Source organism: Notamacropus eugenii, chromosome 1, assembly GCF_028372415.1.
Source record: "Notamacropus eugenii isolate mMacEug1 chromosome 1, mMacEug1.pri_v2, whole genome shotgun sequence".
NCBI lineage: Eukaryota > Metazoa > Chordata > Mammalia > Diprotodontia > Macropodidae > Notamacropus > Notamacropus eugenii.
Window position 1 is genome coordinate 390,981,078 of NC_092872.1, and position 72,089 is coordinate 391,053,166.

General features: G+C 35.7%; 1 long non-coding RNA gene across 1 annotated transcript; it reads left to right on the forward strand.

Annotated features, from left to right (window-relative positions):
• The first annotated feature begins 16,122 nt into the window (after positions 1–16,122).
• On the forward strand, positions 16,123–34,964 carry LOC140518598 (uncharacterized). Its single transcript, XR_011971962.1, has 4 exons — positions 16,123–16,237; positions 18,696–18,751; positions 33,242–33,426; positions 34,146–34,964. It is a non-coding gene; the product is annotated as an uncharacterized lncRNA (long non-coding RNA).
• Positions 34,965–72,089: the final 37,125 nt, after the last annotated feature.

A 72,089-nucleotide genomic window follows, 5' to 3' on the forward strand; every position in this document is an offset into this window, starting at 1 on the left:
GGGAGCTGGGGGTGGGAAGGAGAGATTAGAGGGATGGGAAAAGAAAAGGATATGCTTATAATTGCAAAGGGGTTCACAAAGAAAAGACCATAGAATCTTACTGTGAGGACAATGACCAAAACACAAATACTAAAGAGGTCAGCATTGAGACTGTACTTCCATTTGAAACTTCAGAAGGGAATATGAACTGATCTTGAGCCCAAAGAACATTCTTGGAAGAGCTCAAAAAGGATTTTAAAAGTCAAATTAGAGAAGTAGAAGAAAAACTGGCCAATGATCTCAAAATTATAAAAAAAGAATTCACTGAAGAGAACAGCTCCTTAAAAAGGAAAATTGGATAAATGGAAAAGGAAGCATAAAACCTAATTGGAAAATATAACTCCTTAAAAGGAACAATTGGATAAATGGAAAAGGAGATGCAAAAGTTAACTGAAGAAAGCAATCTATTAAAAATTAGAATTGGGCGAGTATAAACTAATGACTCTATGAGACATCAAGAATAAGTCAAACAGAATCTAAAAGATGAAAAAATAGAAAAAAATGTAAACTACCTCATTGGAAAAACAACTGACCTGGAAAATAGATCCGGGAGAGAAAAAGCTAAGAATTATTAGCCTACTGGAAAGATATGATGAAGAAAAAGAGCCTGGACAATATCTGCCAAAAAATCATCAAAGAAAACTGCCCAGAGGTCCTAGATCCAGAGGGAAAAACAGTCATTGAAAGAATCCACTGATCATCTCCTGAAAGAAATCTCCAAATGAAAACACCAGGGAATACCATTGCCAAATTCCAGAACCATCAAGCAAAGGAGAAAATACTGTAAGCAGCCAGAAAGAAACAATTCGAATATCAAGGAAGTACAGTCAGGATCACACAGGACCTTGCATCTTCTACACTGAAAGATCAGAGGGATTGGAATATGATATTCCATAAGGCAAAGGAGTTGGGGCTACAATCAAGGATCAGTTACTGAGCAAAATTAAGCATAATATTTCAGGCAAGGAGATGGACATTAAATGAAATAAGGGATTTCCAGACCTTTCTGATGAGAAGACAAGAGCTCAATAGAAAATTTGATCTTCAGACATAAGTCTCAAGAGTGGTATAAAAAGGTAAATGGCGAAAAAAAAAAAACTTGATATTCAATATAGGCAAATAATTATATCCCTGTAAGGGAAAATGGTGCTTCTTAATTTCGAGAATTGTATATTTATTATGATATTTAAAAGGGTTATACATAAAGGGAGTGGGTATAAATTAAATGATGTGAAAATAAAAATGTGATTTAAGGGTGCAAAGAGATTGTAATGGGAGATGTGAAAAGGATGAGGCAGAAAAAGGTAAATTACATCACAGGATGAGGCATAGAAACATATTGCAGAAGAGGGAAAGGGGGGAGGGAGATGAGCACTGTTTGAGGTTTACTCTCACCTGATTTGGTTCAAGGAGGAAACAACAAACTCAGTTAAGCATAGAAATCTAACTAACTCTATGAGTAGCAGGAGGGAAAAGAGGAAAGAAAACGGATGGGAGGCTCAAAGGTAGGGGGAAATAATAAGGGGAAAGGGGAGTAAAAGGGAGGGGGCCTGAAAGAAGGGAGGGAAGGCTGAGGGAGGCAGTGGTCAAAAATAAAAACTCTATTGTAGAGGGGAAGGGCCAACTAAAAGCATAAATGGGGGAAATAGGATAGAGGAAAAGACACAGATAGTCACATTCACATCTGTGAATGTGAATTGGATGAAAGAGAGATTAATAAAATTGAAATTAAGAAAATTATTGAACTAATGAATAGAACTAAGAGTTGGTTGTATTTGATTTTTTTTTTTTTTTTTTTTTACTGTAGCCATTGGGAGCTTTATTGACACAAAAGCAGCAGACCTAATATTTAGCAAGGAGCTAAACAAAGGCAATGATAGAGGAAAAGGACCAGGCTTATACAGGATGATTTTAGGGTTTCCTTATGGGGGTTGGAGGTCTAAGATAAGTCTTGCAAGATAAAGAAGTCTTGCAAGATAAAGGCACAGGGTGAGGATTAAGAATGTCACAAGATAAGGAAATCCCATTCCCCAGGATGAGGGGTGGAGACAGGGAATCTTATAGTCCAGGATAAGGGAAAGTTGTGGTAAGGGGAGACTTTGGGGCACCAAGGTCTTCACAAAGTCCATCAATATTATTTTAACTCTTAGGGAACTGTTTCTATCCACATCATTTCCCCACTCAACCACTAGGTAGGAGAATTCTTTTGGGGGAAAAGGGGTGAAGGTCATTGTCTTCGGTTGCTGCTCTCTGCTGAACAGGGGCAAAGAGTCCACTTCAGGGGCCAGAATAGGTTGGGGGGGGGGGGCTTGATCAGTTTGCAGTGCAGAATGCAGTGCCAACTGAGTCCAGAGTGGAGAGAGGCAAGCCACTTGGTGACATCAAAGGCAGGGGTTGGTACCCTAAAAGTTGCTGTGAGTGAGAAGACACAGATTGAACCAGGAGTTTAAACAAACACAGACCAAGTATGAAAGTAAGTAAAATGTCCAATAACAGTGTGATAATGAGGGAAAGAAGGGAGAGAAACCACGACCCAGGAGGAGGTAGGGGGAGATATCAGGCTTTTATGAAAAAATCAATAAAATTGATAAATTTTTGGTCAATTTGATTAAAAAAAAGAAAGAAGACAACGAAATTATCAATATTAAAAATGAAAAAGGTGAACTCACCCCAATGAGGAGGAAATTAAAACAATAAATAGAAATTATTTTGTCCAACTGTATGCCCATAAATTTGACAATATAAGTGAGATGGATGAATATTTAGAAAAATATAAATTGCCCAGATTAACAGAAGAGAAAGTTGAATACTTAAATAACCCCATCTCAGAAAATGAAATTGAATAAGTCATCAATGAACTACCTAGGAAAAAATCTCTAGGACCAGATGGATTTACAAGTGAATTCTATCAAACAATTAAAGAACAGTTAATTCCAATACTATATAGACTATTTGTGAAAATTGGTGAGAAAGGAGTCCTACCAAATTCTTTTCATGATACAAATATGATTCTGATACCTAAACCAGGAAGAGACAGAATAGAGAAAGAAAATTATAGACCAATTTCTTTAATGAATATAGATGCAAAAATTTTAAATAAGATATTAGCAAAAAGAATACAGCAATTTATCATGAGAATAATACAATATGATCAGGTAGAATTTATACCAGGAATGCAGGGCTGGTTCAATATTAGGAAAACCATCAGCATTATTGATCATATCAACAATAAAACTGACAGAAACAATATGACTATCTCAACAGATGCCTAAAAAGCTTTTGAGAAAATGCAACACTCATTCCTATTGAAAACACTGGAGAGCATAGGAATTAATGGAACCTTCCATTAAATAATAACCAGTATCTACCTAAAACCATCAGCATGCATTATATGTAACAGGGATAAGGTAGATGCATTTCCAATAAGATCAGAGGTGAAGCAAGGATATCCATTATCACCACTATTATTCAATATGGTTCCTATAAATATTAGCTTTAGCAATAAGAGAAGAAAAAGAAATTGAAGGAATTAGAATAGGTAAAGAAGAAACTAAGTTATCACTAAGTGATCACTCTTTGCAGATGATATGATGATATACTTAGAGAATCCCAGAGAATTAAGTGAAAAGAAAAGTACTTGAAATAATAAACAAGTTTGACAAAGTTTCAGGTTACAAAATAAACCCACACAAATCATCTGCATTTCTATGTATTACTAACAAAGCCCAGCAGCAACAGATAGAAGGAGAAACACCATTTAAAGCTATGGTAGACACTATAAAATATCTGGGAGTCTACCTGCCAAAACAAACTGAGGGACTATATGAACACAATTACAAAACACTTCTCACACAGATAAAGTCAGATCTAAGTAAGTAGAAAAACATCAGTTGCTTGTGGGTAGGCTGAGCTAATATAATAAAAATGACAATTCTACATAAATTAATTTACTTATTCAATGCCATACCAGTCAAACCACCAGATAATTATTTCATTTAGCTAGAAAAAATAATATCAAAATTCATCTGGAAGAACAAAAGGTCCAGAATATCAAGGGAAGTAATGAAAAGAAATGCTAGAGAAGGCGGCTTAGCCTTACCAGATCTTCAATTGTATTATAAGGAGCAATCATCAAAACTACTTGGTACTGGTTAAGAAATAGAGTGGTAGACCAGTGGAATATGTTAGGCACTCAAGACACAGTCATCAATAAATATAGCAAACTACTGTCTGATAAACTTAAGGTCCCCAGCTTCTGGGATAAGAATTCACTATCTAACAAAAACTGCCGGGAAAACTGGATAACAGTGTGGTGGAAACTAGGCATAGACCTGCCAAGCCTAGAGGCCTGTATTGGGCTACCCGAGTCTTTCTTACCTCACCTCCGAGGTCTTCGGCTGGCCACGCCGGATGCACGTATGAGAGAAAGGACGTTCCAAAGTCGAACAGGGGTTGAGCTTTATTACAGGGTTTCGGTTACAAGTGCAGGGGGATCTTCTTCCTTAGGAGGAAGAGGGGGAGATTTCCTAAGGAGGCTGAGCTTAAGGGATTGGAAGTAGAAGTACAAGCGGGGAGAGAGGGGGAGGGGAGAGAGGAAAGAAAAGAAGCGGAGCCCTACTGTCCTCTTTGGCTCCACACGTGCTAAGAGAGAGCTTTCTGGCTTCCTCAATCCTACTTAATCTTCAGCCACACAGTTTGCATCTCAATACCGTGCTGTTAGGTAACTAGGTGTGCTCCAATCCGGGACGACCTCGAGGGCAGGGAGACTCCACCCATCACGTATCTCCAGGGGAGAGGCGGAAATACCCGAGCTAGCCGAGCTAGCTCAGTCTGACCTTCTCGAACCCCCACTGTTCATGGAGGGCCTCGTAAGACTCTAAGATTTAGAAGTCCCACTTTTACCCGCCCGAGACCGTCCACACGGAATTGAGCTTCCAATCCCAACATAGACCAATGCCTGACACTGCATACAAGAATAAAGTTCAAATGGATACATGATCTAGGTATAAAGATTGATACTATAAACAAATGAGGGGAGCAAGGGATAGTATATTTGTCAGATTTATGGAGAATGGAGAAATTTTTGAACACACAAGAGATAGAGAACATTATGAAGTGCAAAATGGATAATTTTGATTATATTAAATTGAAAAGTTTTTGCACAAACAAACCCAAGGTAACCAAAATTAGGAGGGAAGTAGAAAACTGTGAAAAAATTTTGCAATTATTGTCTGTGATAAAGCCCTCATTTCTAAAATATATAGAGAACCAAGTCAAATGTACAAGAATACAATTCATTCCCCAATTGATAAATGGTCAAAGGATGTGCACACGCAGTTTTCAGAGGAAGAAATTAAAGCTATCTATAGTCATATGAAAAAATGCTCGAAATCACTATTGATTAGAGAGATGCAAATCAAAACAACTCTGAGGTACCACATCACACCTGTCAGATTGACTAACATGACAAAAGAGGAAAATGATAAATTTGGAGAAGGTATGGGAGAGTTGAAGAACTAATTAATTGTTATTGGAGCTGTGAGTTGATCCATTCATTCTGGAGAGCAATTTAGAACTATGCCCAAAGGGTTACAAAAATGTGCATACCCTTCGACCCGGCAATATAGCTTCTAGGACTATATCCCAAAGAGATCATAAAAATAGGAAAAGGTCCCACATGTACAAAAATATTTATAGCAACTCTCTTTGTGGTGGTCAAGAACTGGAAATCAAAGGGATGCCCATCAATTGGGGAATGGCTGAACAAGTTTTGGTATATGCATGTAATGGAATACTATTGTGCTACAAGCAGTGATGAACTGGAAGACTTCAAAGAGGCCTTGGAAGGACTTATATGAACTGATGCTGAGTAAAAGGAATAGAACTAGGAGAACTTTGTACATGGTAACAACCGCAGTGTGCAAGGAGTTTTTCTAGCAGACTTAGTCCTTCACAGCAATTCAAGGACTAAAAAATTCCCAATGGACTCTTGGGGTAAAATGCCTTTCACATTCAGAGAAAGAACTATGGAATTGGATCACAGAATGAAGTAGACTGTTTTCTCTTGTGTTTTGTTTTGTTTTGTTTTGGTTTTTCTCATGGTTTCTCCTATTCATTTTAATTCTTCCATGCAACATGACTAAGGTAACAATGTATTTAGTAAGAATATATATGTAGAACCCATATAAGATTGCATGCCATCTCTCGGAGGTAGGGCGGAAGAAAGGGAGAAAAAGAGGTAGAGAGGGAGAGAAAATCTAAGAGTTATGGAAGTGATTATAGAAAGCTGAAAACACATAAATTAATTAAAAAAATAAAACCTGTCAATTGGTCTTTTATCCTATCCTATTTATCCTATCATTCATCTATTTTGATTCATCTATATTATATTCTGTTGCCAGATTAATTTTCTAGATGAACCTAATTAAGTCATCATCATCACTCCAATTCCTCTACTTAAAATTTGTCAGTGGTTTCCCATCAACTACTATATTATATGCAAACTTTTCAAGTCAGCATTCAAAGCCCTCCAAAATATGATAATATTTTGAAATAAGGATGTTAATACTAATAATATTTATCCAATGTTTTAAGATTTTCAAAGTGCTTTGCATATAGTGTTTCCTCTGATTCTTGAAATAGCCATATGAAATAAATACTATTGTTATCCCCAATTTCCAAATGAGAAAACTAGAACTGAGAGAATTTAATCAATTTATTCAGGGTCATATAGCTAGTAAGCATCTAAGGCAGAATTTGAACTCAGGTCTTCTGATCCCAGCCCTCTATTTATTGCACTATCTAGCTGCATCTTAAATTCTTAGCTTTCACTGTTTCTTTATACAAACTTTGAGTCAAAGAAACTGTGGATAAATTGTACTTGTATACTGATTATGTGACCCAAGATAAATTATTTTATTTCTTAGAGACTGACTCCTCATTTTAAAAATGGGGTTATCATTTCACTCTTCAATTTACAAGGTATATTGCCCTCCACAAAGAATGACAGACAGATACTTATGATGCCTACTCACTAAGTTAAATTGCCCTGAGTAGTCCTATCAAACTCTTACCAAGCAAAAACCAGCTGCATGTAGTGCTATTCTCATTTCTGACAAGCCCTCTTCAAGGCAACTGTTATAGGAAAGATAGCTCTGGATTTGGAGCCATAAAACCAACATATGTATCTGACTCTATTATGTATTTTCTGTATGGCCTTGAGTAAATAACTTATGCTATTGGGATGTCAGTTCCTTCATCCATAAAATGAGAAGATTGGAGTAAATTATATTTAAGGTGCTTTAAAGTTCTAAATCTGTTTCTCTGAGTAGTTGGTTTATGCTATCCTTTTCAATTCTCTAATTGTGTCTTGGGCCAAGGTAATCTTCTTTTGTGTCTCCTTCATAGTCTTAGTATTCCATCAATGCTTTTTGGAAGAATTTATACTCATGATGAATTCTCACATTTTATCCAACCATCTTTTGTTGTGCTACAATTTCAAGTTATCTTGTGTAAGCATCCTGCTCTTAAAACCATCACTTTTCACCTTAATGTGTATAAATAGGTACATTTCAAGCACCTGACTTAGCTCTTTTAAATTGAAAATCAAAGTTAAATTTGGGCTAGAAAATTGCCACAGGTGAGGCAAATTCAGGCAGTGTTAGCTGAACCAGTAATTTCTATTTTTATAGTTCCTGATTTTTTTTATTATTTTAATCAGTTTGGCTCAGCTGTAGTCTTTTAAGACTTCACTTGTGATTGGGCTAACTTTAACTTTTCTTCTTCTATTAAAAATAAAACAAAACAACAAAAAGTTTCAAATCTAGGTGCCTAGATTAGTTCTAATAAAATGCCTCTGATTTTACTTCTTCGCATAATGAATAAGGAAAAAATAAAGGTCTGTTTGGGAGTCAAAGAGGAATGATAACATTAGAGAAATAAGGTGAGTTGTCAAATTCTTTCTAGAACTGCCCAGGGTACAAAGTTAGAACCCTAATAACAGTCTTAGATGTACCATAAAATCCATTGGTTCTTGGTGAAAAAATAAGTCAAGACTTTCCTACTTAATGGAGGGCATGTTGTTGAGGGTATAGTAAAGTCAGCTCTGGTTCTAAGATATTGGTTCCAGCAGGAGTATGATGGTAAATGTTTAACAACTGCTTTTTTTTTTTAATGTATACGGGACATTCAAATTTAATCTTTGAATTACTTTCTTAAGTCTAGACAATCAACAAAACAACAAATCAAGCCCTGATTTGTAGAATTTGCAGATTTCTGAAAATTCATACTAAAAATTTTACAACTAGCTCTTGCAATCTGGTTTGATAGCTCGCAGACCTCCATGAAGCTTTGTGTGGGAGGGGTGAGGAAAGAGATATGGGCCTTCCATAAGGAAATTTGTGTTCTTACAGAGCCAATTCCTTCTTGGGTAGCCTAAACTTTCCTAAGAGGTTTCAACACTTTTTCTAAAACAATTTTCAAATCTATGAGGTTGCTATAAAGGATGGTAACCTGGGACTTGTCAAGACTAATAATTATAGTGAAAATATAATTCTTCATTAATCGATGGGAATTCCTGAACTGGGAGCTGCTATTGCCAACCTATGGTATCAACCATGGTGTCTGACATATTGTAGGTACTTAATAAATATTTATTGATTGATTCTTAAATAGAAGAGTTATTTCATCTCTTAAATTTAAAAGTTAGCTCAATGCATACTTAACCAAAAAAAAAAACCCCAAACCCTCCACCTTATCAACACATTTAGGAGGTCCATATAACTCCTAAGAAATTTAAAACATTTGAGGAAATGGGATAAATTCAATGTTTACTGATACCTGGAGTATATCCAATAGCATGGTTTGTTACACTTGAGTTTCAGTATCTTACTGGATACACATGAGCATGTGTACATAAGCTAGGATTTCACATGCATGCAAAAAACAGATGAAAATTTAGAGCATGCAAAAACAAATGAAACAGTGACTTTCTTCCTCCCTTTCCTCTTCCCTCCCCTCTGAAACAGATCATATTTTATTTCCTTATGTTGCATAATATACTAAAAAAATACATATGTAAGTAATGGCATGTGAAATATTCCATTTTTTTGATTTAATAATAAAAAATACACATAAATCACCCAGAAATCCCCATGTGACAAAATTTTTGTAGGACAATGCTGTTTATTTACAGTACTTTGCTATAACAAATAGTTTTACTTTGAATATTTTGGTACATGTGGTACTTTTTGTCACTGACTTCCTTGGGATAAAATCCCAGAAGTGGGATCCCTGGGTGAAAGGGTATAGAATCTTTACACTTGAATAATTCTTCTTGTATTATCCTAAATTATTTTCCCAGAATATTTGGACCAATGTATAGCACCACTAGAAGCAGAATGCTGAGCCTAAAGTCAGGAAGACTCATCTTCTTTAGTTCAAATCTGGCCTCAGACATTTATTTACTAGCTATGTGACCCTGGGAAAGTGACTTATCCCCATTTACCTCAGTTTCCCTATCTGCAAAATGAGTTGGAGAAGGAAATGGCAAATCATTTTAGTATGTTTGCCAAGAAAATCTCCAATATGGTCATGAAGAGTCGAAAACAAATGAAAATGATTAAAAATCAACATAGTTCCACTAGCAGTAAATCAGCTTGTCTAATTTTCCCCACCACCTTCTGACATGGATTGTTTCTATTTTCTTACCCTTTTTTTCTGTGTTAGCAGTCCAATAGTACCTGGCCATGAGATGTATTTGAGTTACCCACCAGCTCTCCCGAGTTTGACTTCCTCTCCCTTTCCATGAAGGGTTCAAAAAATAAGAAGTGAGAATAGTAGGAAAACTTGATCCCATCTCTCAAAGTCCTCCTTTGAGTTAATCATGGAGTGTTCCTATCTGATACCAGTTTCCATTAGGCTACCACCATCCTCTCTCCCACCTTTACACAGGCTAATGTGGTTCATACCAAGTCAATGAAGGATGGGGAGTTGGAGCAAAAAGTAAGGAGCATTTTTATTCAGTTATCTGGGAGAGGGAAATCCTTGTGGCTCTTGGACGAGGTATAGCACTTTTAGTTCAGTCTTCAGCTAGTCTTAATATCCTTTCATTTTAATAATCTTATGGACTAAACCCCCTTCCATTCATGGCCCTTTCCATACAATACTAGCTTGGAGTTCAGGGTGTACATTCTGATTATAAGATAACTTATCACACTGCTTCTCCTGCTAGCCATATTGCCCTCTGTAATCTGGGAGATGCATGTTTCCTCAAGGCAGTACTAAAAATATAGCAGTTGACTGTTTTGATATTTTTGTCTGTGAAGGGACTTTAGATGAGGTAACCTATTGAGATATTATTAAAGCATTTGTAGATGTACTGAGAGCTCAGTGGTACCTCAGATCTTATGAAACTGTGGTCCTAATGCAGCTCCATCAGTTGTAAGGACTATTAACGATTGTTTCATCACCCCAAAATTCAATTCCTTCAGTGTCGATTTAGAGAATATGTTAATCCCCAAGAGACTAGATTGCCCAACATTCAAGGCCAACAAATTGGATGACTACATGTATATGTGCATGCCCTATGAGCAAGTATGAGCACCATTACTGGGCAGATACTCCCAAAGGAATGAAAAACAGAGGGAAAGGACCTGTAGCACTCCCTACTTCTTTATTTCAAAAATTCTTTGACGGAAATTTATTTTTGCTCCCTCCCACCTTCCATCCTCTTAAAAAATGGAGAAAAGAAAAAAAATCTAAGTAGCATATTCAAGAAAACAAATTCTCTCTCTCTTTGTGTGTGTGTGTGTGTGTGTGTGTGTGTATGAAAGAGAAAGAGAGAGAGAGAGAGAGAGAGAGAGAGAGAGAGAGAGAGAGAGAGAGAGAGAGAGAGAGAGAGAGAGAGAAGAAAGGGGAGAGGGAAGGAGAGAGAGAGAAAGAGAGATGTGGTAGAGAGAGAGGTAAATCTATTACCTCTATGTCAGTAGGTGGACAGTATGTCAACATCATTTGCCTTCTCAAATCATGGATTATCATTGTATTGATCATAGTTCTTACAACTTTCAATGTAATTTCAACTTTGAAATGTTGTTTTATAAATTATTTTCTTATTTCTACTCACATACAAGATGTCTTTAAAAATTATTTATTTTTAAAATGTTATTCTTGTTCTGTTTACTTTACTCTATATCAATTTATTTAAGAAAGATGTCTCAGGATTTCCAAGAGCAGAGCCAAAATGACAGAATAGAGAAAGCACTATAGTTGAGCTCCCCCAACATTCTCCTCTGAAATAATAAAGACTGATTTTGTTTTATTTTATTATCAGTCTTATAGTTAATTTGTTTTGTCCTATAACTGTTTTAGTAATGGGTCTCTATCTCTGAACTTAGTTTAGAATTAAGTTGACCTGTAATGGGTTAAGTGTAGAAATTCAGTTTTCTTATTAATCACTGTGTTATTCTTGTCTCAAGGAATTTGTCTAACCTTGGAGTATGTGATTTTCCATAAGAGAGTAAGGTCTAATATTTTTACTACACCAAATTATCCTTTAAGGATGTTTGGCTTGGTGTTCAAAAAGTCTGGATCACTGTCTTGTAGATGGACTAAAAAAAAAGATCACTTCTTAGTCACAGGGGGAAGGAGGGGTTTTTTCTTAGCCCTTCATTACCAAACTTCTAATAAATCATATTGTTTCCCATGCCTCAACTATGTAACCAGTCATGTTTCCCTCAACCCCGTAATGTCACCTACCATGTTCTGTTCTTTGTTCTGTACTCTCCATAACCTATAAAAGAGAAGATGTCCTTTGGCTTCCAGTCTTTGGCCAGAGGCAGAGCCACCAACCCATCCTGTGGTAATAGGTATGGCACTTTGTTAATAAACTATTATATTTCTCAGAGAAAATTGTCTCAGTTAATCTTTTTTTTTTAATTTTGTTAAATTTCACCCATGATACCTCTAAACATCCTTAAATATAATAGATATATAATATTATATATATGTATATATATATATACATGTATATATATATATATATTAAGAGGTCAGATATAGGATCAGGGATTAGCCTAGAGCTCATATGATGACAACAGCTGTGGATCTTGGAAACTGTGACAGCAGCAACAACAGCTTCAGGAGTTCTTAGCTCAGAAAAGGTAGGGGATTTGGTAACTGGCAAGAAGGATGTTATAGGGGACTATATGATCATTAAGGTCTCCTCCAGCTCTAAAATTATGATTGCATAATCACCAAATTCATTTCAACTTTTAAATCTTATAAATTCTTATTCCTCATTCTTGACTTTGGTGCTGCATTTGACAGTGAAGATCAGCCAATTTTCCTTGACCCTCTCTTTGCCTTAAGTTTGCATGACATTGCTCTCCTGGCTCTTCTCTTACCTATATGTCTACTCTTTATCTGAGTCCTTTATTGTATCATTTCTCAGATTGTTGCTGTTGTTGTTATAGTTTAGTTGTTCTGTCACCTTCAACTCTTTGTGATCTCATAGATTACAGCATGTCAGGTCTTCTATCCTACACTGTCTCTCAAAGTCTATCCAAGTTGATGCTCACTATTTCTATGGTAATATTTGTCTATCTCATCCTCTGTCATCCTGCTTTCTTTTTGCCTTCAATCTTCCCATCATCAGGGTCTTTCTAATGAGTCCCATTTTCTCATTGTGTGACCAGATATTTATGCTACAAAATTTGACTTTCCAGTGGATATCCTGCATTAATTTTTTAAAAAAATATCTACTTCTTTGGTCCCCTGGCTATCCAAGGGACTCTCAAAAGTCTTCTACAGCATCACAGTTCAAAAGCATTGATTCTGTGACACTCAGCTTTATTTAACTTATATTCAGAGTACATCATAGAAAAGCCAAGATGGATGAATCAAAAGCCAGAATTAAGGGTTCTATGAGAAATATCCACATTCTCAAATATGCAGATGATAACATACTGATGGCAGAAAATAAAGAGAAATTAGCAAGCATCTTGATGAGGATGAAAGAGGAGAGTATAAAAACTAACTTGAAGCTTAACAGAAAAAAACCCTAAAATCATGACAATTGGTGCCATTTGATTTTTGGCAAATGGAGGAATAAGAAATGGAACAAGTGTAAGATTTTGCATTTGGGCTTACAGATTACTGCAGATGTTGACTGCAGTCATAAAATCAAAGGCCACTTACTCCTTGGAATGAAAACTATGACAAATCTGGACAGCATACTAAAAAAACAGAGATATCACCTTGTCAACAAATGTCTGCATAATCAAAGCTATTATTTTCCCAGTAGCAATGTATGGCTGTGAAATATAGATTATGAGGAAATCTGAGCACTGAAGAACCCATGATTTTTTTAAGATAATGGCCACTAACTGTCTTATCTCTTTCTACACTATTTCACTAGGTGATCTCATCAACTTCCATGGTGTCAATTATAATCTCTGTGCAGATGACTCTCAGATACACTTGTTCAATCATAACCTCTCTCTTAATGCCTGGGATTTAATCTCCAACTGCCAATTATATATTTAAAATTGGATCTTCCATAGGCATTTTAAACACAATGTGGACAAAGCTAAATTCATTATATTTCCCCTAACATCATCCCCTTTTCCTGTCTTCTCTTTTAGTCTCAAGGGTACCACCATCCTCCCAGTCACCTAGACTAGAAACTTGGGTGTCATCTTCTACTCTTCTCTATCATCTCTATCTAATCATTTGTTAGGGCCCAACTTTAACACAGTTAAAAGTCAAGAAATAGGTTAGAAAATGAGTGGAAAGCAAAAAAAAAAAAAAAAAAGAATCTGACCTTTAAAAACTACTATGTTGACAGGGAGGATAAAGATAGAAATACAGAAGAGAATGATATCAAAACAGCTATAGTCAAAACATCAAAGTAAAAATGAGAATTAGACACAAATCCAAGAAGAATTCCAGAAAGTATAAAACAAATTAAGTCAAATAATAATGATAGAGGAAAGAAATCAGAACCATGGAAGAAAATTATGAAGACAATTAACAGTTTAAAACAAAGGCACAAAAATACTGAAGAAAAAATACTTTACAAACAGAATTGCCAAAGTGTTTTTTTTAGAAAGTATAAAACTTCACTTAAAAAGCAGAATTGGTCAAGTGGAAAAAGAGGTTAATAAACTCACTGAAGAAAAAAATTCCTTAAAAATTATATTTGGGCAAGTGGAAGCTAATGGCTAAATGAGACATCAAGAAAAAAAATTCAAAAGAATGAAAAATAGAAGAAAACATAAAATGTCTCATTTGAAAAAACAACTAACCAAGAAAATAGATCTAGGTGAAATAATTTAAAAATTATTGAGCTATGCTAAAAAAAGAGGATAGACCCTATGTTTTAAGAAATTATAAAGAAAAATGAGCTAAATATCCTACAAACAGAGGGTAAAATAGGTGTGGAAAAAATTCACTGATCACCTCCTCACACAGAACCCAAAATGAAATTTTGGGAACATTACAGGAATATTCCAACTGAATTCTGGTGATCTCTGGTCAAAGACAAAATGCTTTAAGCAACCAGAGATCTCATTCTGGTGCTGTGGAGTTACAGCCAGGTTCACACAAAATTTAGCAACTACAACATTAAAGTAGTAGAGGGTTTGGAAGATGCTATTTCCAGAAGACACTAGATTACAACCAAGAATATCCTACCCAGAAAAAAAACAGAACAGTATAATCCTTTGGGGGCGGGGAGGAGGGAGAGAGAAATTGACATTTAATGAAAGTCCTCTAGGACTTTCAAGCATTCATGATGAAAAAAACACAAATGAATATGAAATTTGACTTTCAAATATGACTTTCAAATATAAAAAGGTAAACATGAAATAGAAATCATAAAAGACTCAATACTTAATAAGATTAAACTGCTTCAATTCCTATGTGAAAAGATGATACATGTAACTCCTCAAATTTTATCATTATAACAATAGTTAAAAGGACTTTGTGCAGCTAGGTGGCACAGTGGATAGAACACCAGGCATCGAGTCAGGAAGACTTGAGTTCAAATATGGCTTCATAAACTAGCTGTATAACTCCAGACAAGTCGTGTGACAGTATTTGCCTCAGTTTTCTCATCTGTAACATAAGCTGGAGAAAGAAAGAACAAACCATTTCAGTATCTCTTTGAAGAAATCCCAAATTGGGTCGTGAAGAGTCAGACATGACTGAAAAGGACTGTCAGCAGAAGGACTTTACATAGACCAAAGATGCAGGAGTGAATTGGAGATGTTGGGATGATTTCAAAAAAGTATGAATAGGTAAGAAAGAGGGATGCACTGGGAGAAGTGGGAAGGTAGATAAATAATGGGAAAAATTAAAAGAGGAATGCAAGGAAGAACTTTTACAATGGAGGGGAAAATGAGGTGGGGCCCACAATGCTCAAACTTCACTCTCATCAATATTGGTTCAAAGGGGGAATACACACACACACATACACACACACACACACACACACACACACATCTACCAGTTGGGTGTAGAAATATATCTTATTCAACAGGAAAGTAGGAAGAGAAGGGATAAAAGAAAGGGAGGTGATAAAAGGGTGGGTAAATTAAGGGTAGCAGCGATCAGAAGAAAAACAGACTTTTGGGAAAGGATAGGGCAATAAAAGAAAGATAAGGATAAAAAGAAGAAAATGTGATAGAGAAAAAATGTACAGTCAGTAATCATAACACTGTTAATGGAATTTCCATAAAAAGGAAATGAATAGCAGAAGGGTTTAGAAACCAGAACCCAACAATATACTTCTTATAAGAAAAAAGACCTGAAATAGATAGACAAACACAGGGTTACAATAAGGGGTTGAAGATAGAATCTATGTTGCTTTAGCTGAAGTGAAAAAGGTCAGTTAGCATACTGTAGAGGGCCGAGCTCTGGACCGTGGCCCCCTGGTGAGCCCGGAGACGCCCGGGGTGAGAACCCGCCTTCAGGTGCTGGGAACGCCCCTTCTGGAGCTGAGTTCTGCCTCCAGGGTGGAACATGGGAGGAGCTACGGCAGGGTATATAAGGGGGAACACGGGAAGGTCGGGAGGGATTGGGGTAAGCAATAAAGTGCAGTAAGCAGCTCCTCGAGTGCACTGTTTGGTCATTCCCCTCCCCCGCAGGAGGGGGCCAGAACCGTTGGAAGACCGGTAAAGCAGTTGGAGCAGTTGGAGAGGTAAGCTCCAGGCGACAGCTCAGGGCAGGCCCTGAGCACCATACAAACTAAAAGCAAAATAATCCTAACTAAAAGAAATAGACAGGGAATCTTTATCTTGCTAGAAGGTAGCAGAGACAATGACATAATATTAATATTAAACATTATACGCTGCACACAGTATCTGAATTCTTAAAGGAGAAAATGAGTTATAGGAGGGAATAGACTGTAGAGTTATACTAGTGGGGGATCTCAACTTTCCCCTCTCAGAGCTAGATAAATTTATGCATAAAGTATATAAGAAAAAATTAAGGAAATGAATAGAATTTTAGAAAATGTAGATATGATAGATCTCTGAGGAAAATTAAATGGGTATAGAAAGGAATAAACCTTTTTTATCAGCTGTACATGGCAGCTTCACATAAACTAACCACGTATTAGAGCATGAAAATTTCACAAGTAAATGCTGCATAGCAGAAATATTAAAAACACCTTTTCAGATCAAAATGTAACAAATATTAAATTCAATAATGGGTGTAGATTAAAATGATTGGAAACAGATAATTTAATCCAAAGAATAAGTGGATCAAAAAACAAATCACAGAAACAATCAATAACTCATTAAAGAGGACAACAATGAGACAGTATTCCAAAATTTGTGAGATAACTGAGATGACTTACATGAACTAATGCTGAAGTTAACTGAATTGACCATAACCAGATCATCATTATACATAGCAAGAGCAATATTGTAATGATGATTAACTGTGAAAGATTTAGCACTCTGATCAATATCATGATCTAAGATGATTTTGAACGATCCATGGTGACCACCTCCAGAGAGAGAACTGATGATCCAAGCTTTTGGGACAATAATTTACCATTTGTCAAAAATTTCTGGGTAAACTAGAAAGCTGTTTAACAGAAACTAGACACAGACCAATATTTCTCACCATATGTCAAAATAAGGTCAAGATGGGTAAATGGCTTAGGAATAAAGAGTAATGTCATAAGCAAATTAGGAGAGCATGAGAAAACATCTGTTAGATCTATGGCTTAGGTAAGAATTTATGAGTAAACAAGAGATAGAGAGGCTCAAACTTCTCAAATTAACTAACATGACAGAAAAGGAAAATGACAAATGTTGGAGGGAATGTAGAAAACTAGGCACACTAATGTGTTGTTAATGGAATTGTGAACTGATTCATTCATGTTGGAAAACAATTTGGAACTATGCCTAAAGGTGTATAAAATACCTCTGATAAAGCAATAGCACTGTTAGGTCTGTATACCAAAGAGATTTTAAAAAAAAGGAAAGTGTTCTATTTATACAAAAATGTTGATAGCAGCTCTTTTTTGGTAACAGAGAACTGGAAATTGAGATGATGTCTATTAATTGTGGAATGACTCAACAAACTGTTGTATATGATTGAGATGGATTACTATTACCTATCTGTGTGTGTGTGTGTGTGTGTGTGTGTGTGTGTGTGTATATCTCTAGCTATAGATAGCTAAAGGTGTAGACAGATGACAGGCAGATAAGTATAATAAAAAGAAAGAGTGCTAGATTCTTATCTGGGATATGGGTCCATATTCTCACTTTGCTATTTATTACCTGTGTGACCTTGAACAAGTTCCACAGTATCTCTGGACCTTAGTTCCATCATCTGTAAATGTGAGAGGGTTGAAACAGATATTCTCTTAAGACCTCTTCCAGCTCGATATTTTTGATGTATGTTTATGATCAGATGATCATTGGACAAATTTATTTCTTCAAAGTAATTTTGAGTGATTTTGACAAATGGATGGGAAAAACCATGCTAAGGAAGTATTTTGTTGAACCAAATAATTTTTTTAATAATGAACAAATAATAGGTAAGTAGGATCTTGTAATCTCTACAAATTTTAGTCAATCAAAAATTATAAAGATGTTAACTAATAAATATTGCTAGTAAAAGCCTTTGTCCCTATTAATATGAATGAACTTAGAGTCTTCATTAAACATTTATTATTTGCCTAGTACTAGGCTAAATTCTATATAAATGCAAATGATTAATTAGTCCCTTTCCTCAAGGAGGTTATAGTCTAATTGGAGAAGACATCATATATGTTGCAAATAGGGAGGAGTATATTGGTTTGGGAAGTTACAGTGATGATGAATGGCACCATATGGGTATAATTGATGCAACCTTTCAGTAGTAATGACTGTATTGATTTGATTATATTTCCCAAACTGGAAAATTCTGCATGGGATTTCAGATATTGAAAGGATTGACAAGAAGATAATAAATCCAGGGTGTTAGATGATACACAGCTGAAACCACATAGATATGAGAATTTTGAGGTATTCCCCAATCAAGACAGTAACTTACCAGGGCAAGAGTTTTATTGTTAGGTGTTCTACAGCTGTCTCTGACTCTTCATGTCCTCAATTGGGGAATTCATTTAAACTGGAGCAATTTGCAATTTCCTTCTCCAGGTCATCTATCAGATGATGGAACTGAAGCAAACAAGGTTAACTGACTTGCTGAGCAGGTAAGGGGCTTAGACCAAATTTGAACTCAGGAAGATGAATCTTCCTGACTCTAGGTCCAGTGCTCTAGCCAATGTGACACTTAGCTGCCCAAGAGTTCTATAGCTGAAGAATTAAGCATGCAGGGACAGATGATCTGCACTAATATTAATGTATAGATGATTAATGTATAGATGTCTCACAATGATTTTGTATAGATGAGTAAGTGTAGCGATAGGCAGTTTCTGAGGTCTCAGTCACTTTATGTTTGTTTATATTAATAAGATCTGAGTCCTCCCACACCAACCCATGACTTTGTGTTTTTAAGAAACTTGATGGATACATTTTTACTCTAAAGAACACTTGATTGCCATCATCAGAGACAAAATGTTGGGCTAAATGGACCATTGTTCTGTTCCTGTATGACAGCCCTCGTGTTAGTATTAAGTAGAGCAGTATAATAAGGGAGAGCAGTCTATTCCTAGACACATGAAAATGATTCCAAATCTAATGAATAAGGGAACCATGGTCCATGGCAACAGATTCCTCTATTGGAATGATTGCTCATCATGTCAAATAAAGTATTTTCCTTCTGGGACCTATAATGTGGTTAAGATATAGAAATATTTTTAAATTATTTAAAACAAAAAAACATGTATTTGTATATGTATACAGCCATATATGCATATATATGTGTGTGTGTATGTGCATACACATATGTATATAGAATAACAATATTAATTGGTTTTATTTCTAAGTATATGTATTTTATTATATGCATGAAATCATTATTTTGAGAAGAGGCTCATAGGCTTTGCCAAGCTGGTCAATGGAACAAAAAAAAATGGTTAATGGTCTCTATTCTAAGGTCACCCTATTCTATGGTATATATGAGATCAGGATGACTAGAAAAGCATGTCAGTGTCTTGTATATGTAGTGTGGGACATGTTACTTGACATAACCCTGACCCTCCTTTTCTTCTCTGTGGGTTGGATCACTCCTGCCAGGTTTTACTCATTCTCACACATGTGAAGGCATTTTCCAGAATGAGGTCCGGTCATGGGTGGCCATGATATCTTTCTCAAGTCCTGGAGTAAAACAATTATGGGGAAATAAATGATTACACAAACAACTGTAGCTCTTGAACCCTCACCAATATGCTTGATATTTATATGAATTAGTCATAATAACACCATTAACTCAAATGTTATTTAAATAAACTCTTAAAAATGAGATAGCAATGATCTTAGAAAGACATGGAAAGACTTGCATGAAATAATGAAGAGTGAAATGAGAAGAACCAAGAGAGCATTGTATATAGCAATATTGTTTTAAGAATGACATGGAATGAATAAGTCATTTTGACTATTATAAATATCCAAATTAACTATAAAGAATATGAAAAAGATGCTATCTGCATACAGAGAAAGAACTGATAAGTCAAAGTTTGCATAGAATAATTTTACATATATACATACATACAGAAATATGTAAATATAGCATATATATGCATATGTATACACACATATGCAGACACTATCTGTCAGTTGGACTCAACTTCTGTCAGCTTCTCAGTTCTGTCAGGCCTTTTGCTTCAGGTTTTTGTGTTCTATCTTGTGGATTCTGAAATCTCAGAAATTATATATATAATACCTGTGTCTAGTAGAAAAAAATACATGATAATTTATTATATATTTAAAAGGAATAGCAAGTTGCACATAATCGATTTGGAATTTCAAGTACAATCATATTATTATTATGAAAATGCTTGTTTTCTTCCATAAATTAAAAATAAAATAAATGTAAAAAATAAAAATGAATCTCCAAAAAATGAGAAAGCACATAAAAAAAGACCATAAAAATAGCATTTACTAGATTGAAGGTGACATGCAATAATTATGAAAACATGACAGTTCACCCATAAACTCCAGTCACATTCTCCCAGCAATACATAGAGAGGGCAGCACACAAACAGAAATCTTGCAGAAAAGGACATGAACAGGTAAGCCCATGTACCTGGGGTAACTCAAAACTTTTTCCTGTAAGTCTCTATGTCCTTAATCTCCTTTGGGAACAATATGTTCCATGAGTCACCTGTTGGGTGAGATAGAACCTGTTCTTTGATACTCTCCAGGGGCTTAAGGAATGCAGCCTTGAAGCTGGGATCTGAAGAACTTAATAGGTCTGCTACCTTCATGGAGCTCTGGAGTATCGTGACATGCTTTTATTAAAAAGTAATTCCCTTAATTCTGAGATCTGTCAAGTTATCCAAATCTCTTCATTGGGCTTTGAAAGAACTCCCTTTCTTAGCCATGGAGGGCAATAAAAACATAATATAGGCCAACTAGTGGGTAGTTTTCCCTCTCTCAAGATACAGATGGTGATAGAGAGCAAAGCAGCTCTCTGCCTAGAGTAGAGATCTGATCTTTTACTAAATAGACCTTTTGAACAGGTGAGTTTTTCTTTAATCAAATTAACTCCCAACATCAGTTGCAGACATTTTCTGTCAGCTGGACTCAAATTCTGTCAGCTTCTCAGTTCTTTCAGGTCCTTTGCTCCAGGTTTTTGTGTTCTGTCTTGTGGATTCTGAAATCTAAGTTTCTGTAAGAAACTGAACCCTCAGTTGGATTCTAATAATTGTCATCTTCTGTACTTCTATTATCTTCTCTTCTATAATCACTGAATGAGACATCACAAAACATGACCTAATATACAATGACTCCTCTCTAACTTAGACTGAGAAATTTCAAACCCACATTTTTGTCACATGGGATGCAAATGGTCCATATACAGAGGTGTCATAGTCCCAGAGCTTTCCAGGGTGGGGTGGGAACACCCAGATCCTAAAACAACGTGTTATTATTTAGCTTCTGGGAATCAGTGTATTCCAACCATATTTACAGCTAGTCAATATTTTTTTTTTGCCTCTGAGAGGCATGCTTTCTCTCTGAACTTCTCATAATTTTATGTCTCTTCTTAATAACTTTTTTTTATTTTTTAAATTTTTTTTAAATTTATTTATTTAACTTTTAACATTCATTTTCACAAAATTTTGGGTTCCAAATTTTCTCCCCATTTGTCCCCTCCACCCCAAAACACCAGGCATTCTAATTGCCTCTATCACCAATCTGCCCTCTCTTCTATCATCCCTCCCTTCCCTTGTCCTCATCTTCTCTTCTGTCCTGTAGGGCCAGATAACTTTCTATACCCCATTACCTGTATTTCTTATTTCTTAGTAGCAAAAACAGTGCTCAACAGTTGTTCCTAAAACTTTGAGTTCCAACTTCTCTTCATCCCTCCCTCCCCACCCATTCCCTTTGAGAAGGCAAGTAATTCAATACAGGCCATATCTGTGTAGTTTTTCAAATGACTTCTATAATAGTCATGTTGTGTAAGACTAACTATATTTCCCTCTATCCTACCCTGCCCCCCATTACTTCTATTCTCTCTTTTGATACTGTCCCTCCCCAAGAGTGTTGACTTCAAATTCCTCCCTCCTCCCATTGCCCTCCCTTCCATCACCCCCCCAACCTGCTTATCCCTTTCTCTCCCACTTTCCTGTATTGTAAGATAGGTTTTCATACCAAAATGAGTGTGCATTTTATTCCTTCCTTTAGTTGAATATGATGAGAGTAAACTTCATGTTTTTCTCTCACCTCCCATCTTTTTCCCTCCATTAAAAAGTCTTTTGCTTGCCTCTTTTATGAGAGATAATTTGCCCCATTCAATTTCTCCCTTTCTTCTCCCAATATCTTTCTCTCTCACTGCTTGATTTCATTTTTTTAAGATATGATCCCCTCCCATTCAATTCACTCTGTGCTCTCTGTCTGTGTTCATGTGTGTGATCCCACCAACTACCCAGATACTGAAAAGTTCTAAGAGTTACAAATATTGTCTTTCCATGTAGAAATGTAAACAGTTCTATTTTAGTAAAGTCCCTTATGACTTCTCTTTGCTGTTTACATTTTCATGCTTCTCTTCATTCTTGTGTTTGAAAGTCAAATTTTCTTTTTAGCTCTGGGCTTTTCATCAAGAATGCTTGAAAGTCCTATATTTCATTGAAAGACCAATTTTTCCCCTGAAGTATTATACTCAGTTTTGCTGGGTAGGTGATTCTTGGTTTTAGTCCTAGTTCCTTTGACTTCTGGAATATCCTATTCCATGCCCTTCGATCCCTTAATGTAGAAGCTGCTAGATCTTGTGTTATCCTGATTGTATTTCCACAATACTTGAATTGTTTCTTTCTAGCTGCTTGCAATATTTTCTCCTTGACCAGGGAGCTCTGGAATTTGGCCACAATGTTCCTAGGAGTTTCTGTTTTTGGATCTCTATCAGTTGGTGATCTGTGGATTCCTTGAATACTTATCTTGCCCTCTGGTTCTAGAATCTCAGGGCAGTTTTCCTTGATAACTTCATGAAAGATGAAGTCTAGGCTCTTTTTTTGATCATGGCTTTCAGGTAATCCCATAATTTTTAAATTGTCTCTCCTGCATCTATTTTGCAGGTCAATTGTTTTTCCAGTGAGATATTTTACCTTATCTTCCATTTTTTCATTCTTTTGGTTTTGTTTTGTGATTTCTTGGTTTCTCATAAAGTCATTAGCCTCCATCTGTTCCATTCTAATTTTGAAAGAACTATTTTCTTCAGTGAGCTTTTGAACCTCCTTTTCCATTTGCCTAATTCTGCTTTTTAAAGCATTCTTCTCCTCATTGACTTTTTGAACCTCTTTTGCCAATTGAGTTAGCCAATTTTTCAAGGTGTTATTTTCTTCAGCATATTTTTGGGTCTCCTTTAGCAAGGTGCTGACCTGCTTTTCAGGCTGTTCCTGCATCTCTCTCATTTCTCTTCCCACGTTTTCCTCCACCTCTCTAACTTGATTTTCAAAATTGTTTTTGAGCTCTTCCATGGCCTGAGCCCATTGAATATTTATTTTGGATGTTTGGGATACAGAAGCCTTGATTTCTATGTCTTTCCCTGATGGTAAGCATTGTTCTTCCTCATCAGAAAGGATGGGAGGAGATATCTGTTCACCAAGAAAGGAATCTTCTATGGTCTTATTTTTTTTTCCCTTTTCTGTGCATTTTCCTAGCCAGTTACTTGACTTCTGAGTTTCCTCTCCACACCCACCTCACCTCCAGATCCACCCAGCTAGCTCTTAGGGGCTGAGATTCAAATGTTGCTTCCCAGCCTCAGGGCTTTTGGCGGGTGTAGGGCAGCTATTCAGTGTGAGATTAAGATCTGGTGCTCAGGTGGGGGCAGGGCTGCCTCAAGGGGCTCAGTTCCCTCAGGTGGTTTATGTGGAGACCTTCAACAATGAATCTGGGCTCCTGCCTGCTTTGGGAGCCTCTTTCCACTGCTGCCTCCACTGTTGCGTCCCAAGGGGGCCTGAGTTATGGAGACACCTCGTTCCCCTCTCAGCAAGTTGAAAAGACCCTCTCACTAACCTTCGACCCCTGTGGTGGAGGGACCTGCACAGCTGCTGGAGATTCTGTCCCTGAAGCCTGCTTGGATCTGCTCCTCTCAGTGCCATGCAGCCAGGGCAGGGCTGAGCTCTGCCCCAGTCTGGTGCACAATAGACCTTTGGTGTAGATTTTTCAGGTCTCTCTGGTACAGAAATCTCCTCCACTCTGTTGTTCTGTGGCTTCTGCTGCTCCAGAATTTGTTGGGAGTTCTTCTTTACAGGTATTCTATGGGCTATGGGTTAGGAGCTAGCATATGAGTGTCTTTCTACTCCACCATCTTGGCTCCTCCTCAAGAACTTTTTTGTCTAAAAATTTTTTTGTTTTTCTGGAAGCTGTTTTTCTCTTTTTCATACAAAAGGTGTCTTTTCTCTCAGTTTCAGTAAATAAAATGTCCACATTTTGAAAGGGGCGGTATCTATAAAAGAATGGTATCAGGAGAATAATACACACACAAGTCTTCCCTCCCTGTGGGGAGGTGATAGAATAAAGGTGTTGGCATACACTGTTGGATAAATTTATTGGAGTAGTCTATTAAAAAAAATTAACAAAGGAATATTCTATGATGGAGAGCTATTGTGAAGGGACAGTGTGTTCAAAAGTATCAATAAAATATTTTTTAAAGTAGTATCAGAAGCACTATCTCAGGATAATCTAAAGCTATTGAGGATAGCTGAAGATAAGGAAAAGGTTATTTATTTTGTTAGAGTGGAGAAAAGAGGAGGATCAAAGAATGGATAAGATGGTTGCTAAGAGTTCACAAAGCAATTTTACCAAACAAGGAAAGAAACCACAGCTGCTCAACTCATCTTTTTTTGTTTTATTTTTTTCTCTCAAGAAGAACAATTTTGGGACTGTCAAACAAAATAAAACTGGATAATAAAGAAGTGATAGATAAGGAAAGAGGTATACATCACAAACTAACACTTGGTTACCCTTGATAAGTCCAGTGAACTAAATTCCAGGGTCATGAAAAGAAGTGGCAGATGATATTCCAAAGCTAGATTTTTTGCTAAGCATATTAAAACATTTCTTATGCTATTCCAGGGGGCAAACAAAGAAATAATATTAATGATAAGTGGATTTAGATGAAGGCAAATGGCAAGACTCAAAGAATAGTCTTTAAAAGATTAAAGATATAAAACTAGAAAGGATCCTAGAAGCAACCTAGTCCAAACTCATTTTACAATTAGAGAACTGAGACATAGAAAGGTAAAATAACTTGCCCAAGCTCACAGAGGAAATAGAAGGAAGACTAAAAATTCAAACCTAGGTACTTTCTGTTCCAAATTCAGTTTGTTTTTTATGGTACCACTTTGATTGTCCCCCCTGTTTGATATTAATTTGGAAGGAAGTTTCTATTGGAGCATTGCAGGTTTCTCAACTTGGCTTTTAGCGATTTAATATTTTCCTAATAATTTGAATGAAGAAAAGTTGGCATACTTATTAAATTTGTAGGTGATATAAATCTAGAATAGATAGCCAACACACTAGGTGACATATTAATGAACCAAAATGATATTTATTGGTTGGAAAATTGGGGCAAATTTAATAAATGTAGTTCTGATACTTTTCGTTAAAATGTTTACTTACCAAGCTCAAGATAAGAGAATTATCTTTTTTTATCTGCAAAAAAAACCAAAAACAAAAACAAAGCTACCTGGACACTTTCATGGACTACAGTTCAACTTTAGTCAATAGTCTGTCAGGGCGATCAAGGTAGTGAATGCTAAAAGGTCAGAGCATCCAGAACTAGGGCAATGTAAGTTGTGTTGCATTTTATCCTGACCACTGTAGTATTTGTAGAACTTGATATCCAGTGTAGTATTTTCAATTCCAGGACTACATTTCAAGAATGTTCTTGAAAAGTTGGGGAGTATACAGAGTAGGTCAATCAAGATGGTGACGAGTTGGAGTTAACACTACTTAGACAGTAAAATAATGAGATATTTAATCTGGAGAAGAGAATATATAATGTAGGATATGATTACTATTTACAAGTATTTGAAGAGATGTCATACAGAAGAAAGATTTTTGTTGTGTCCAGAGAGTGATCCAGAAGGGTTGAAGCTACAAAGATGCAAATTTAACTGTAATGGGTAAAAAAATAAAACAAAGCAAAAGTCCATTAAAATTAGAGTTATTCCAAAGTGGAATGGATTATAGTGGAAGATATCGGGTTATCTCCTCAAGAAAAATCTTAGCTATTTCTTTTAAGGTATTCAGGATTCTTGTTATAAGACTGCTCATTTCTTATATAGTTTAGATAACTCCAGTCTGCTTCCAACTCTGGGAGTCTGTGATTCTCTGACTTTGTTTTCTCTGTTGTCTATAATGTTACAGGACTCCAACTATTATTCATTCCAGTGTTTCCTAGAAAATAGATACTTTTAAGGCATCCTAAAATTAGTGAAGTAGCATTTAAATGTCAAATAGGACTTTGGACAGATGTTTAGATAGAAGATACTATAAAAATACTATGTTCCACCTTAATGAAGATTCCATGTGTGTACTGCTAGTGAAAATTTATGGAGAATTAAAATTGAATTTTACTCTTGAGCCTCTTGTAAGTTTTTGGCATTATTAAACTTGGAGATGATTTTCCATTACAGAACAAATGTAACTGTTTGAGGGGTATAGAGTAAAAATAAATTATTTACAGATTTATATTATAATTTATTTACATGAAAATAATTTTATCCCAAAATAGTGTCAAAAAGTAAAATTCTTTAAAAATTATTTTATACTAGCAATATTTTTATTGATTCATAATTGGACTATGCTTACTGAATAAAGTGATAATAGAATGCACAGATGATAGACAATATTGATTGTTTAAGTTTTCTTTAATCGTAAATATTTGTGAGGTTTCCATGAACAGTATATGTTAGTCCACAATTAAAGGCTTCAGTACAAACAGAAACTCATGTATATTGAGGCAATTTCTCTATAAAAGTTAGTGTTTCAACCCCTTTCAAATAAAAAAAAATCATTTAAAGTTACTTTGCCAAGTAATTGGTCATGAAGATATAAGAAAAGGTTTTAAAGAGAGTTCCAAAAACAGAGAGCTAATTTTTGATAGAGAAAAATTAACAATCTTTCATATTTACATCCATGATCTTACTTTTCCTCACAACAATTCTGCAGGTAATTTGGGGAAGGAATTTGTATCTTTATTTGAGGCATGGCCAGGTAGTGCCATAGAGAGGGCAAATAATAGTAAAACAGCTAGTTAATTCCACAGCTCAAAATAAGAGACCAAGTTTTCTAAGCACTAAGGTCATTGTTCCTTCTACTAAATGCATTGTATTTGTTTACTAAATCATCTGCCTAAATATTCTCTTCCCAAAGAGGATAACTAGAAGAGCAAGAGAATATTGAAATTCTACTTTAAGAAACAGAAATATTTAATAAAAGGCAGGTTGAATTTGGTCTCTCTCTAGAGGTTATTTATTCATTGTCTTTTCAAGAGTTATTATAATGTAATTAAATATTACATGTATTTATTGAAGAGTCATTTTTTTCCAAGTGCCTGTGCTAGGTACCTATTTAATGGAATACAGCACTGTATGAAAAATAAGCCCTGTCCTCAAGGATCTTATGTCAGTAGGGAGGATAAGACATACACACACACACACACACACACACACACACACACACACACACACACACACACACACATTTAGGATTCTTGGAAAGGTATCCTAGGAATAGAGTGATAGGAAAGTTCCCAGAAGAAGAATAGAAGGAATTTTTTTTGGAACCGACTATAGGGTATATGAATATAAAGGTGATAAATTGTTTCATGGCATAAACCATATGGAGAACCATAACTTAATACTAGTGAGTTGTAAGAAACTCTAAGTAGAAGAGCTCTGAGTCTCAAATGAGGTAATGGATACACAGAACTTTGCAAAACTTAAAGTGTTATATAAATGTTTACTGTTTGGTATGGTATTATTATTATTGTTATTAATTGAATGGTCATGACTTCATTCCCAGAATCTGCTACTATACTCCTAGTGAGCTCAAGAAACATTCATAGAACAAAACAGTGGTGGGCTGGTAAATGTTTAACAGCTGGAATGTTCAGAAAAAATGTATACCACATACGTTTCAATTTAATTTGTATTATTTATATTTTGATAAGTCTAGAAAATCAACAGAACAGTAAATCAAGTTCAGATTTGTAGTTATTTTCAATTTCTGATGTGTAAATATCCACAAAAATTTAGCAATTAGCTCTAGTAAGCTGTTTAGGGATGGTTCAAGTACATTTCTGACTGTAAGTAGAGTATAAGACTACTTAAACAAGATTGATAATATATTGAGTAAAAACTTCAGTGAAGGATGACTGAGATTCTTATCCTGCTTTAGTTGTCCTTCTATATTTTTTCTTATTGTTGTTGATATATTTTTAGCGTCAGATTAATTTCTAAATCTATCTCCCCTTACTGCTATCCAGGTAGACATCTCTTGTAACAGAGGATTAAAAAATTAGAAAAATAAGTAGTTTATTCAAACTAACCAACACAAAAACAGAGTTTCACCTGAGTTCTTCCAAATCCCCATTCAAACACCTTTAAACTATGCCTTACAATGAATTCTGGAATGGCAGAACCTACAAAAGAATGTGGTGAAGCAATTTTTCAGCCCAAGGTAACTTAGAAAGACAACCTGAATAGTCTGTCACACCAGAGTGTGAGTGAAATGCTGTCCAGAACAGACTGGACCAACAAATCAGTAGCAGGTTTTGGGGCGACTGAATCAGTGAATGCAACAGCAACTTCCAGATTTTTCACCCACAGATGGTAAGCATGTTTGACAACAGAATAGAAGAAGATTACAGCTGGCACTGAGTGAAGATCTTTGTTGTACTGGCCATACAAAGATCTGTTTCTCAGTCCTGACTGGCAGTCCCTGGGTGATGAGGAGCATTAGCACAGAAAAATGTAGTTGCAAGGGAGTGGGGACCTTGTCATAGTTCTGGGGTGGAGAAGAGTGCTTATGGACTCTCATGGACTAGAACATAAGCAAGGAGAGTAATGACCACAACCCTCCTTAAATCTTACCATGTTTAAAGAACTAAAAACTTATAGACCCAATAAAATAGCTCTAAGAGTAGAAGTAAGAAAGTCATGAAGTTTGGGACACTGTCCCCTCAATCCTGAGAGCAAAGACCCATTCTAACAGAGAGTTGAAAATCAAGAAATAAGTTGGAAAATGAGCAAACACCAATCATACAAGAATCTGACTATAGATATTTATTATGGTGACAGAGAAGATGAAAATACACTCAGAAGTCAAAACTGCTACATCCAAGCCTCAAAGAAAAAGTGTGAATTGGTCTCAGGTCAAAAAAAATTTGTGAAAGAGTTCAAAAAGTAATTCTAAAAATCAGTAAAGGGTAAAAATTTGGGAAAAGAAATGAGAGTGGTACAAGATAATCATGAGAAAAGGGTCAACAGTTTGGTAAAGGAGGCAGAAAAAATACTGAAGAAAATAACACCTTAAATAGAATAGGCCAATAGTATAAGAGACACAAAAACTCACTGAAGGAAAGAACTCCTTAGAAAGTAGAATTGGCAAAACAAGAAAAGGAGGTACAAAAGCTCATTCTTAAAAATTAGAATAAGAAGGGAGAAGTGGAAGACTTTATGAGACATCAAGAAATAGTAAAACAAAATCAAAAGAAAAAAAACAGAAGACAATCTGAAATATCTCATGGGAAAAAAAAAAACAACTGACCTGGAAAACAGATCCAGGAGAGATAATTTTAAAATTATTGTACTTCCTAAAATCCATGATTAAAAAAAAATCAGTCCTAGATATCATCTTTTTAGAAATTATCAAAGAAAAATTCCTCGATATTCTAGAACCAAAGAGCAGAATAGAAATACAAAACCTCCACAAATCACTTCTTGAAAGAGAACTCAAAATGAAAACTCCCAGATATATAATCACCAAATCCCAGTATTTCCAGGTTAAGGTGATATTATTGCAAGAAACCAGAAAGAAATAACTCAAATATTGTGGACTTATAGTTGGGATAACACAAGATTTAGCAGTTTCTACATTAAAGGATCAGAGGACTTGGAATATGATAGTATTACATCAAGAATAGTATACCCAGAAAAAAGCTGAGTATAATATTTCTGGGGGGAAAAATAGACATTCAAGAAATAGAGGACCTTCAAGCTTTCCTGATGAAAAGACCAGAGCTGAATAGAAAATCTGACTTTCCAATATACAAGACTCAAGAGAAGCAGAAAAATGTAAACAGGAAAAGAAATCATAAGGGACTTAATAAAATTAAACTGCTTACATTCTTACATAGAAAGATGATATTTGTAACTCAAAAGAACTTTGTCATCATTTGGGCAGTTAGAAGGTATATATATATATATATATATATATGTATGGAGTATATATATATGGAGTATATATATATATATATATATACACATACATACACATACAGAGTGTGAGTTGAATATGATGGGATGATATCTTTAAAAATAAAATTAAGATGTGAGGAATAGGAATGCACTGAGAGAAAGGGAAAAGTAGAATGGAGTAAATTATCTCACATAAAAAAGGCAAGAAAGAGTTTTTACAGTGGAGGGGATGGTGGAGGAGGTGCTAGGGAATTCTTGAACCTTACTCTAATGAGAACTATCTCAAAGAGGGGATATTACACACACTCAGTTGGATATAGAAATATTTCTTACCCTCCAGGAAAGTAGGAGGGTAAAGGGATAAGAAAAGGGGGAGTGCTCTTGGAAGGGAGGGCAGATTGGGAGAGGTAGTATTGAGAGGCAAAATACTTGTTAGGAGGGACAGGGTGAAGGGAAAGAGAGAAAAGAATAAATAGAGAAGGGAGGATGAAGGGAAATGCTGTTAGCAATCATAATTGTGAAAAAAAAACTGAAACAAGTTTCTCTGATAGAAGACTCATCTCTCAAATATATGGAGAAATTACTCACATTTATAAAAATGAGAATAATTTCCCAAATAATAAATCATCAAAAAATGTGAAATTAGTTTTCAGACGAAGTAATCAAGACTATCTATAACAATATGAAAAAATACTGTGAATCATTATTTATTGGAGAAATGTGAATTAAATAAGTTCTGAGTCACTACCTCATACCCATTAGATTGACTAATAGGACAGAAAAGGAGAATGAAGAATATTGGAGATGTGGGGAAATTGAGACACTAAAGCATTGTTGGTGGAGTTGATAATTAATTCAGTCATTATGTAGGACAAATTGGAACTCGCTTAAAGGCCTATCAACCATGCACTCCCTTTGACTAAGCAATACCACTAATAGGTCTATATCCCAAAAGAGATAAAAATCAAACAGGAAGAGGGCCTGTATGTACAAAAATATTTATAGTAGCAATTTTTCAATAGTAAAGAATTTTAAATTGAGGGGATGCGCATCAATTGGGGAATGGTTGAACAAGGTGTGATATATAATTGTTATGGAATACTATTGTTCTATATAAAATGTTAAGCTAGATGCTCTCCAAAAAAAAAAAAAAATGAAACAAAAAAATCAAAAAACAAAACTTGGAAAGACTTACATGAACTGATACAAAGTGAAATGAGTAGAACCAGGAGAACATCATACTTAGTAACAACAATATTGTAAGATGATCAACTGTGAATGACTTAGCTATTCTCAACAATCCAATGATCCAAGACAACTCTGAATTATATATGATGAAAAATGCTTTCCATCCTCAGATAAAGAATTGATGGAGTCTGAAAACAGTTCAAAACATGCCATTTAACTTTACTTTTCTCGTTTTTTGTTTTGGACTATGTTTTCCTTTACAACATGGCTAATATGAAAATATGTTTTAGATGTCCTACACATGTATAACCTATATAAAAATGTTTTCCTTCTCAAAGAGAGGGGTGAAGAGGGAAGGACAAAATCGTGAATTTAATTTTTAAAAAACAAAGGTTGAAAATTGTTTTTCTGTGTAATTCAGAAAAATAAAACATTAAATAAAAAAATAAAAACAATAGAAGAGTAGAGCCATGGTCAAGACCAAGTGCTCTGGGTGAGTCGCTCATCCAACCGATCCTCTCCTAAAACAAACTACTGATGAGCTCATCTTAGGGGAAAAATCAAAATCATGCATCTACCACACTGCAGAAATTTGTAAAATATAAATCAATTAGATTTCCTTTCATTTTGCTCCACAGACCTCAGCAGGGAAGATGCCCCAAATTTCTGATATAGAGTCTATTTTATCTCTTTCATTCTTTATGAGTCTAACAAACCAATCACTGAGCCCAGTCTATACACCTGGTTCATAAGACAATAAAAAAAAAAATATTTTAGGCAGCTATGTGGATGGAGCACTACACTTGGAATCAGGAAGACTCATGTTTTTAATTCAAATCTGGCCTCAGACAGTTACTAGTTGTGTGAACCTGGACAAGTCACTTAACCCTGTTTGTCTTACTTTTCTCATCTGTAAAATGGGCTGAAGAAGGAAATTGCAAACCAATCCAGAATCTTTGCCATGAAAACCCCAAATGGGTCACAGAGAATCAGACACCACTGAAATTACCTAAGAACAACATTATTAATCTTAATCCAGCTTTTGATATTAACCACAGAGCAATTTAAGCAGATTCTAAAGAATAGGTGAACTTTGGGCTTAAAACATGCTTTCCAAGGCAGGGATCAGGACCCAAGATTGAGGAACACAACTATCATCTGTGTTATCAATTGTCCCTAATAAAAATTCCAGCAACCACTGGACAGCCCAGGCAGACAAGTTTATTGTCTGAGTCTCTTATTTTATAGATTACAGTTCACCCACATTCCCACAGCCATCTCATATCTCCTGAGACTTCTCCAGGGCAAGAAGAAAATAACATGGTCTCTTTAAGGCATTGTTCTCAAGTCAATGTTTCACAGAGGATCAAAAAGCAACTGAAGAATTTTATTTTGTCCAGATATCTGAACCCTTTTGTAGATGGGGTAGTACACAAGAAACATTCATCTAGTGTCTATTTATTTCAGGGCATTGTTCTAGGCACTGAGGATGCAAAGATCCAAACCAACACAACCCTGAATTCAAGATGGATGCAGTCTAAGGGAGATGATCTACACAGAGACCAAAGTATAGGAGGAGACAAAGTGAGAGTCAGCAGTACCATTTGCTTGACTACTAAGGAGAGTAATTTGAAATAAAATGGGAAAGTCAGGTTGGTATAAAACTTTGTGTGGTCTTAGCTTTCAGGTTAAAGTGTCTGTATTTTATTTTATAGTCAAAAGCTAAAGTTTTATCAGTTACTTCAAGGTTGTTTGGAGCAGGATAACAAGGATAAAAGAATCCCAGAATGTTAGAGCTGGGAGGAACATTATAAGTCATTATTATTCTATTTTAAAGATAAGGAAACTAAGGCTTTTAGATATGAATTATTTTGTACTAGGTTCGTGACAGAACTGGGAAAAGAACAGAGGCCTTTTTCCTAAACCAATGCACATATTATTATGTAACACTGGCTTTGTCATATCAAAGTGCTGAATATCAAATAGGAGGGAAAGAATATGTGAATTGTAAACTAAATAAAAAAATGTAATCAGATATTAAAATAATAAAGAGCCAAATATCTCACTTACAAAGACAATGTAATATGAAGGTGATGAAGAATGAGTTCAAATAGTTTAAAACTTCTGTTAACACACACACACACACACATATATATACATACATATACACACACATATATATGTAATATACACATATGTATATATAAATCTATCTAATCTCTGAATATAAAATCATGAGAAAATTATCCATATATCCATTCTCCATGTAAAATATCTCATAAACACAATGGTTATCTACCTAGATCTTTGTTTCTTTGTTCCAATATCAATTAAAAGGTTCATTTTATTCCCTCCTTTTATCTAATTGCAGAAATAGTGATTTGCACTCATTGGAAACAAGAATATTTTGTCATTGACTGCAGAGTTATTCTCCATACCTGGCTTTGCATCCCCCAGATCTTCACAATCATTCAAGGTATCTAGACTCTTGACATGGTTTCTTTCTCCTTTTATACTCCTTTGTTTCATTGTTTAAAATATTATTATATAGCTTAGACATTAACTTTACTTTCTTTAAAAACATGAAAATCATGTAGTTAGTCAGAGGGAGAGAATTTTCCAACTTCTTGGGGGCTGGGGAATTAAAAAAAAAATACAAATAAAAAGGCATCAGATTTGAAAACGGCTACCAGTAAGGTAGAGCTTGTTAGTAGCTGGCATGGAATCCAAGAAATAAAGTCAAAAGAACATTTTAATTTTCATTCTGAGATTTAATGTCTATAGGTTAAAAAAAAAAAAAAACTTTTCAAAGTGTGATAAGATGTCTTCATTTCAAAATAAATTTTCCTGTATTTTGTCTAATTTCATAAAAGCCACCCATGAATATTGTGCAAAACATTGTTTTCATTAATTCATCAAAACCTAATTACATATAAAGATGTTTTGTAATATTAATTCTTCTAAGAACCCCAAAATACAGTGGTAACAAAGTAAGTGATAGTTTTCAGGGAAAATACACACTGCATATACTAGAGTGGAAAACGTTGTGACATTACACCTTCTCCAAATTGATGTGCCTGTTGTCACTTTTCAAATGAGTTTTTTTAATGTGTTTCTGAATGTAAAATGTATTTTACTAGTCAAAGGGGCTAGTCAAAGTCTATGAATAAACTTTCATTCTTTGTAAGTATATGTTACTATGTTTATATTATTAAAACAATGTATATAAAATTATGTGTGTGTATTTATACATATATAAATATGTATGTGTGTGTGTATGTATATATATATTCTGAACATGTATGTATACATAAATGCTATCATTAACTTCATTTCTTTTCTTAGTTACAAAGAATAATGATCATAGATTTAGTTCTGGAAGGGGCCTTTAGAGGTCACCTGCTCCATTCCCCTCATTTCAAAGGTAAAGATTGTGACTATGAAACTATTAAATAATCATACATGGCACCAGGAGTTACCTTATGAATCACTCAACATTTGAAAGCATTATATTGCTTCTGTTATTCACTAGATGCCAGGGGTAAATCGCTAGTGCCTATGTTCCTAGTTAGACCAAGTGGCCACATCTCAGAGAATTTATCAGACTTCCTGGGGTGGCCAGGTACCATCTCATTTGCCCCAGTCCCAGCACAGTAGCAGCTGAAACTTTCAAAAACTACTCTTATCAATATGCTCCTGCAATAAAATTTTCATGTTTTCATGACTTTGGGCAACTGTGCCTCTATATTCAGTCTTGGTATCTGTCAAACTCATCTCAAGACAGAGGTCTAGAGAGGTTAAATGACTTGACTACTATCACAAAGGTAATTGAATGACATAATTTGAAGCCAAGTCCAAATATAGCAGTTTTGACAATATATCACAAGGACTCCCCTTTGATGTCATCACAAGTAATATTAAACATAATTACAATTTGAAACTACAGGAAGACCTTCTTAAATGGATGTTTGCCTAAGAGAGTGATTAGACATGGATTCGTAGTGATGGGGTTCAGACTATGGGAGCCTCTTTGAGCTACCCTTGAATCTTCTCACTTAATCTGGTCTTTCTTATTCAAATCTAATCTTCCCATTTGTTCCTGCAGTCTCAGATAGCCTATGGGCTTTTCATTATCTCATCAAAACCCCATTCCCCAGGCTGCTGACCCTCCTATCAATATCTGTATTCATTCCCACACTGCCCCTATCAAGATCTCTGGATTGCCCCACCTGAAACCCTCTTCCCATCATGCTAGACTACTAGACCACACCTAGATCCCTCCTATAGTCTTTTCTGTATTTAGTTCCACCTCTTCTCTAGGAAGGCACTCAGATTCAATCCAGCTCAGACTCTGTCTAGCTGAGATTCTATCTGGCCTGCTTGTTCAGACAAGCATTACAAATGCTTAGGTTCCTTAAGAGTCAACCCAAGATAGCTAATCTTTAATAAACTTTGTTTTTCCTTGGCTTTAAGAAGTCTTGAGTCGAATTCATTTGAGCAGGACCTGGCATGTCAGTATTTTGGGGTCCCCAGCACCCCTAAACCTTGTCAATAGGATGTTAAAGACAAGGAGGAACCTTATGTGTCACCTGGTCCAAAGGTAAATTCCTCTTCAGTGGATGGGATTAAGCTGTGTAGGGTATGAGTATGTGTAGTGTATAAGAATGCTAACATTGTTCAAATCACCATTGCTTCTAAAGATTTGAGCTTTCATTGATGTGGGTTCTTTCACATCTTAGTCGATGAACTTTCTAATTTGTGTAATTAGAATTCTTGTATACAGAACGGAATTTTTCATGGATGCAAATACATATAATTATTCATTGAATGTGCCTGTGTGTGTGTGTGTGTGTGTTGGGGTGGTGGTGGTGGTGGTGGAGGTATAGTATGCTTTCTACCATACAGGTATAACCAACATGATGTAAATCGATAATTTTTACTTTTTGCCTATGACATAATGCTATTTGTCATAATACCTGTTCATACTGTGAGGTAAAATCAATGGATAGAAATTTCTTTTTTTAAAGTGCTGTTTTTGCTAAATCAGGCATTGAGATATAAAGCCATTTCCTGATTTCTTACCATCTTACAAGCCTTACTCACAAAAGGGTGATATAGCAATGTAGAAAAATATTCCATATCTTAGTAGGGCTTCAAGGAATCTAGAATATTACTCATTTTATTTTTTTATTCTCTTTTTGTTCTCTTTGGAATAGGCTTAATTATTTGGTTGGTAGACTTGTTAAATCTTCTAACTTATCCCCTATATGGGTTGTGGTTTGGGATTCTGGGAACCCCAAAATGGAAGGGTATTGGGGGGGGAGGTCTGCCTCAAAAGAATTTGACCACTCAAGCCTTCTTTCTATCAAAGAAGCAAGGTTTATTGGTGATGCCAATAGAAATGTGATAGATTCTAATACTGCACAATTTAATGGGGGTAAGATTGGTACTTGTAAACAAGAAAAGACAATGAGAAGATCTGATTGGGATTAAGGAACTGGAAAATAGCTGGGGATGGGCCTGGCGCAGACAATGGAAGGAGTAAAATGGTCTGGGCTGGCTCAGAGAGCCACAGTGAAAGGAGAGTTAAAGGATTATTGAACATCTAGGTAGGCCTGGAGTGGGCCAGATGCTTCAGGCAAAATACAAGTGTGGGAAAGTGTGGGTTGCTTTCAAAGACATGGTCTTTTCCTTTTAGGGGTCCAGGTCCCATCACTCCATCACTATCAGCTTTTATCTAAATAGTATTTCTTTTTTTCCATCCTCTCTTCATTAATCCTACTGAGACTACACTTGGGTACATGCTTTTTCCTTCCTTAATTATAAACTTCTGGAGATCAGAGTATCTCTTTTATTTCACTGTGTTTCCCTTGGTATCTAAAATAGGTACTTGAACATGGTAAGGACTTAATAATTTTGAGTTGAACTGAGTGTCCACATTTCAATATGGCAATTTTGTTCTTTCTTTTGGTTCTGATTCCAGGAAAAATTTTTTTTAAGGTTTCATTTATATCACTATTTCAATGCCTTTAACTGAAATTTCAAAAATTTAGTAGGAAACATTATGATTCTCTGGATCATTAAAACCATTGATTGATTATTTAGAAAAATTAAGAAATATAGAGAGGCAAGCTAGACAGCACAGTTCACAAAATGTAGAGTGGTATTAGGGGAAAATTTTAAGACAACTACGTTGATTTAGGATCATGATATTTTAGAGTTTAAAATTGCCTTAGAAATTATCTCAGTTCCTTTCATCTTATAAAAACTGAACTGTTAGTTTTTTTCTTTCCCTAAGTAGTAAATTCATATCATGAAATATCTAATCAAATATCAAGGGTTATCAACCCTGAGAGTTTGGTCTGAGAAAGACAAACAAATTGGGTTATTTGTGCATTTATTTCTCTCAGGCACATAAAGCATTATCTCTATCTATCTGTCCATCTATCTATCTATCATCTATGGAGCTGCAGTCAAAGGGCTAAGCTCCTGTTGAGGTTCGGGATACAGTTTATATGCCCTTAGAAAAGTAAGTGTTTCCAATGAGTATCAATCAACTCTGATTACTAAACACAGTGAGAGGTGGGCTTGGCCAAAGAGATATCAATTCCCATATCACCTATCAACAATAGGGAGAATCAACATTTTCCCCAGACCTATCTGAGTAAATACAATGGGCAGGAATACACTCATTAGCCCAAATTTAAGGATTTGTTTTTGTTTTTGTATTTTTTTACTCTCTTATTAGATCTCAGCCTGGTAAATCTTTAAGAAAGATTTCCCACACTCCTTCATTTCTGGATAATTCCTTTTGGCAGAAATTCATGGTTTAGCAAACACTGCCAGGATTACGGGTAAATCCAGCTTGAGGGGTGTTCAGTTTGCCTCTTGATTAGATGATTCTGATTCCCAGATTGGTTAAGCTTCCTCTAGAGAGCAATGAAACTCAAGAAAATCAAGGTGGTTAGTAAGCTCATTAACCATTCTACTTTCACAATTTTCATAATTTTTACAGGGTAAAGAAATAATGGTTAAATAAATTGAGGAATAGCTAAGCAAAAAATCTCACATAAATTTAATTGAATATAATTATGTCATAAAAAATGATGAATATGAGGAATTCAAAGAAACATGGAAAAACTGAGAGGGCTCAGATTTCTCCCTATGATTTCATTTACCATCAGCTACTATGCTTGATTTAAAACATCATACCCCATCACCTCCACTTTAGGAATTTCCTCTTCCCCCACTCTCATCACTGTTGTATGTATTATTTTCCCCTCATATACTTTAAGCACTTTAAGGGCATGTGTAAGAGTAAGCCCCCCAATATACACAGGGCTGCCTGCTGTCACAGGTTCTTAGATCTGCATTCATAAAAACAAAAGCAGCTTTTGAGGGGTTAACAATCACTTTGATCACACACATATATCATTCCTTTAAACAAGCATATATATCATTTACCTAGTTCAGGGGAGTCAGGACCCTGAACTTCAAAAAAAAAAAAAAAATACAGAGAAATCAAAGAGTCAACAGATACGTCTTCCTCTGCCTGACCATAATTCAACAGACAACTGTCTGACCATAGTTACCAGAGAAGGAAGCACTGACAGCAGGGTTTTCAAAGCCATGGGGCTCCTTAAAGCAGCTTCCCAGACAGAGTCCTTGTCTGGCACTCAAACCTTCTTACAGAAACTAAGCCCCACAGTAAAACCTCACTCTCAGAGTATTTTTATACTTTTTAGAGCCAGAGGGCATAACTCTCTGACCCAGGGCCTCAATAGAGAAACAAAAGTTACTTGGGACCCTCCTACAAAACAACTCCCCTACTCAAGCTTCCCACAATGGGCAGGCCCATCAATGGATAGGAAAGATTTTCTTTAATCACCTTATTCAATCAGAGGTACTTTTAGTAAAATAATACAGCAAAAGATCTTAATTTGATTGCTATCACACTCCATCCTTTTAGGATCCTTAGCCTTACAAATCTAAATGGCCATGGATCCTGGAACAAATAGGCATTATACTTGGCAATCTCAAATCCAGGTGATTTAAGTAGATTATATGGACAACTTATATCTGAACAAGCATGAACATTTCTTTAGTAAATATAACATAGTTCACATTTGCAGAATATATAACATAGCAACTTATTACCAGGATGGCCATATGGCTTTAAACAAACACAAAGATAGAAGCATAGCATAACATCATTTTTTGAGGAGAGAGCAACCAGCTCCTCCTTCCTCAATCTCAAACAGAAATGTCCAAGCAAAGTCCACTTAGTGTCCTGTCCTCCCCATCCTCTCAGGTGTTAGGCTCTAATGAGACCTGCTTCCAAGTCCTGAGGGGTAGTTAGAAAAAACAAAACCATCAGGGTGGAATCCTTAGGGGTACCTGACACTTCACTCCACCCACCATAGGCAATTCTACCCCCTGGGTCTCAAACAGTCCCGGGAGAAAGCTGCAAAAAAGCACACTTAGTACCTTGCTGTGCAGTCCTAATCTTGCCCCAAGGCTGAACTCAGAGCTCCTAGGTTCCTCCTAATCCAGCAGGAGCCAATTGCTTCCAGCTCCCACCTGGGTCTGTACAAAAGCAGCTCTGTGCTGCAGTTCCTCTCACCTCACCAAGGTCAGCATACTGGCAGTTCTCGACTTCTGGTGGGTCATTCAGCAGGCAGGCTTCTGCTGGGTGGGCAGGCAATCTTCTGGTCCTGTTCCATGGTTCTGAATATAATACAATCTCAGGGCATTTACCTCTCCAGCACAGTCCAAAACCAGACTAATCACAACATGGATTATCTTTCTCTTTCTTATTTGTATGTCCAGTTCTTAGTACAATGATTGGCACTTAGTAGATGCTTAATGTGTGTTTGTCCTTCATTGCCAAAGAAGACCATGCCATCAGAGAAATGATGACATGACTTGCACTTCACTTTGTTTTGAGTGAGGGAAGGCTATGCAGGTCACCAGCCTCACTTCTCTTCTAGAGCCATCTGAATCTAGCGACTAGATATTCATCAGGATGACTGAAGATGGCCCAGGGTGAGACAATTGCGATTAAGTGACTTGCCCAAGGTCACACAGCTAGTGAGTGTCAAGTGTTTGAGGTGGAGATTTGAACTCAGGTCCTCCTGACTCCTGCACTGGTGCCCTATCCACTGTACCACCTATTTGTTTCTCTTCCTATAGATTCTTAATAAATGTTTTTTGAATATGTAGAACCAGAAAAACAATATGCTGAATTATTCCAAACATATAAATATATATATACAAAAGTAAAAACAAATACTATATTATTAAAATGACTAAGCTCAGTCTTGGAGAGGAGTTGAGAAAATCTCCCTTCTTGCCTTCTGTGTTGAAGTTGATGGGATAGGTAAGTAGTAGGTAAGTACTATACATACTATCTAACTAGGTTGATGTGTTGGTTGGTTTTCTGATTGTTTTCTCATTCAATTTGTTTCTTATGAGAATTGACTCAGAGGAAAGATATTGGTAGAGAGAATAGTCAGAAATAAATGATGTGAAAATAAGAACACATAAGAGTGGAAATAATACTCAACTAAGTCAGTGATATACCCTTGCTAAGTACCTTTTCCAGGTGATAGCCAAATTAACTTCATTTTCTTAAGTATTAGACATTATGCATGTGACTCGTTTTGATCATTTTGTTGGAAGCAACAGAGCAATGGTGACTGAGGCATGGCCTACAAAATCAAGTGTTCCTGACTCCAGGATAGTTGTTCTATCCACTATCCTCTGATGCTCCACTCTCAATAAGCTTAATAAGTATTTGTTGAAGTTAACATTACAACATCTATTCATAAGCAGTGAATGGGACTTGAGGTGAAAAAGCAAAATAAGAACTATGAAGACAAGATTTTCTAAAACCTTATGTCAGTATTACTTTATTAGACCTTCTAGCCTCCTTCCAAACTCCTAAGACACCAGGTTGCCTAAAAATTTAGAACATATGTCCAGCACTGAAGTTGATTCATGGAAAAAAACCAAACATAATCTTGGATATAAGTGAAACAGGGTGACAATTTTCTGATTTAACAGATTGGTTCTCCAATGTAAGGATGACATTTTGGGGAACATGAAGTATAGTGCCATTTGGGGCATCTTAGACAAATCTTGCAGTTTGTAAGTTCCTATATGAGAAAGAACTTGGATGGTGCTGAAATATTCCAAACATCATCACTTTGCCGACAGACTGCTATGTAGTCGAGAATCACTAGACAACACTGTATAGCATTATAGATGAGATTTTCAGTAGAAAAATATTGTTTTGAAAGCGTTCAAGTGTTTGAATCAGTCCACCCTTGAGCTATCTTTATCCACTGACCTGTGATCACAAGATGTAAGTATCCTTTGTGAAGTATAATTCAGAGCACATACAGATATTCTGTGGCTCCTTGTTGACCAAATTTATGACTCACCACTTGGACCCTTTAGGGATGACAAATCTCCTGGATCTTCCTGGCTATGTGACAATTCAGCACTGAAAGGGTTTGGCATGACATAAAAAAAACACTGAGTAGTCCCCTGGTTCTTTGTGGCTGGTTATAAGTGGCATTGGAGTGAACAGCTGCATTGGTTAAAGGGAGAGAAAACTTTTGGCTCTCTCCTGCAGTGGGGTAAGTCATGTTTCCCTCCCTTTCCCTTACCCCATTTCTCTCCTTCCCATCACAGTTTGAAGTGAGGGGAAGGTGGAATTTACTGGTGCTGTTTCCTTTCGCTCTACGGCCAATCCTATGTAGATCATGGATTTAATTAGATGAGCCTGCACCAAGTACCCTCTCTGTGTTTTCTACTTTGTTTTCCTTTCTGAGTAGGTAAATGAAATGATGTAGTCAAATTATTTATGCCCAAACTTGGAGACAACTGTGTGAGTTCAATATATCCAGAAATCCTAGGTTCAAAGAATGGAGCCAACTGGTGGCAAGGAAAGCTTCTACATCAGAGAAAGTAATCACCAACAATAAGATGAGACCAATTTCTTGACCTTGCTTGCCAGAAGACAGGGACTTTGAGGAAGGCAATGCATATCTGGGGTGAAATATAAAACAAATTCTTATCCAATGCTTGATTCATATTGTAAACTGAGCACCCTTTAACTTTCTCCTTTTGGTGAGAACTAGACATGATCTAGAAACTAAGCTTTAAACACTTCATCCAGGGATGCTGAGGAGAATGTTTAACAAGCAAAAGATATGTGAAAGGGGGGGTCAGTCCTCTCATAGGAGGACTGCTTCATCAAGGTATAAACCAAATCTGTGCCAGATGCCTGGGGTCAAGGTAAAGGTATACCTTAGTTAAAGGGAGTAGATGGATAGGCTCATGAGCCCAATAGCAATTCCTTATTATTAGAACAGAAATAGGGAGATTCTTTAACCCAGAGCAAATCAAAAGTGGAGACGCAATGGTCCCTTCAGGTGAATGAAAAATGGTGGGAAATGATTCCAGGTTTCTCTTTTTTTCACTCATTTACACTTTCCAATTTTCACTCTGTCACACCCTCCCCTGGTGTGACACAGTCATTACTTCTGGGAGCAGACACCTTGTTTAGACTGAGATTAAATGTCCTTAGAGTTGTTGTGAGGTTTAGCGTGAAATAGGGTTTGGAGAAATTGCAGAAACAGCAGTCACCTCCCTGCCAGACCAACTGTGCCTATTCATCGCATCCTCTTTGCTTCCAATTCAGTTTTCCATTGAAGCAGGAGTAGTTATATACTTTGTATGCTGGTGCATTATCAACTTAGTTTTTTCCAGATATTACAATCATCGCATTGTAACACATCTCAAGAATGCCCTGCAACATTCCAAACCCTGGGGGATAGATTTTGCATTTAATGTTGGAGTCAGTAGCAGGAAGAATGTGCTACACTGGGGACATCCGACAAGTGCCATTCATTTGAAACCATGGATTTTACAGGGATGTTCAGACCTTAATCTGTAAAGTAGAATACAAAATTTCACAACAGTAGGTAAATGGAACAGAAGACAGAAGTAATATTTCAACTTGGAGGCCTGAAAACAGTCTGGGTAAAACACCCTTAAGTATTGTTTGTGGGAAAGAAAATAATCTCTAAATCCTTAATTAGAGAAGAAGTTCTCTTTTTCAAGTAGTCTCATACAGTAGAAAACATACACACACATATTTCACATACATACACACAGAGTAAATATAATATATATGTGTCTAAAGACAAAGATAGAAGAAATTCCTTTTCTAGGGTTCAAGCATACCAACTCCCCAAACATCCCCCTCCTTTGTGACACCCCTCCCCCCAATCTTAGAAGCAACTGAATAAAAAAGTTACCTCATTCATGAGTAAGCAAAAAAAAAATTTGAGGCTTTTCACAGTTCCCACTAATAGCCTTTATCCAGTTCTGAGGACTACGTTCACCTGCTGAGTATAAAGAATAAAAATCCTAGGATCCTTTGGGGGCAATTCTTCCTGAGACTACTTCAGTTCTAAAAATCCTCCCCACATTATGTTCTCCCCATGCCTTCGACAAGTAAACACTCCTGCTCATTACATTTGCTTTCTTTTCCACTCTTACAGCTGTTTGAACTTCCGTACATAACTGTAATCAAAAAAAGTGGTAATCACTATTATTGAGACGCAACTGTCCAATGCTTCTTTCAAATTGGAATATGGCCTAAATAAGAGACAATATGTTTATGTCTTATATAAATTTTGCATTGATGATTTGATGGATCTATGACCTCATGATGGATCTACATCCAATTCTGTGATTCTGTATGACTATGAGTCATAGCATACTTTTTTCAATCATACTTAAAACTTTTGTCATCTAGCTTCCTCTCAGCCTCATAATTAAATTGAAACTGCTCACTCTAGAATTACTGGTTATCTTTTAGCTGTCAAATGTAATGACTTTTCCTACCCTAATCCTTCTTGGTCTCTCTTCAAACTTTGACACTTTTGAGTACTATATCCTCTTGTATACTCTTTTCTTTCTAGATTTTTGTGAAACTTTTTTCTACTGGACATCTTCTAAGCTTCCTAATGGCCTCTTAGTTTTCTTTACCTGATCTTCATCCATATTATACCCACTAACTGTAGATTTCTTTCAAGGTTCTGTCCTAGGGAGGCAGAGCCAAGATGGCAGGGTAAAGGCAGGGACACACCTGAACTTTCCCCCAAACCCTCCGAATACCTTTAAATAAAACTCTAAACTAATTCTGGAGTGATAGAACACCCCAAAAGATGGAATGATACAATTTTCCAACCCAAGACAACTTAGAAGGTCAGTAGGAAAGGTCCATTGCACCAAGGTGAGAGAGAAGAGCAATCCATCCTAGGCCCCAGCAAACCAGTCACCTTGGGGTTACTGAATCAGTGGCAGTAGTGGGAAGTTCTAGAAAAAGTGTTAAAATTGTTTTTACATGTAACTGAGAAACAATTAAATATTAAATTAAGAGGAACAAATTGTTATATCTTGAGTTCTTTTCTCTCTATATTCTCTCCTTTTATGATCTCATAAACTTTGATGGGTGTAATTATCATGGCTATGTAAAAGATACCTATATCATTTCTTAAATGCTTACCTATCCCAGGAACTGTGTTGATATCTAGAGATACAAAAGAAAGTGAAAAAAGATAGTCCACAACCTGAAGGATCTTATGTTCTAATGAGGGAGGATAAGACATTTAAAAAGGAAGTGGACAGAGGGGTATCCATTGTGGTAAGGCTAACGAAGGAGAAGTGGAAATGCCTACAGAGTGAAAAGTAGAACCAGGAGTGAAATAAGCATGTTGTATGCTCCTCATGAACTTCTAGTACAGAACAGGGCTCCAGTCAGAAAAGTAATCCATGGAGTTCTCTTCTCAGCTTAAGTGGCACATCAAAAACAGAACTCATTTTCTTTCACCCCAAACCCTTCCTTCTTTTAATCTATGTTACTGTCAAGGGAACCACCATGCTACCAGTCACTTAGGTATTAATTTGGTGTTATGCTTAACTTCTCTCTCTCCATCACTCCGTATATCCAATCAGTTGTCAAGTCTTGTCTTTTTGTACCTTCAAGATATCTCTCCTATAGAGTCTCTTCTCTCCTCTCACACAGCCATTAGCATGATACAGTACTTCACCACTTCTCACTTGGGCTGTTGGAGAAATCTTCTATTTCTATATCTGCCTTAAGACTATCTCTACTACAATCCATGCTCCACTCAATTGCCAAACTGTTTTTTCTCCGAAACTCAGGTTTTGTCATGTCACCTTCAGGATAAACTTCACTGGTTCCCATTACCCCCAGTGTCAAATATAAAGTCCTTTGTTGTGATTTAAAGCTTTCTGTCCCCTTCCTATCTTTCTATTCTTCTTGATTCATTTCCATGTCCTCTATAATTTAGCTACTCTGTTCTTCTTGCCATTCCTCACCTATAACCCTGCAACTCATGCGTGTGTCTTTGCACTAGAACATTCTCCTTCTTCACTTTCATTTCTTAGCATGCCTGGCTTCTTTCAAGACTCTGCTCAAATCATCCCTTTGGAGATGACCTTTCCCAGTTTCCCTTTTCTCTAGTGTCTAGATAGATAGATAGATAGATAGAGACATATCCATAAATATATAGTAATTTACATGTTCTCTTCATAATCTGACCCACTTGAGGAGACAATGTATTTTGTCTTGTTTTGTTTCCCTAGAATATGACACAGTGCTTGGCACATAATAAGTACTAAATAAATACTTGTTGACTCACTGAAAATATCACAACCTCTGAAGAATCAAAGTATAAATTAGTTACACATATATGCACATAATGAAATATATATTTGCCACATGTTCTGTGGCAAAATTCTCTGTAGATTTTTAATTTCTATTCTCTTTTCTTGCATGGCCACCCAAACAAAATCATTGGCAGAGCTGGAAAATTAACTGACAAAACTGTAAATTCCTCCTTTCTGGACAAAACCTTCAACTCAGAATACTGTGATTCAGATTCTTTATTCTGTCAATGTCCTGCTTGAGAATACATCTATCATCATCATATCATAAAGCTAGTGACTATGCAGATAAAAGTCTTTATTTTAATGACATAAATCATGCCAATAGCCATGCATTTCATGAGACACAGAAGAGTACAAGGTATTAAACGTATGAGCTGTCATTAGTTTTTATTAAGATCTAAATCACTTACAGGTTATAAACTATAAAATGGTAAGAAATATGAAACATTTCCTTTTGGAAATTATTCTTTTAAAGTGACATCCACAAAGTAGGCCATAACGAAAAGAATCTAAATGACTGCGAAAGGGAGATTGTGTGGTTCTTTCTTTCTTACTACCTGACCTTCCCATGATCTTTTGTTTTTTCTTCATTTGCATGAAATTTCCTTTCTGTATCTATATCCTCCAAACTTTCTGCTTGCTAGTTTCTCCCAGGAGCTCTGACTCCCCTTGTCATGATGCAGGATATTATCCATGGAAGTATAGCACTCTCTCAGATGTCATGGTCTCTCTGAGCATCAAATCTCTGGAGATGATACCTCTTGTAAGGTCTCCATCTCTCATTACAGAAAATAGAAAGTGTTTTTCATTGGGACACCCTCCCACCGCTGAATTGAAACATTCTCCTTTTTCCTTCTCTTTCAATCCTTTCCTTTGAGACTTCACTCATTTTCTAACAATCCCTCTCCATTCTTGCAACCTAAAGAATTTACTTTACTTTCATTGTGTACCACTGACATGATAAAGGTATTTCAGAAATTCTCTTCTTCTTTTCCTCTTTCAATTTATAACCATCCCATTCTTGTAGATGAGGTGTTGTGTTTTTTATAACATGAAATTAAAGTCCTTTCCATCACTATCACTTCTATTGATATTCTACTTTAAACCTCATGTGTATTTTTTTAAAAAGACATCTTTTAATGACTCCATTGTTATTTTGTTATTATTTAAATATTTAAATTCACAAGAATCATTCTAGATTTCTCTCCACTCTCCACACACACACACACACACACACACACACACACACACACACACACCTTTTTTCAGTTTAATTTATTTTGCTATTGATGTTTTTAAAAATTACATTTAATTTTTATATTTTTCTTCTGTTTAGAATCTTTGCAAATGAAATTTGCTTACATTTATTTTTATTTGGAGGCAGGGTTTATGACCTCTTGTTGATAATAAAATTTAAGTTTACTGGATATGTGACTTTGAGTTGCACCTTATGTTCCTTTGCTCTCCAGAAAGCCAATATTCTACTCTCTCCTAAGATTTCTCTGTGAGTCCAGAATAGTATTATTGTATTCAATTTTTTCTTTCCTTTATATGTCAGTTTTCTGATTATTTGCAGAATTTGTTATTTGTCATTGGAAATATAAAATTTAGCCTCTGTGTCTTGCAGTTTACAACACAAAATTTTGTCACTGCTATTTTATGGAAACAATGCAGATTCTTTCAATTTTCAGTCAGCACTTTGTTTTCTGTATTCAGAAGTTCTGGATAGATTTCTTACACTATAGTTTTCAGGCTTTTCAATTTGTTGTGTTTTTGGAGACTCAAGATCTTTAAGTTTTTTCTACATATGCTGCTTCTGAAATTGTTTTATTTTATTTTTATACAGATAATATATTCCTTTCAAGTTATTGCTTTTTGATTCTCCTCCTTCAAAGTGTCTTTTATATCTGGATATTTGCATATCCAATCAATTGTTCTCTCTCCTTCCTTTCTTTGGAGAGCTCCACTGCTGCGAATTCCAGTTTTTCCTAGTCTGCAAATTGTTTCTTTTGGACAGGCCATGCATTCTTTTTCCATATTTTGAATATATTGGGAGCATCTTATTACTCTATGATTTTGGGGGAATCCACAGGATGTTTTGTTTCATCAAATATTGACTGATTTTTTCTTTGCCTTGTAATGTTTATTCAAAAATATTTTGAATTGTTTATATGTTCTTGATTCCACCTTTCCTTGTATTATTAATCTTTCCTATTGGTTTATCTATTTGTTCTTTAGGTATTTAACTGAATATTCTTCCCCCTCAGATATCTAGTAATGTTAATCTTTTCCCTTCATATCCCTCACTTTTTGATTCCTTTTTTTTTTTCCAAGGCATTTCTCCTAAAGGCTGTACTTCAAAGTTGTCTCAGTCTTCTCCCATATTAGAAACTTATTTTTTTATAAGCCTCAGTTCCTGATCCAAATGAGTTTTGGGGGGTAGAATTGACTCCATCTGGTTGGTAGTTCCTTTTCTTTTTAGGACTAAATGAAAAAATATTGACAAAGTGCTTTGCACACTGCCTGGAACACAGTAAGCACATCATAAGTACTTCTCATCTCTTTCTCCTCCGTCCACTTTTACTCCTTCTGTTCTCTATCAAACTAGGATTGTAGTAGAATGTGCTGCTGCTTCAGGGAGAGAGGGAATTCCAGTTTTCTATACCCCTACCTTCCCTTTGGGCGTGGAGTAAGAAGAAGAGTTGAGTTTTGTTTCATGTTACATCTGAATGGTGAGGTGAGTGCAGGAGCAGACTGTCTTGAACAAGACTGAAGCAGCATTAAGGCTATTGCATATTGGGTCCTATAGCAGAAGTCCTCAGTGTTAGGCATCAGGGATTAGCCTTCTCTGTTTTTAATTTATCATGTTGTTACTTCATTAGAATTCTTGGTATTTTAACCTATACAATTGCATTTATTTTATTTCTTGAACCTGATTTTTTATGTTGGAAGCTTTAAGAAGTCATAGAAATTGGGGGTGGGGAGATCCAATCTTCTATTTTATTGTCAAACTGCTTGAACAAGAAATAAAAGAAAAAAATAGTCATATATCATGAGGCAAAATATTGCACAAGCAACAATGCCTCAAAAAAAAAAAAAGAGGAATGCAGAGGAGAACAAGACAGTTAAATGTTGATCTGCTGTTCAGAGATTAAGCAAGTTACCATTCCTTACCTCACAACATAATATGAGAAATACTTTTTTAAAAAAAAAATCCTACATTATGCTATTTTTTTTTATTTGAGAGTTCTAATTTATAATCAATAGACATGCACAGAACAGTCAAGGTGGTGGAGCGAGAAGTCATCAATTTAACTTCAGCTTTCCTAAAACCTCTTTTTTAAAAGATATTTTTAAAAAAGTGCCAAACTGAATTCTCAGTGGGAAAGTCATGATAAAGTCACAGTGAATCAGTTTTGCACCTCAGGGAAACTTAGGAATGCAAAGAGAGGTCTACAAATACTGTGGTAGAAGCTTGCCCAAAATACAACTATAGAAGTGACAGTTTTGGCAATAGCAGCAGTGGTGGGGAACAGCCTAGCTTTGAAGTCAGTAAGGACATTGAAAACCTGGAGGTTTTCTATAGTATGAAATCCAGAAATCAGGGAATTTCTATACTGTGACTGGGAGCAGAAACAGGATCTATACAGTAGCCCATTATCCAGTACTAGGTCATAGTTCCAGAGTGGAGTGGTATAGACATGGTTAAAAGGGAGTAGAGGACTTATCTACATAAGGACCACAGCATAAACCAGTTTGACTTTGATGAGAACTTTCCCCAGAGCATACCACTTTGGAAGCACTGAAAACAGAGGCCATGAACTATGAAAGGAGCAAAAGTATATAAAAGTATAAAAGTATATAAAAGACAGAATCTTAGGTGAGTCATTCCCACCCCTCCCCAGAGGTTACCTCAAAACAAAGTCAAGAAATAGGCTGAAAAAATGAGCAAATAAAGAAAAAAAATCATGATTGTAAAAAAGTTACCAAGGTGGCAGAGAAGTCCAAGACATAAATATAGAAGAACACAATGACTTGAAAACAGCTACAAGAAAAGTCTCAAAGAAAAATGCAGATTGAACACAAGCCAACAGGGATTCCTAAAAGATTTAAAGAGAGTTTTTTTTTCTTTTAAAAAAGAAAAAGATGATTTTTTAACTCTATTAAAAGCTGTAGAGAAAGATTGGGAGAAAATTATAACTTTCAAAGAAAATTATTAAAAGAGAATTAATAATTTGGTAAACGAAAAAGGTACAAAAAATGAAGAAAATAACTCCTTGAAGATTAGAAATGACCAAATTATAAAAGAGGTACAAAACCATACTGAATAAAATTAGTGCTTAAAAATGTTAATTGGTCAAATGAAAACTAATGATTCTATGAGACATCAAGAAACAATTATACAAAGTCCAAAGTCTCAAAGAGAAAGTAGAAGAAAACGTAAAATATTGCATTAAAAAAGCAACCCACCTGGAAAGTACATTAAAGAGAGATAATTTAAGAATTACTCTACTAATGAAAGTTGTTTTCATAAATAAAGAATCTACACAACATATTTCAAGAAATTACAAAGGGAAACTGCTCAGATATCTTACAATTAGAAGCAAAAGTGGGAATTAAAAGAATTCACAAGTCACCTCTTGAAAAAGTAAACCACAATAGTATTATAGCCAAAATCTAGTGCTATCAGATCACAGAGAAAATACTGCAAGCAGCCAAAAAGAAGTAATTGAAATACCATGGAACCATAGTCATAAGGAGAAGGCTTGGAATATGGTATTCCAGGCAGCAAATAATCTAGGATTATAACCAAGAATAATAACCAAGAATAACCTATCTGAGCAAAACTGAGTATAATCCTGTGAGGAATGGGAAAATGGAAATTTAATGAAATAGGGGGTTTTTAATTATTCCCTATGAAATGACCAAAGCTGAAAGAAAAGAAAAGATATTCAAATACAGGATTAAAGGAAAACATAAAAAGATAAGCATGAGTAGGAAATCATAAAAGACTACAATTGAATTGTTCACATTCTTAAGTGGGAAGATGCCACATGTAATTCCTACAACTTTTTTTTATCACTAAGGAAGTTAGAGGGAGACTACTTAAGCAGAGGGTTTGGGAATCTATCTATCATGTTGAGATGATCTCAATAAAAGAATGGGAGTGTGAGAGTAGGGAAAAGTATTTTACATAAATGAAGTACACAAGGAACTGTGCAAATAGGGAAGGTGAAATTGGCCCAAGGGAGCAGACAATGCTTGAGCCTCACTTTCATCTGAACTGGTTCATGGAGGGAATAATTTGCATATACATACCTCTAGTTCTCTCTCTCTCTCTCTCCCCTCTCTTTGTCTTTGTTTCTCTGGATATGTACATGTATGTATACATACATATACACACATATACATATGTATATAATGCACATACACACACTAGATATATATTACACATACATATATGTATATGTATATAATAGTTAGGCATATACAAATAAATGAATGAAAAAATATGTATGTATGTATATGTATGGGGCAAATTCAGCCCCATATATGATATTGCGCAAGTCATTTAACCTTTGTCTGTCTCAGTTTCTTAATCTGTAAAGTGGGGATAGTAATAGCGGCTGCCTTCCAGAGTTGTAAAGATAAAATGAGATAAGATTTGTACTGTATTTTCCCAAATTTAAAGGGTTACATAAATACTAGCTATTATTATTATTATTATTTTACCAACTCCTTGTTTTTTGTATCTGTTTCCCCATACCTTCAATGCACTCTTTCTTCATCCCTGCTTTATAGCATACAGGTTTCCTTTAAAACATAATTTGGTTGCCACATTCTTCCTATAAGAGGCCTTTTCTGACCTCTCCAGCTATTAGCACTTTCTCCCTCTTAAACTTATTTTGTATATACTTTGTAAATCATTTGCCCATGTAAATACATTCTTGACAGTTGTACTTAAACTCCTTGAAGATTGAAACTGCTATTTTTGCCTTTATATTCTTAGTGCCTAACATAGAGCTTTACCATAGCAAGTCTTCAATTTTTGTATGATTAAATTGAATTAAATTCTGCTGTTTAAAAATACTTCCACATAAACAAATCATGCATTAGGAGATGGGGGCACTGAACAAAGAATGAAGGATGCTGGAGGTTTTGTTTATTCCTGGTCATTGCACCATCTTGAACAGCTTAACCTTTCTACATCTAAATCTGTCTATAAAAAGATTAATCAGGTGATAGCTTTCAGAATTATTATGAGCATAGGAGTTATTCTAATTACTATACCTGTTGACACTGACATTTTTCTTATTTTTTTATACCAGTTCTACTTATATCTCATTCACTGACAACCTTTTGCTTCATTTTTTTTAAGTGAGAAAAAAATCAATTAATGAACCATTATTCATTAAACACCTACTATATTCCAGGAATTGTTGTATGTATTGAACTCCTAAGATATGAGTAGAGAGACTTTGCATCCAACATTCAATCATATTTTTTATATTTCACTCAACAATCAACATTTTCTGTTGCTTTTGGCAAGTATTTATAATATTATTTTTTTCAAAAGTGTATTAATTATCTGTGACATGGTAAAACTGTATCATTATCAGTAATATATGTAAAAATTAAAATCATTATCAGTTATATCTCTAAATATCTATTTAGTGGCTATTGTATCCTCCTATGGACTTTTTTTTTCTGGTAAGTTTCTCACAAACTTACAAATAACCCAGTACTTTCTTATCTTCAAAACATTCTTTTTATGAGAATTTTCTTATTTCCACATCAATTCAAAGTGAATGAATGTATTCATAAGACTCAGCTAAAGATATAATCATTTAAAAATGCTTTTCCTTTCTAAAAGGTTTTTATCTCATTTTACTGCCCTACTCTCTTAGACTTAGACTCTCTTAGTTATTTCATTTTTTTACTGCTCAGAAAGCTATGTTACTATAAGTGGAAATACGTTTGTTATTGCTGTAGCAAAACATCATTGTAAGCATTTTTTGTTCTGTTTTAATGATAAACTCACAATAACATAAAAGTGGATTAGTGCTATATTTCATTAACATGTTCTTTTCCATTTTACAAATCTTAGTAATTTCTTAATGTGATAATGTGGAAGGTGAGGATTTTAAATGCTAGCAGCTCTAAATAGATAGTTGGAATGAATGGCAAAGTGGATATAAGGATTTTGAAAGACTAACAAATATAAGATAAAATAAAAATTGCCTTTATAAAGAAGGTTAATATGGACAATGATATCCAAACATGAGAATACGTGTGAATAGTATATGGGAATGACAGTGTTGCTTAGGGATTGGAGGGCTTATCTTAGATCCAGGAAGATCTAGGTTTAACTCCTCCATCTGACACATACTAGCTGTGTGCCTATGAACAAATCATTTACACACCTGATGTCATGTGGCAACTGTGGTAGATGCAGTTTCACTTACCCTGACACAGTTTCCTCCCCAAACACAACCCCTCAGACAGCTTCCTTGGCCCCAACTTCCTAAGTGACTTCCCTGGCAAAGCTTCCTTCTTCCACGAAACCAAATTGGCTCCAGCTTTTCTGATTCTTAGCCTCAAGTCAATAAAAAACCCTAAGCATGTGAGCTCCATACCCCTCAGACTTGCTGAGTGCTAGACACCTTGAGAATACCTATTCCTTAATAACAAACTCATCATATGGTTTTCCAGATGGAGAGAGTGGGGGCCCACATCCAGGGAAGATACTACATCCTTGTTGAATATCCTTATGAAGTTGTAGCAAAGTAAACCTACTTTTAAAAATGTTCAGTGTCTTTCACCTACCTCATTTCATCACAACATAGGACTTAAACTAAAAGGGTTACCTATAACAACAGCTGTCTAGAGCTTTGGATTACAGATGAGTTGCTAATGTGCATTGACTCCATCCTAGAAGTCCCCACTAATGAAATCATAGCTATAGTCCCCCTATAACAACCTCTTCTCCCCCCAAAATCTTACCCTTTCAAATGCTTATCTCATATCACCTTGTCTAAAGCTCCAGAAGAGAAACAGAAGTGGTTCTCCAGCTTCATAGTGATGGAGTCCCAGTTTGACCCCAGTTTGACTTGTTGTCATATACTCTTTCTATTACACCATATGTTGCAGTTCCCCTTCACTCACTCAGTTTGTTCCATCAGTTTTGAAAGTATGATGAAGCTAAAGACACTGGATTGGGAGTTTTTGAGTTCCAATTTTTAGTCCCATCTCTACTATTATCTAGCTAGTTATACTTGCAAATAAACAGTTATAATTGGGGAAGTCATTTCCATTCTTAGGTTAAAATTTCTCATCTATAAAATGACCATTTTAACTAAATCCAGATTCATGAGTCTACTTACTACAGATCTGTATTTCACCACATGATGATAATGTGTGTAATATGTGTCTGTATATATTTGTATTTTTTCCTTATCAAGTTGTGATATTTCTTATTTTTCCTGTGGAAAACAACTCCTAAGCCAGGAAATTCTTACAGTTCTTGATTTTCAATTAACATACACAATTGGACGTCTAATGAGTATTAATGATTTCAACTTTACAAGTTAAATTCAGAATAACAAAATATTTCCATGTTAGCCTGCAAAAGACAACATATATTAGTGATTCAGATACATAAATGAAGTATATAATAAGTTTGTGCTAAGGAAGAAGATGGCAAGCAAGGACAGCCAACCACTGGTAGGTTTTTGCTTCCTGATTGTACCTTTATTCTCTCAGGGACTGTTGACCAAGTGGCAAACACAGTAGAGTGTTTGTGGTATGCGGTAGAGTCTTAAAATAATACAATCTTGTGAAACATTGGAATGAACTTATTTCTTTCTCATGAATCACTAGGATGTAATATTGACTGTCCACAGCTTTGTTTGTTATGGGTGTGACTTGTGTGTTGGACTGTTCAACTAGGTTTCTTTTATGTCCTGTTTATATAGAATCCAAAAATATATGGCCATTCAGCTGCATGAAGAAAATTTCATGAAGCATAACTGAACATAGACATTTATTGTACCTTTACTTAGGACTACATATTTCCCTTGAAATTCCATATTTATGGATTTTTGTGGTAACTGTGGGAGTTTTGTGTCTTGGTGGAAGAGAGGAGAAATCCAGCTGTAATGAAAGAAGAAAATAAAGGAAAGTATGGCCATACCTTGTTGAGACTGTGTTAATTCTGATGGAATAAAACCTAAGGTAGTAATTACTGGAGTTTGATAATAGGCCATGTTTAGTTGGTCCAGAATTGCTCTAGCCATGCTAAAAAAAGCTGGTGCATTCACCTAGATCTTTACAAAGCCACAGTAATCCTGTGAGATAAATATTCTAAGCATGTTTACAATTTTTGTGGATGAAAAAGTAGAAGTCTAGAGAAGTCAAGTGACCAAATTCACATATTTTAAGAAAAACAATCAGAACTTGAATACCACAATCCTCTAAAATGAACAAAGCATTAAAGAAAATACATGAGTTTTGATGATGTGGCATCCTCTTGATCAGTCAAACAATTAATAAACAAGTATTTATTAAGCACTGATGATGAACCAAGAACTATTAATAATAAGAAAATAACTAAAACTCAGTTTTAGTGTGGCTAAATTTTTGTTAGTCTGGCTTCTACCACTACCAGTTTAGTTAGAAATTTTTCTTTCACTTTGCAAATTGTCTTTACAAGTTATCCTGGGGGGTGGAGCCAAGATGGCAGAGTAGAAAAATCAGCATACTCTAGTTCTTCCCCCACATCCCATAAAATATCTGTAAAAAATGAATCTCACCAAATTCTAGAGCAGCAGAAGCCACAGAATGACAGAGTGAAAGAGATTTCCAGCCTAAGGTAACCTGGAAGGCCAACAGGAAAGATCTATTGCACAGGGCACAGAGCAGAGCACAACCCTGCCTTGGCCATGTGGCAACCAGAGGAACAGAACCAGAACAGGCCTCAGGGGTGGAATCCCTGTAGCAGGGTTGTCAGATCCCTCAACCCACAAATGGCAAAGACAGCTTCAAAGGTCAGTGAGAGGACTTTTTCAACTGGACAAGAAGGGAGCAAGGTCCTCCCCTAGCCCTGGCCCCAGGCTGTGGAGGTAGAGACAGCAGCAGCAGCAGCAGCAGCAGTGGCAGCAGCAGCATCCATTTGTGGAACCCTCAACGTAAAGCCCCTGGGGAAATTGAAAAACTGATCTGAATCTCAGCCAGGAGCCTGGTAGTGAGGAGGAACCCTGGCATGGCAAAGCTGGAGTTGGTTGTGGAGAGGGAATTCTACTACTCCCAGATTCTGGGCAGAAAAGTTTTTGGTTGCTCCCAGAACAATACACAGGCCAGGAGAGGAGTAAACTCCTGTCCCTTGATTGTGCCACCTTGGAGGAACTGAGAACTTAGAGGTCCCCAGAGTATACCCTCCTCTTGACAAAGACTGAAAAATCAAATAATTGGCTGGGAAAATGCCCTAAAAAGGGAAAAAAATAAGGTTATTGAAGGCTACTTTCTTGGTGAACAGGTATTTTATTCCATCTTTTTGGATGAGGAAGAACAATGCTTACAATCAGAGGCCTCCAAAATAAATATGCAATGATCTCAGGCTGTGGAAGAGCTCATAAAGGATTTTGAAAATCAAGTAAGAGAGGTGGAGGAAAAATTGGGAAGAGAAATGAGAGCAGTGCAAGAAAATCATGAAAAGGGAATCAATAGCTTGCTAAAATAGACCCCCCCCCCCCAAATGCTGAAGAAAATAGCACTTTTAAAAATAGGCTAACTCAATTGGCAAAAGAGGTCCAAAAAGCCAATGAGGAGAAGAATGCTTTAAAAAGCAGAATTAAACAAATGGAAAAGGAGGTTCAAAAGCTCACTGAAGCAAATAGTTCTTTAAAAATAAGAATGGAGCAGATGGAAGCTAATGACTTTATGAGAAAACAAGACATTACAAAACAAAACCAAAAGAATAAAAAATGGAAGATAATGTGAAATATCTCATTGGAAAAACAACTGATTTGGAAAATAGATGCAGGAGAGACAATTTAAAAATTATGGGACTACCTGAAAGTCATGATCAAAAAAAGAGCCTAGACATCATCTTTCATGAAATTATCAAGGAAAACTGCCCTGAGATTCTAGAACCAGAGGGCAAAATAAATATTGAAAGAATCCACCAATCACCTCCTGAAAGAGATCTGAAAAGACAAACTCCCAGGAATATTGTAACCAAATTTCAGAGTTCCCAGGCCAAGGAGAAAATATTACAAGCAGCTAAAAAGAAACAATTTGAGTACTGTGGAAATACAATCAGGTTGACACAGGATCTGGCAGCTTCTACATTAAGGTATCAAAGGGCTTGGAATATGATATTCCAGAAGTCAAAGGAACTGGGAAAAAAACCAAGAATCAACTACCCAGCAAAACTGAATATAGTACTTCAGGGGAAAAAATGGTCATTCAATGATATAGAGAACTTTCAAGCATTCTTGATGAAAAGACCAGAACTGAATAGAAAATTTGACTTTCAAACACAAGAATCAAGAGAAGCATCAAAAGGTAAACAGGAAAAGGAAATCATAAAGGACTACCTAAAGTTGAACTGTTTACATTTCTAAATGTAAAGATAATATTTGTAACTCCTGAGACTTTTCTCAGTATTTGGGTAGTTGGAGGGAATATGCGCGCGCGCGCGCACACACACACACACACACACACATTGTCAGGCCTAAAGTCTTCCAGGTGTCAGTGGGGAAATTGAGTCAGGAGAATCCTACCTCAGCCCAGGCTGAACAGCTGCTTTCCCACCCTTCCCATGAGATCATCTTTTGCAGTTCATACCAGCATCTCACAGGTTTACTGGCATCATGGATTGGAGGCTCTCACCACCTTTTTTGTTATTCATGCTTGGAGTTAGACTCAGAACAGTCACTTAATAATCCCATAGCTTCTAAAAATGGCAAGTTCCAATAACTAGGTTTCAAATATGATTATAATTTCACTTTGGCTAAGGAACATCTTTTGAGGCAAGTCTTAAGTGGCTTACATGCCTTGCTATACATGTTCTAGTTCCTGATTAAATAGCAATCATAAAATCAAATTTACAATTAAAGCCTTAACTTTTCCATCAATGCCAAATTTTACCTGAGGTTACCTTCCTCTAGGAAATTTAGACTAAAATTATTTTCCTCAAACTAAAGATGTCATTGATTTATTCTCGGTAATTAATTCAGTCAATTGTTTTAATACTAATTGCTTTTAGCTCACTTTGTAACATGTCCAATTTTTCTCCCCATCACTCCCCTCCCCCCAATTCCTTATACCTTGCATTCTGATTACTCCTTCCCTCAATGTACCCTCCCTTCTATCACACCCCATCCTTCCCTTATCCCCATTTTCTCTCTTTTCTTGTAGGGCAAGATAAATTTCTATACCCCTTTCCCTGTATTTCTTATTTCCCAATTATATGCAATAAAAATTCTCAACATTCATTGATAATACTTTGAAATTCCAACTTCTCTCCCTCCTCCCCTCCCTCCCCAGCCCCACTGAGAAGACAAGCAATTCAATACAGACTAAATATGTGTTGTTCTGCAAAAGACTTCCATAATAATCATGTTGTATAATACTAATTATATTGCTCTCTGTCCTACTCTATCCCCCCTTATTTTTTCCCCCACAATTGACCTTGTCCCTTCTCAAAAGTGTTTATTTCTAGTGACTCCCTTCTCCCATTTGTCCTCCCTTCTAACATTCCCCTTGCCCCACTTGTCGCTACACAGAACTCAGTTACCTCAGGGAGTTTACTATGAGACATTCAACAGTGGATGTGGGCTACTGCCTGCTTTGGGAACCCTGTCTGATGCTGCCTCCACTGCTGCCACCTGAGGAGGCCTGAGTTATGGGAACATTCTGCTCCTTTCTCGGCCCGCTGAAAAGAACCTTTCACTGACCTTTGGTGCCTGTGGGTGGAGGGATCTGTGCTGACACTGGAGATTCTGTCCCTGAAGTCTGCTCAGATCTGCTCCTTTCAGTGTTATGTGGCCAAGGCAGGGCTGGGCTCTGCTCTGCATCTGGCGCGAGACAGACCTTTCAGGTCACTCTGAGATAGAAATCTCCTCCACTCTGTTTTTCTGTGGCTTCTGCTGCTCTAGAATTTGTTGAGAGTTCTTCTTTACAGGTATTTTATGGTCTATGGGGTAAGAGCTAGCGTATGTTCGTCTTTCTACTCCGCCATCTTGGCTCCACCCCTGGGAAATTTGTTTTTGTTTACTAAAATATACTTGTGGAAAATGCACTATATGGCACTCTGTTGGTATTTTGCTAAAATGACAATTTGACATAAATTGCTAGCAATTCTGAGAAAGAATAAATTACCACCAATTTCTTCCCCAAATCAACCAGCCATATAATTCAGTCAATAAGGTTTTTCTGTCTTCTGCAAGGTGATTGTTTTCAATCCTTTGTAAATACACTTATGTGGCATATCTTTTGATTATACTTTAATGACTATGGAATTTCACTGATATGGATAATTCTATCAGTGATATGGAAACCAATATCCTTTTATCTTCTCATCTTGAGTTGTTATTTTCCCTGGCTGTCATTGCATTCTCCAAAGATGCCTCACCTAACCAATTGGGTGTCTTCCACTCTTTTACTGGCTGTATGTATGGTGATAGTGTATCACTTGGGCCATCCATTGGACATCTATAATTCTTGTTATGTGACCAGACCATGTTCTCTTTTTGTTCACGTTTCCTCAATGTTGTTTTTTATAACATTTCTCTCACTTGTTATCATTTATATCATATGCTGAAGAAGCAGAAAGATATACACACAGAGTTAAAATAAAGGATTATAACAGAGTCCATTGTATTTCAGCTGAAGTTAAAAAAAAAAGACAGGGGTAGCAATCATGATCTCAGACAAAGCAAAAGCAAAAATAGATTTAACTAAAAGAGATAATCATGAAAACCACATTTTGCCAAAATGTGCCATAGACAATGAAGAAAAAAATACAGCAAGTTTCTCTGACAAAGGGCTCATTTCTCAAATAGATATGGAATTGAGTCAAATTTTATAAAAATAAGAACCACTCACCAATTGATAAATGGTCAAAGGATATGAGCAGTCAATTTTTAGAAGAAGAAACCCTAAAGATATGCATGAAAAAAATGCTTTAAATCACTACTGATTAGAGAAATGCAAATTCAAATAACTCTGAGGTACCATACACCTCACACCTATCATAAATGGTTAATGCTAGAGGTAATGAGGGAAAATAGGTATACTTATAAACTGTTGGTGGAGTTGTGAACTGATCCAACAATTTTAGAGAACAATTTGGAGTATGCCCAAAGGGCTATTAAACTGTGCATACCCATTGACCCACAAATAAAACTATTAGGCTGGTATCCTAAGACAAAGGACTTATGATAAAAAAATGCTGTTCACCTCCATAGAAAAAAACCCAATGAACTCTGAATTCAAAATGAAGGATAATTTTCTCATTTGATTTTAACATTTGTTATGACTAATATGAAAATATGCTTTGCATGATTCATAAGTATAATTGGTACAGTTTTGCTTGCCTTCTCAATGGATGGGAGTGGTTAGTAGGGAGGAAGAGAATCTGGAATTCAAAATTTGAAAAGAATGCTTGAAATAAAAAAAATACAAATAAAAAGAACTACTTTGAACACATAGCCACAATTTTTAAATATTGTCTCATTATTGTCATAACATTTAGTGTTATTTTCAATAATTTTTATTTTTTTATTCATTGACCCAACAATCTCTTAGGGTAAAGTCATTTGGCCTCTGTTTGATTTTAATATGGTTTAATACCATTTTCTTTAATGTAATTTTCTTGATTTTTATCGGTAAAGATGAGAAAGATATTTCTGCTTTTTTTACATTTTTTGCTATATTTGTCTTAAACCATTGTCAGTTTTTATGTGTGCCATCAACAACCAGAAAAAATGTATACTCTCTTCTATTTCCATTCAGCAATTTCCAGAGGCCCAGTATGTCTATTTTCTATTTATGTCATTAACTTCTTTCTTATTTATATTTCAGTTAGAATTATCTGAGGCTGATGGGAAAATTTAAGGTCCCTTTTATTAGTAGCTTATTTATCTATTTCTTCTTATAGTTAGAAAAAAATCTTTAAACATTTATAAGCTATGTTATTGCATGATATATGTTAAGTCTTGAAATATATTCATTGCTAATGTTTCCTTTAAGTCAAATGTAGATTTGCTCTTTGTTTCTTTTAATTAAATTTATTTCTAGTATTTTCTTCTCTGAAATCACAATTGCTAGGCTCACTTTTTGTGTTCAACTGAGGCATAAACTACTTTGTTCCAACCCTTCAACTTTTTTTGTGAGTCTCTATGTTTCAAAAATATTTCTTGTAGAAACATATTTCTAGGTTTTTCTTTCTAATTTGCCACCTCACTCTGTTTTATAGGTGAATGTGGGTTGAGAAGTCTGGAAACTGTCAGAGCTGCCAGTGATTCAGTCCCCTGAGACCTGCTCCAGGTTTACTGGGGCCCAGTCTGTGCTAGAGAGTTTTACACTGGGCTTATGTTAATCTCTCAGGCTGGTGCAACAGACCTTTTTGGTCAACCTTGCAGGTTGTCTTGGGCTGGAAATTTGTTTCACTCTGTCATTTTGTAGGTTCTGCTGCTCTCGAATTTGTTAATGGTAATCTTTTCACAGCTGTTTGGAAGGGTTTGGGGGAGAGTTCAAGTAAGTTGTTGCTTTTACTCTGCCACCTTCATGTGTTTTCTTTTTTAAATGACTACCTTTTTGACCCTTTATAATAAGAAGATTTTTAAGGAATCTTTTTTACCATCGTTACTACTAGAATATGAAAAACTCATCCTTTTAAAATGCCTTCTCACTATTCACTTGTAGATATCTTTTGTTTTCCTCTTGATTTTAGTTGTTATATTTCAAAGTACATTTTTAATTCCAGTTTTTTCACCAAGAATATTTGAAAATCATCTATTTTTTGAAGTTCCATTTTTTTCCCTTTGTAAGATGACACTTTGTTTTCCTAGGTAAGATATTATTGTTTGTAGACTTTTCTATTTTGCCTTTAGGCATATCTCATTCCACTCTCTCTATTTCTTTAAGGTTATAGTTGATAAATCTTGTATGATCCTGTTTACCTTATAGCAATATAATTTATATTTGTACTCCCCATGGAGGAAAAAAAATGATAGTTTGGACAATTCTCTGAGTGATTCTGCTTCCCTATTAGAGGTTTTTAAGCATCCTTGTTGGTTCTTCATTTAGTGGTATGGGGAGGTTATTGGGGTCATAATGTGATGGATCCTAGCATATTAAAGAGGTACTGAATTTGGAGTCAGAATGTCTGAATTTGAATTTTTACTCTGCTACTCAGTAGCTGTGTGACAGCAGGGAAAACAAGAGGCCCTTATCTGCATTACAATTTATTCATCTGTAAAATTAAAAGTATTGGACTAGATGATCTCTAGGGTCTTTTCCATTTAAAAATACTATAATCCAAAGATACCATTTTTACAAAAAAGATAATTTCCAGTCAAGGAATGGGAAATAGGCCAGTATATGACTAATAATTGCAATATATGGTAAAACATCAAGACTAAACAAAATAATTTAAATAGTATAGTAACATTTTATTAGATGATATGTCACATTGCTATCATTTAATGGGAGGCAGTGTTTTAGTAGATGCATTAAAATTAAGTTTCTGGGCTAACATCAGATAAATATCAAGATGCTATTTGGATAAAGTAGAAAAGTAAGGGCCAGATCTTTTAAGGTTATATTAAAGGATACCCCATATTAAAAGCCTGCTCCTTTCTGCTAGAAAGTCAGAATTTAAAATTAAATTAGCTGACACTGGCTGTCCTCATCCACAGTAAGAACAAAGTGTCTGCTGTTAAAATCTAATTGGTTTCTACAATATTTTAACAAAAACATCATGCTTTGTATCTTAGAGGTCTTAGAGAAGAAGCAATTAAGGTTTGTTTTCCCTTAGATAACTGAACTCCTTTCTTTAAGGTAGGACATATTCTCTTTTATTCTATAATGAAAGATAAAGTTAAAAATCTAAAATATCCTTGGAAGAGAAAAAAAAGGACAACTTCCCCCAGGGATAAAATAACTCCAGGCCTGACCCTACTTGGTCATTATTTGGGCTTTGATTGGCTTAGAATGAATGTAAACAGCAATTGTTTCTATTTTGGTCAGAAACTCTGAGGGTCTTCCCCTCCCAGATTGATTTTTTAAAGAAGCCATTTTCTCCCTCATTTCTTATTAAACCTTAATCACTGAATGGGTATTGCTGTGGTCAAACTGAGACCTGTTAAAGACTTTAGCTTGAAAAAGCCAAAGTCCTCCACTGCATTCTGGACCATCTCCAGTTGTCTAGGTCTGTGTCTTACCACTGGACCCAGATTCTAGGAGACTGAGAGGGTGGTGAATTTGCACCACCCTACCTCACTTAAATCCAAATCACTTGCAAATCTTGGCATCAACTCCTTGAAATCTTGGTTTTCTTGAAGAAGGAAGGACAAACAACAGCAGTAAGTTAGGTATAAAGTGAATTAATTGAATGGGCATTTTTTAAGCTCCTCATTTGCTAAATATTATTGTTGAGGTCTTAGGGGTGCTAGGGACCCCAAAATATCTACACTCCAGGTCCTGCTAGAATGAATTCAACTCAAGTCTTCATAAAGCCAAACAAAGACAAAGTTTATTAATGATTAGCCATATTGGGTTGACTCTTAAGGAATCTAACCATTTGTAAAGCTTGTATTAATAAGTGGGCCAGATAGAATCTCAGCTAGACAGAGTCTGAGCTGGTTTGAATCTAAGCACCTTTATGGAGGCAAGATGGGACTTAAACACAGAGAAGACTGTAGGAGTGATCTGGGGGTGGTCTGGTAGTCTAGGGTGATGTGAGAAGAAGTTTGGGGAGGGTCTTGAGGAGAAGTCCAAGGAGCACCTAAATAGGACTGGGGTGATTGGTCAAGGGTTGGAAACAGCTGGAGACAATCAGGAGATATGAGACAATAGAGGGTTTGGATGGGAAGCAGGTGGGTCAATCCCGAGGTAACAGACAATGGAAGGCCAGGCTAGGTCAAAGGCAACAGATTTGAACATGAAAGGCCAGATTAACTGGGAAGATTCAGGGGGAAACTGTCTGCAAATTTGAGTCAAGGGAAATTCAGGGAGGTTCCCAGAGTCTGAAATCTGTCATTACTAGGCATTCAAATTCAAATGGAAATCAATTACTACTCTCAAGGAGTTCATATACTTTTTGAAAAAAAATGTTGTGTTTGTGGTCATTCTGGAAGAGGACAATGATAACAAGATGATAATATGACTCGCACTTGTCTTTGATTTGAGTTAGGAAGGACTGTGCAAGGTTACCAACCTCATTTTCTTCTCCTCAGCTCTCTGGGCCCAGTGGTCAGATAGATAATTATCAGGAGGACTGGAGATGGCCCAAGATGCAATGGGAAACCCTGGCCTTTTTAGGTCAAAGTCTTTTCAGGTTCTCATTTTAAGTGATGTAATTTGAAAAAAAAAGTAGCATTTAAGTAATATAAAATTTGCTGAGAGATGGAGGAGGCAAGAGAGAGAAAGCAATCAATTAATCAGTCCTCAAACTTTCATTAAATGCTTACTGGTTGTTGGCTTCGTTCTGAGTATTTAGGATAGAGAAGTTCACATTCTAATAGGGAAGACCAAACAACAAGTGAACACCTATGTACGTAACAAGATATAGCTGAGGACATGAATTTAAATCTGGCCTTGGACTCTTATTCATTCTGTGACCTTGGGCAAATCACTTAACATCACTTTACAGATGTTATTCATCTGTAAAATAAGCTAAAGAAGGAAATGCAAACCAATCTCTTATTTTTGCCTAGAAAACTCAAACTGGAGTCACAAAGAGTTTGACTGAAGTGACTCAACTACAATAAAATATGCAGGATAAATTGGAGGTAATCTCTGAGGAGAGGCACTAGTAGAGTGTGTGCTGGGGAGGAGAAGGGGATCAGGAAAGACATTAAAAAGGTAGAATTTGAGCTGTGACTTGGAGCAAGCCTTAAAATCCAGGAAGTACAGCTGTGTTGTCCAGGCATAGAGAACAATCTGAAATGTCATGGAGTTGGGAGATGGAGTGACATGTTTGAAAGACAGCACGAAGGTGAATGTTGCTGGATTGTATAAGATGTGGAGAAAAATAAAACATAAAAGACTTAAAATGAAGGAAGGGACCAGGTTTTAAAGATTTTGAAAAGTCAAACAGAGGATTTTATATTTAGCCATGGAGGTAATAGGGAGCCTCTGAAGTTTACTGAGGCAGCTAGTGACCACATGGTGAATAGAGTGCTAAGCCTTGAGTCAAGAAGACCTGAGTTCAAATATCCTCTCAGGTACTGTGTAATGTCGGGCAAGTCACTTAACCTCAGTTTGACTCAATTTCCTTATTGTAAAATGGAGGTAATGATAGTACCTTCCTTGTAGAGTTATTGTTAGGATTAAATGAGATAATATTTGTAAAAAGTGCTTAGTACAGGAGCTATATTAAGGCTTATTCCCTTCCCCTTATTAAGCAGTAGTGCTAACAGTCTCCATATGCTTTGAAGGACTAAAGAAAACAAATAGTCAACCAAAACAAATAAACACAGATGTTGAATCAACAATGTAGCAGTTGCAAAAATTTTTCATTTACATCTTTAACCTTTAAGAAAATGTGTTCTCCAACACTTATAGGCAGATCCATAAATTCAACCTTATGATTTTCATTGAATATAGAATACAGCCAACTACTTTCTCAAACTGAGGCCTTTGGACTTATCTTTTCTTTTGAAGTTAAAAGGGAGTTTATTACGCAGCAAAGTAGAAAAGTGTGGGTGGACCTGCCATTGGACAGATCAAGGATTCAAACTGTGCCTTGTTTTTTGATCAAGCATTTATTAAGATCATAATATAGCAAGGTAATGAAAAAATGAGTTAGGTAAGATGGATACAAGAACAACAACAAAAAGGGGGAAAAACTACTTTTATTCTGAATGATCTTATATTCTATTGTACATATGATATATACATTCTATTTTTATGCAATAGTCAACTACTCAGTACTTATTCTTTGAAGCTGTTTAGAAAGAAGAAAACATAGACAAATGTATGAATTTATCTATGATATGTACACGTATATTCATACAGAGACGTGGTATATGTTTGTGGGTATGTATGTATGTATGGGTGTGTATTTATTCCTTCTAGAATTCTGGAAATTCCTTAGTTTATTCATATCATTTCTTTTTTTTCCACCTGTGCAAATGGTCTTAGTATAGTAGCAGAACTGAGTTAATTGTGTTTAGACTATAATTTTGGCATTCATTTCTTTAGATTTTCTACTGTGTCAGGGTGTTGAATAGCTTTCTCACTTTCAAAAGTACCTTGGGATCTCATGTAGATATTTCAAATCCATGCTTATTTGGTAGCAAGGATCCTTAACTAAATGAGGCAACTGCATTTCTAACAGTATGATGCAACATAATTCTAATTCCAATTTACATTACTCCACAAATAAGTAATTTCAGTTAGAGAAATATACATGTAAGTAATTATGTTTATTATATATGTATACACATTATATATGTAAATGTATTATATAATATAAATATATATGTATATATATACACATATACATACATAGGCATATCATTCCACTTTAAAAATAACTGGATGATGGTAAATTTACATCTCTTTTACTATTGATCTTATGCACAGTCATTATAATCACTTAGGGATTTTTGTATAATGGTATGCCTGAATAAAATGTGTTGATATCAGGTAAGGGTATTTATAATTCACTAATGTATTTCCTAAATTAAATTTTAAATTTCAGGACATCTAGCATTCTTTTTTACTGACATATATTTATATACACACATATAAAAATGTATACATACATATAAACAGACATACATACATGTACATATATGTGTGTATCTACACATGCAGATATATGATAAAATGAAATTGAGATTCAAACAAATTACTTAAAAGTTGAACCATTTGAGACATGAGATCTAAATTGTTTTGCTCAAATTTATATATTCCTTTTTACCTTACAAAGCATTTTTATAAACATTGTCCTATTTGATCCTTAAAACTTGTCAGTTAGCCTGGGAAGGTGTTGTTATTGTCATCATGGAGTCAATCAATCATGTGTAACTTTTTATTGCTCTATGAACCATGGCATACCAGGTCTTTCTGTCCTCCATTATCTCTCAATGTCTATCCAAGTTCATGTTCATTGTTTCCGTGACACTATCTATTCATCTCATCCTGTCTTTTGTCTTCAATCTTTTCAAACTTCAGGATCTTTTCCAAGGAATCCTGTCTTCTCATTATGTGACCAACGCATTTAAGCTTCAGCTTCAGTATTTCATCTTCGAGTGGATAGTTTGAATTAATTTCTTTAAGTATTAACTGATTTGATCTGCTTGTCTTCCAAGGGACTCTTAAAAAGTCTTTTCTGGCACAAAAACTCGAGTTAATTCTGTGGTGTTTCGCTTTCTTTATAATCCAACTCTCACAGTCATACGTTACTACTGGAAAAAACTGTAGCATTGACTGTACAGATCTTATTTGGCAAGGTGATAGCTTTACTTTTTAGTATATTGTCCAGATTTGCCATAGCTTTCCTTCCAAGAGCAAGTATGTTTTAATTTCAGGGCTACAGTTGCCATCTGAAGTGATCTTTGAGCCCCCAAATATGAAATCTGACACTGCTTCCATTTCTTCTCCTATTTTTCAGGAAGTGTTAGGACCAGTTGCCAAGATCTTAGCTTTTCTAATGTTAAGGACCATGCCAATGTCTACACTTTAGTCTCATTTTACATATGAGGACACAGGCACAGAGAAGCTAAGTGACTCCTCAAAGTTTGCAAAGTCAGCAAGCGGCGGAGACAAAGAATCAAACCCCATGATCTGATTTCTCATCCAGTGAGTGCTCGTTCCACTATACCATGGGGTGATCAATAATAACAGGTAAGTACAGAGCATTTCAAAGTTTGAAAAACACTTTATATACATTATCTCACTTGTGACTCAGAATAACTCCATGTAGCAGGTGCTGTAGTAAAAATGACTTTTTTGTTGTTCATTCAGCTATCATCAGACGCAAGATTTGAATACAAGCTTTTTTCACTCAAGAACAGGACTCTATCCACTATATTGTGCTGCTTCTTCTATTATGTATCTTAGTCAAGTCTAGATTTTCTTTATAAAAGGAATGCCTTTTAGGAAGAATTGCCCTTAAAGCACTATTCTTGATTGATAAGATGTAAGGAGATCATCTTTGATCTTTTATAACTCTGAAGGGACTAGAAATGGCTGAAGCTTTCAGATACAACTGATTGATGTGCTGCAGTGAATTGTCAGTGGTTTGGGAGGCATTTTGGGAACGGATTTTTTTTTCTTTTTTACTAAGCTCATTTAGAATCTGAGTCCTGGGACAGTGGTATTATCTGTCTGTAACTAAATTTGTTCAATGAAGATTTTTCAGAAAAAGTTAATTTGGAAGCCTTTAAGTTTCCTTTACATTTGCAAATATATGCAGAACAATCTAAGGGCTAAGTGTTACCTGAATATTAATCTGTTGTACAACCACTTGAATTACTTATCATATCACAGACCTTGTTCTGTCATATAGATCTTCCTGAATATGTGTTAGTGGAATATTATGCATACATGACCCAATAACAAAAATTGCTGGCTAGATTGCAGGCAGACCTTTCTTGCAACTTGTGGCTTCCCAGTCTCCTTTGTAGTTCAATAAAGTGTCCCCAGATAATGTGAGAGTTGCTTTATCTACAGAAGGAGAACAAAATTATTCTTTACAACAGTGCCTTTCCATGAGGGGAAAAGATATCATGCTTACTAAACAATGGGGTGATGGGACCTGGACCTCTAAAAGGAAAAGACCTTGTCTTTGGAAGCAACCCAGTCCCTGAATTTTCCCATACATTGAAACAGCCTAGATCACTGGCCTCCAGGCACCTGGCCCAACCCAGCCTACATAGATCACCTAATTAGGTAACTTGACTTTCCTTTCACTTTCCTTCTGGGCGTACCCCAAACTACTTGCATATACCTACCATTACTTAATCCCATCTAGATCTCCTATTTACCTATTTGATATTCTTTTCACTGGTGTATCTGGCCCATCCCAAACTATTTGCCACTCAGTAATTCATCTAAGTTATTTCACTGTCCCTTTTGTGTAAGCATCAGCACCACTCACAGATTTTCAGGTTCAATAGAAACTCCTCCAACTTCTATTGGCTTTACAATAAAATTTGCACCCTGGCTGGAAGAAGGTTTAAGTGCATGAATTCATTCCAGATAGATGCCATCTGTATTCTGACATTTTTGGGTTCCCCAAAATCCCAAAATGTGTCACCAAACATAATACATCTAATCCCTAGTATATAGAATTGTTCAATATAGATTAACAGAATTTTTATCCAAGAAATATTCCAGAAGTGAAAGGAACTGAGGATATGAACTAGCCCAGAATAAAGTACAGAGCAGGGAGAGTTTCATCATTAAGATATAGATTGCTTATGCAATCTATAATAAAATAAAAGTGAATGCAGGTTGAGATGGGGGAAGGGGATATAAATCTATTTCTTCTCCCTATCTCCCTAGCCCACAAGTAAAAATGAGAATGGTGAGAAAGGATTCTACAAAAGCAAGTAAAGTACTTTGTTAAGAAAAGAAAGGAAGAATAGAGAGGCAGAAAAAAAGTCAGAAGAAACTGAAAATGACAGATGATTGGACAAAGGAAAATGCTGGAGAAAATCCATTTAGAACAGAAAGAATAAGTGCTAAATGAGAAAGAAATAGATAGAAACAGAGAATGGCAGAGGTAGAGACAAAGAGAGAAAGGGAGACAAAGACAGAGAAAGAGATCATTTAAATTATTCCAAATATAAAAAGGGAAAGAAAAAAATAGAGGCACAAAAATTGAAAAAGAACCAGACACCATATGAAAAGCTGATAAAGTTTTAGTTTCCTTAAATTATTTTTTTTATTTTAAAGAACATATCTACAAATAGAAATACATTAACTCTTTATGCATTCTTCTCTTCTCAACAAGTATTATATGACTAAGTGGGCTGGCTAGGGCATACAACTTAACCACTGGTTTCTTCAATCTACATCCTAAGGTTTAGAGAACACAAAGCCTGGTAACAGAGGACTTGGATTAAAAAATACTCTGAATCACTATTAATTGAAGAAATTAAAACCACTCAGAGATATCACCACACACCTATCAGATTGGCTGATATGATAGAAAAGTGAAATGATAAATTTTGAAGGGGATGTAGGAAAATTGAGACAATAATGCATTGTTGATCAAGTGTGAATTGATTCAAGAGCTCCGGAGAGCAATTTGGAACTATACCCAAAGGGCTATAAAACTGTGCATACCCTTTTGACCCAGTCATGCCACTACCAGATTTTTATCCCAAAGAGGTAAAATAAACAAACATAAAAAGATCTGGATGTACTAAAATATTTACAACAGCTCTTTTTGTGGTGGCAAAGAATTGGAAATTGAGGGGATGCTCAATAATTGGGGAATAGCTGCACTAATTGTGGTATATGATTGTGATGGAATACTATTATATTGCACAAGTAATGGGTATCCCCTCAGCTTCCAATTCTTTTTCACCACAAAAAGAGCTGCCATAAATATTTTTGTACATGTGGGTCCTTTCCCCTTTTTTTCTCTTTGGAATACAGACCTGAAAGTGGTATTGTTTGATCCAAGTGTATGTACAGTTTTAAAACCCTTTGGGTATAGCTTCAAATTGCTCTTTAGAATGGTTCACAAGTCCACCAATAATGCATTAGTATTCTAATTGCTTCACATCTCCTCCAACACATTTATCATTTTCCTTTATTGTAATATGATGGGTGTGAGGTGGTACCTCAGAGTTGTTTTACTTTGCATTTCTCTAATCAGTAGTGATTTAGAACACTTTTTCATTTGATTATAGGTACCTTTAATTTCTCTCTCTAAAAACTACCTGTCCATATCCTTTGACCATTTATTAATTGGGGCATGACTTGTATTCTTTAAATTTGACTCAGTTCTGTATGTATTTTAGAAATAAGGCCTTTAAAAGAAACACTGAGTGTAAAAATCATTCCACAGATTCCTGCTTTCCTTCTAATTTTGGCTGCATTGTTTTTATTTATGCAAAAACTTTTTAATTTAATGTAATCAAAACGATACATTTTACATTTCATAATTTTCTCTCCTTTGTTTGGTCATAAATTCTCCCCTTCTCCAAAGATCTCATGGGGAAACTATTCCTTGCTCTTCTAATTTCTTTAAGGTATCATCTCTTGTGTCTAAATCATGTACCCATTTAGACTGATCTTGGTATAGACCCTATCATAAGGTGTGAGATGTAACTTATTCTTTAGCATTAGT